Genomic DNA, 72,089 nt, shown 5'->3' on the forward strand with positions numbered 1-72,089 from the left:
GTCATATGATCAGTTAAAAAATGGACCGAAATCGGATTTGGGGTAAATTAGACTAAATGTGGATTGGGGCCTTGGGCCAACGTGAGGTTGGTAATTTGGGATTGCTTGTTGTGTGAGCCCAATTAGTACGCCAAATTGTAAAATTTTCGATTCTCGATTTCTTCCTGAATTTATATTGTTTCCCTTCAAGTTTAAGAAGATACATAGATATTCTTGGACATCATTTGAAAGGATTTTTTGGCCAAACCTTATTATTATTGAATTATCGAAAGTTAAAATGAGATTGTACATTTTATATGAGCATCAATGCTTTAAAAACCGGTTTTTTAATTGAACTGGTCTGATGAACGGTTTTTGTGTTACATATATCAGGTGTGTGCATTAACATTTGAGTTGTGTACACTCCGGATAACTTGATCGATCAATCTATTCAATTTACCTTGGAAATGGACTATTTTTAAAATGGTTAAATAAAATCCAACTATCAAAGTTCACACCAATTTAATATTAATTGATGTTTAAGTCGATTTTATCTAGAAACTCAAGATATTATCATGGTTTTTTAGTAGAATGATGTTTGATTCACCACATCTAACTGATAAGCTAGCTTATTTTATGAGTTTTTTTTAAGTTGTCGTATTTAGCAAACCAAAAAATAGCTTATAAGTTAACTTTTTAAAAAGATACCTAGAATAGTTTTTAGGAATTTTTTTAAAAAAAATTCAAAAAATATGAGTTCATGTGAAAGCTCTGGTCCAGAGTTTGTTTGGAGAGGTGAAACTTGCTCAAAGATCGTGAAGCGTAACACACAGTGGTTAGGATCCGGAGAAGTCCTTTCTTCTAGTCTACAAAGAGACGTTTGAGGAGTCTTTAAAGAGTCTTTACAGGGAAGCAATTCTAGTCAGAGCTTTGGTGTTGGCTTTGCTGCGTTGGGGAACAAGTTTTGACTTTATGACAGTCTGTTATAGGCCCATTGGCCCAACCCAGAATTTTAAGCCAACTACACTATAAATACATCATTTATTGTAACCCTAGATATGGATCATAAGATCAAAGTGTGTGATTGTGTGTCGACATTGTGAGTGCAACAAATACTTAGATTTGTATAACATTCATTAATCGATAAAAGAATCTATCGAGTTTGCTTTTAGAGGTAGCATGATTATCCTAATCAAGTGTACCACATTAAAATCTCCTTGTGTTCTTGTTTGATCTTTTGAACATTCTCATCCAAATTGGGTTCTTAAGTTTGTCGAGATTGTATCGTAATACTATAACAATCAGAATAAAGGAAAGGAAAATGTGGAACTTAAGTAAGAAAGAACAAATGTTGGATAGCATCATGTATGGATACATGTGATACTATTTCAGGGTTTTGGATGCTAAACTTTTATATAGTAAATGTATGGTTACATATTCTCTTTGTTACTGCTATATAGATTTTATGTTGTATTCCCATTATAGTAATTAATTAAGAGTATCCACAATCGTGAGTTCAATGGGAGAGTTGAATGAGGTGGCAAGTCTATGTGTCATTCAATTGATGAAACTCTACTATTGTAAGATGTCACCTTGGCATTCAATAGATTTGGAGTTCAATGGCCATTGAACTCTGCAATGGGAAAAAAGAAAGTTTTTAATTCTTAAATATTTACTATAAATTACATTTTATAACATTCTATTGAACTTTGTAGAGTTCAATGCATTATAGGAAAAAAAATGATAAAGTTGTATGGATTGTAGAAAGATGATGTGACAATCCATTGAACTCTATGGAGTTCAATGTATTGTGGATGCCCTAATATATCAGCATAACTCTCTTGCATTTGGAATATAGATATACGTTTTGTCATAACTTCGTTGATATATAATCATAATTCTCGAAATACACTTCCGTTAAAAATTAAGGTGTTACAAAATCGCAAATGATGGTGTAAAAAAACAAGATAATCATATAAACATGGTGAGTCCATCGTTACAAAACTTAGAAGTTTATGAAACGTAATATAATTATCAGTTGTAACTATAGACGAAAACTTTGAAAATGACTCAATACCCGATCAAGAATGTTTCATCACTTTCATAAAAATAGAGTTTCGTCCTAACCACCACTTCCATCCTCTCTAGTCTCCATCACCACCAAGACCAAATCGTTCCATGAAGAACTAAAAACATTATATTTATTTCCATAAAATCCAATAATTGAAATAGTTGCATGGTTTAAATGGAGAAACATGTGTGTCACACTTGGAGAAAATCGTTAGGATCATAATAACTTTTAAATATACTCTTGTCAAAATGAAGGGCATATTATATTATGATTATTATCATATTCATATACTATGTCACTTTGTCTATTGTAGCCGATTCTTTTTACTTAAATGCTTGATAAAATTGTACCTTAGTGTAGTAGACTTGTGCAATTGGACCCACCAAATGTAATGAGAAAAAGACATGAAAGGCCAAAACAATCGACAGCCAACCAAGCGTAAAATCATGTAGAATAACAGAGAAAAAAGAATAATTCCTTTTGGCGTGACAAAAAAGCATGCATCATCAATTCGGTCAAACGGCCTTCAACAAAATGCAACTTTGACCAAGTCGCTCAGATCACATTAGATATTCACCGTACACCAATTACCATTTGAATTCACATGACAAACAAACAAACGAAACAAAACAAAAGGTTGTTTCTTGGAAACATTATATAAAGTAAAGTAGCAAACGCAATTTTAGCTTTTAACACATGCTTTTCTTGGATCCCCTTTTAGTTTCATTTGTTGCAGACATGGTCCTTTATTCTTTTACCCATTTAGTTTGAAATTTTTGCATATATGGTCCTTTAGTTAAGATCAAACTGTTTGGTTGTTAAGTGTTCTAAACTGGCCATTTTATTTTAAACAAACTTATAGTTGTATTTTTCAAAATTTTATTAAGAAAGTAAAATTCATATTTAGCCTCTTAAGGGAAAATCTTTTAAAAAATATCTTAAATACGAAGACAAATTTTGCAACAAATAATGTATTTTGCAATGGACTAGTGCGAAATTAATGCTATTTTGAGGCATAAATAGTTTTATATTATTTTGTGACAAATCATACTCGAAGTGGCTAGATTTATATCACTTTTATTATTAAATTAGACAAATTATATTGCATTGTTTTTAAACGTATGAATCTATGTGGCGATCAAAAGTAACAGAAGAAGAACTTCGGTATGGTATGAGGTTAAAAATAATTCCTAACATGAGCACCATATCTACACTACATGAGACCCTCATAAAATGTAACATCTACCATCTACATCTAATTTTTAAGACCCTAGTTAAGGACTCCCAAACCCTGTTTTGGACGGAAGTTTGGCTCAAAAGTGAGCCATTATCCTTAACTTTCCCAAAACTATTCACACCTGAAACAAATTGTGACTACCTTTGTAGGTGGAGGGTATGAACTAATTAAAATGGGCTTGATCTCTTCTGATAAGGATTGGCAGAACTGCAGATGACATGGCTAGGTTGCAAGAAAACTGTGGTGATGTTAAATTCTCAAATGATGTGAAGAAGTTTATTTTGAATCTCGACAAACCATACGGTTTTCCCTAGGGTGAAGCCAGGATTTAATAATAAGGGCTGACAGCCTCGCATCGTAATAACATATTAAAGTATAATCTTATATCTAAATAAAGTAATAGAGTCTAAAATTTAAAAATAAATTTGTCAGAAAAATTCGTCTAGATGTAGTAGAAGCTATATCGATCATTATAAGAATCAATCTTAAAAAGTTTACCATATGCATTGACTCATATTCATCCATTAACATCGATTTTAAAAATGTTTTCAATTGACTATAAGAATTGACTAATATTTATCGATTAACCTTCTTATTGATTACAAAATTGAAATCATGTAGCTATGGTAGTGTAGGCAGAAACAATTTTTTAATTGAAATTCAACTTGTTGTCGAATAAAAATAGCTACAAAATCATTAATTAACAAAGGTTATTTATGAAAAAATGGGGGTATAATTAGAAGATAATGAGGAATTGACATAAATGTGGGTATTAATTTGATTAAACTAAAAAAATGGGGGTGGAGGCAAAAAAAAAAATGAGGGTGGAGGTTGTGTGATTTAACTCAAATCATGGACTGAATTTTGGTGGCAATTCTTATACCCTCGTTGTTTTCTTTATATAATAATTGTCGGGTCATTTTATCTATAATATGGTTGAAGGTTTAAAAGAGATTGAGGGGAAGAACATCTGGCAGCACTCCGCCGTTGGTTTCCTCTTCTCCTTCTTATAGAAAACTCATTGATAAGCATACATTACCCAATAACTATAAACATTGGTGTTGGAACAAATTCACTCCCATGAAGGTTAACATTCTAGGTTGGAGATTTCGTCTAGGGAAGACTAATAATATGTTATAACTTGCAGAAAAAAATGATAATGTCTCCAATCATTCATGTCCAATATGTGTTACAAATCTTGTCATATTTAGAAGCCTGGGATGATGCGGTTCAACGGTGCACAAACCTTTCAACAACAAACATGTCCTTGGAAGATACAATCTCATGGAAATACTTCAGTCCGTGTTGGTGTTCTCAACAAAAGTTCATCCAATCCATCTTTCTTTGTCTTGTTTAGGTAATTAGGTGGTTTAGAAATCACAAGATCCACTCATGTGTGCCAAAGACTCACTCATTACTTGCATATGGTGGGCGTTTATATAATGGCTCCAATCATTCATGTCCATTATGTGTTACAAATCTTGTCATATTTATGAGCCTGAAATGATGTGGTTCGATGGTGCCCATACCTTTCAGAAACAAACATGTCCTTGGAAGATACACTCATGAAAATACTTCAGTGGTGTTCTCAACAATAATTCATCCATGCCATCTCTCTATCTTGTATGGGTAATTAGGCGTTTTAGAAATCACAAGATCCACTTGGGTGTGCCAAAGACTCACTCATTACTTTCACAACGTGGACGTTTATATGTTTTCATGGATAAATAATCGGAAAGAATAGAAGTCATATAAACACGAACTCTAAAAAACGGTTATATAAACACATTTTCAATAGTAATGCATTTATATATAACTCAAGAGTAAATCCCTAAACAATATATAATAAACCATTGAGTTCATTTATCTGAAATATAAACCAAGGATGTATGACGAGTTAGAGCATCTACAATAAAATCTTTTTTAAAGCTTGTTCATCTTGAAAAAACAATGAAAAAATTATTTTCCTATTATGTAAGAAGCTTTTTCAAAAGAGTTTTTTAATAAACAAGCCCTTCATCGACCTTTTTAAACATTTTGTTGGACCTCATATATTATATCAATTATAACAACTAAGCCAACATGTATAAAAACAATATGCTAATATAAATAAGTTTGATGTGTCACATATCAACGATGTCATTCATTATAAGGTAAATGTCACTGAGACGCTACAAACTTTTCTTATTTTATTTAAATGATCCCTTATATTATTTTTTTTTCCTTTTAAGGACATGAAGTCTACTTTTTAGGTTTTCAAAAGTCATTAGGCCAACTCCAACCTCATCACTAAAAATTACACATTATTTTTGTGTAAAACTCACAACAAAACTCTTTTCAACTCCAACCACACACTAAAAAATTATACTAAAACATATTTTAATATTATAAATTATAAAACAATAATTATAAAAACTAAAAATATCTAAAATAATACTATTTAAAAGAAAAAACAGTTTGGTGTTATGAATAGTGGCCTCTATATATAGAGGCCATATTTCTTCCTACAAAAATGAAGATCACTTTTAGTGGTTGCTTGGAGCTTTTTTGACCTCTATAACATAAAAATAGATGTCTATTGGAAATTGTCTTATGAAAGAAGTGAAGGGGTTAACCGGTAAATCTTCTTCATAATCAATAAGTTAAACTGACACATCATTGAGTAATTTTGCCAACTCATAATAAAGCTGCCACGTCATGTTGGCATTTTGGTTCTATTAACAAATCCATGTGGACCACCATTCGTCACCATAAACCATCGTTGTGACATCCTCATTTTCACGGCCAGAAAAGAATGATTTTGTTTATGCTTTATAAAAAAACAGAGTACTTCTTTTAATAAAAATGTTGCGGAATTTGTTCCCAGAAAAACATGATAAATGTGTTATCAAAGCATTTCCGAAGAAATGTATTTTATTCATTTAACAATATTGGGATGTCATCGTCAATACAGAAACATAAGCATAAACAGAACTTACATTCATTATCATTAGTGATTTATATCTCCTTAATCTCTCAATGTTATGTAACTTCATATCGACACTGTGATACAAATGAGTTGGAGTGGGTTAGGTTGGGAAACTTGGTGAGTACATAGGGTTTTCAACTCACAATAATATAATTATTATGTTTAAACATCAAACAATCAACCCAATTACCCATACTCATTATCTTATTTACTCTTAAGGTTCTACCCTAAGAATCAACTATTCCTCATTCATTCATTCCTAAGGATCATCCTAAGGAACCGACACGAAGTCCATCGTTGCCATGGTTTACTCAATAGGCACTAAGTCTCATAGTCGCCAGGGTTATTCTCTTTTATCGATTCTGAGACTCCTCTCACAATACATGTCAAGGGGTTTAGGCATTACGTTGCATAGTCGCCAGGGTTAATCTCGTCTATCGACAGTGTCGTTTCCGAGACTCCTCTCACAACACATGTCAAGGGGTTTTTAGAGTAAAGCTGGTGAGCACACAGTTCAAAACACCTACAGGTTGCGAGCCTGCTAGTGTCCACTGGACTGTCTAGAATAGTCTGTGGTTGTCATCCATACTCTGCTAGATGACGGGGCCAACACTTGGGTAAAAGGTTTCTCTCATGGTTCACCTCTCACCCTTATCTAATGGTCTATATCACCTCTTATCATTTTGTTTTTGTCATACAACAACTATTTCATCTACCCATGTTTTACCCAACACATTTTGTAGATATAAAATACATATACAGTTTAAATCATTTAAAACATGTATAAAAATCTTTCATCCAGCATAGACGGCAAGTATACAGACAATATGCACACATAGCATGTAATTTACATTAAATACTTCATATTTATGTGTAAGATGAAAGTAACTATGCACTCACTTGATTTGGTGGTGACTCTGCACTTGGACAGCACTTCGTTACTTTTAAAACAATTTCCTTCGACAAAACCTATGATCATTATCACTAGGGTTTAGTCTAATATCTACCGAGACTAATTAATATTCTAGCCATTATTACTATTATATAAGCGTTAAGCAACACTTTTATATAACTCATAATAATAGCCCAAATAATTATTTTAAGGTACTAATAATGTTACTATAATTAATTAGAAGCTATATTAAAAGTAGCGTAGGCGTAGCTCACTTACAGCGGATTTTCCGAACCGAAAGACCCCTCTTTTCTCGGGACTCCGGGAGCCTCGGGGCTTCCTTCGGGTGCTAGGGGGTTTACCTAGACTTTAGGGGGCTTAAGATAGGCTAGAGAGAGAAAGTAGTGAGAGAAAGAAGAGATTTTGGAGTGAGGAACTCGGCAGCCTTCGCACTCCCTTTTATAGGCGCAACCCTCGGACAAACTTTGGGCGTACCCTCGGTGGTACGCTGCGCGTAGGGACAGGTGTCTCGCTTCGGGTGGGGCGACGTGAACTCTTCTGGACCGAGCAATGCAGCTGTACACGGGGAGTAACTCCTTCCGACGCGGGGCGTCCTTCGCATCTCAAGGCATCCTTCGGACTACGCGGGGCGTTCTCGGATTACGTTGGGCGTAGTCCTTGCACCAGCTGTTACCATCCGAAGCTAGGCGTGGGCAACAAGGAACGGCTGAGATTTGGTCACGTCATCGAGTTCGCATCAGGCTTCGTAAATTCATACTCCGACTTCAAAATTTCGTATCTTTTACATACGAGCTCCGTTTTCGAAGTTCTTTATATCCACACGTAGACGGAAACGTACTCTACAACTTTCGTTTAGACTCCGTCGGCTAATTTTGACTTTTTTTAAAAGTTATATTTTTAACAAGCCGGGACAGGATTGGTCCGTTAAAAATTCATAACTTCTTCATCCGACATCCGTTTTCGTTTGTCTTTTTATCGTCACACTAGTATTAACGAGATCTTCGATTCTCGTTTAGGTTGTGTCGGCTAAAAACCGCTCGATCTAATATTCGAACTTCGGGTTGTACACTGCTAAGCCGAAACTTTGAAAAATCATAACTTCCTCATACGAAGTCAGATTTGGGTGTTCTTTTTATGCACACTCTCGGTTTAACATATTCTACGACTTTAGTTTAGATTTCTAAGGCTAAAAGTCGTTTTATCGTAAATTCGCTAATTACGCTTCCCGGTGTCGTGCCGGTTTTGCCGTAAAACTTCGACGGGTTTATAACTTCTTCGTTGTAACTCGGATTTCGGTGTTCTTTATATGTACGGAACCCTTGTAACATATACTACCACTTGGTTAAGATTATTCCTTCTAAATAATCTTCCATCAAAAACTCACTTTTGATGCTCATTGTCTCTAAATTGACTAGCCTGGATCTACGGGCGTTACAATTATCTCCCCCTTAGGATGATTACGTCCCCAGAATCATCAACGAAACAGGGTTGTATAATGACTCCTTACGTTATCTCTTCATACTAGGTAATAACCGTAACTTCTATGTTGCTTTGAACGAGTATTTAACTCTTGGACTCCTTGACTGCAGGCGGTGCTCGATCTTGCACCTGCTCTGTTAGACTCCAAATTATGGCCTTCAAGTCACAATCTCGATCCTTACTGGAGACTCCTTCTTCTTCTTAAGATAAGTTCTTTTATTACTACAATGGATCGATGTGTCATATTCTAATGACCTATCATCGTAGGTTGCAACGCTTAGACTCAGGTCTCTTAGAGTCAAATTCCAGAACAGACTATACCTTCCTTCATGTTCTAATGTGATATAATCACATCTTAAAAGGTAGCATTCCTAGCTACAAGCAACTATCGCGATACCTCTACTGATCGCTTTGATTGTCTTTCACTTCAAGTTTCTAGCTTAAGTCAGATGCTACATCGGACTTGGTTCTCTGAACCATTTAACATACTCGTCTTAGTCGGACTCAATTTGATATGACCACTAGGGTCGGAATAACAACAATCTTCTTAGTCATTACCGAAACAATGGTAACGACATACTTGAATAAAATGGTATCAATTACTAGCTTCTTGGTAACCTTGTGACTTTCCCTTATCCAAGCGTGAGTCCTGTGCTTCCGGTAGTATAGGCCTCTACTACCTTTCACACCTACTCATACTCGTGTCAAGTATTGTCTCGTAGTTCTCCAGTCATTATCACAAAAACAATTTTAACACATACAAATGTGTCCAAACAATCATATAACTTTCTCTAGACTCTACTAGGACTTCTTCCATGCGTATCTTCAATCATCAATTCTGCTTCAACTCGATTGGCGATGGAAATGTCAGACGATGGGATAACTTCATGGATTATACAAAAAAAATCTTTCTTTCTGCTTATCGAAAGTGTACTTCTCCCATACTATACGTATTATTTCTTAGACGCCTTCTAAAGGCAAGATATCACTCTTACGATATCTTCCGATAGGTGTCATTCACTATCGTAATCCTTCTCATTTCCTCCATTTGCTTAGTCTGCTATGAGTCCTTATCATGACATTCTATACACCCAAGCAAGCGTTTGGTGTATCGAAACGAGAATATAGATAGAGAAGGTTTAGATGTGTAATCCTCCTAATTAATACAAAAAGTTATATGTCAGTTCTAATACCGTAATTAAACGTTTAGAAATCTGAACACATAAAATTTCCAGATCCGGTCGGCAACAAACCATAGATCCGTTCAAACAATAGCATAAAGCATCACAAATCATTTAGCACATAAAAACATTTCAGGCATCTTCCCTAATTAAGCTAGTGCTTGTGTCTATTCAGGTGTACTTCCTAAAATATATTAGACACACTCCTCATGATCATCGCTTAGCATTCTAAGTTTAAGTCTAGAAATAAATCCTCATTCCTAGTTCGCTTAAACTAATGCTCTGATACCAACTATGACATCCCCATTTTCACGGCCAGAAAAGAACGATTTTGTTTATGCTTTATAAAAAAATCAGAGTACTTCTTTTAATAAAAATGTTGCGGAATTTGCTCACAGAAAAACATGATAAATGTGTTATCAAAGCATTTCCGAAGAAATGTATTTTATTCATTTAAAAATATTGGGATGTCATCATCAATACAGAAACATAAGCATAAACAGAACTTACATTCATTATCATTAGTGATTTATATCTCCTTAATCTCTCAGTGTAATGTAACTTCATATCGACACTATGATACAAATGAGTTGGAGTGGGTCAGGTTGGGAAACCTGGTGAGTACATAGGGTTTTCAACTCACAATAATATAATTATTATGTTTAAACATCAAACAATCAACCCAATTACCCATACCCATTATCTTATTTACTCTTAAGGTTCTATCCTAAGAATCAACTATTCCTCGTTCATTCATTCCTAAGGATCATCCTAAGGAATCGACACGAAGTCCATCGTTGTCATGGTTTACTCAATAGGCACTAAGTCTCATAGTCGCCAGGGTTATTCTCTTTTATCGATTCCGAGACTCCTTTCACAATACATGTCAAGAGGTTTAGGCACTACGTTGCATAGTCGCCACGGTTAATCTCGTCTATCGACAGTGTCGTTTCCGAGACTCCTCTCACAAAACATGTCAAGGGGTTTTTAGAGTACAGCTCGTGAGCACACAGTTCAAAACACCTACAGGTTGCGAGTCTGCTAGTGTCCACTGGACTGTCTAGAATAGTCTGTGGTTATCATCCATACTCTGCTAGATGACGGGGCCAACACTTGGGTAAAAGGCTTCTCTCATGGTTCACCTCTCACCCTTATCTAATGGTCTATATCACCTCTTATCATTTTGTTTTTGTCACACAGCAACTATTTCATCTATCCATGTTTTACCCAACACATTTTGTAGATATAAAATACATATACAGTTTAAATCATTTAAAACATGTATAAAAATCTTTCACCCAGCATAGACGGCAAATATACAGACAATATAAACACATAGCATGTAATTTACATTAAATATTTCATATTTATGTGTAATATGAAAGTAACTATGCACTCACTTGATTAGGTGGTGACTCTACACTTGGACAGCACTTCGTTACTTTTAAAACAATTTCCTTCAACAAAACCTAAGATCATTACCACTAGGGTTTAGTTTAATATTTACCGAGATTAATTAATATTCTAGCCATTATTACTATTATATAAGTGTTAAGCAACACTCTTATATAACTCATATAATAGCCCAAATAATTATTTTAAGGTCCTAATAATGTTACTATAATTAATTAGAAGCTATATTAAAAATAGTGTAGGCGTAGCTCACTTACAACGGGTTTTCTCGAAACCGGGCTTCGCTTGGAGCAGCGTTTCCGAACCGAAAGACCCCTTTTTCTCGGGACTCTGGTAGCCTCGGGGCTTCCTTCGGGTGCTAGGGGGTTTACCTAGACTTTAGGGGGCTTAAGATAGGCTAGAGAGAGAAAGTAGTGAGAGAAAGAAGAGATTTTGGAGTGAGGAACTCGGCAGCCTTCGCACTCCCTTTTATAGGCGCAACCCTCGGACGAACGTTGGGCGTACCCTCGGTGGTACGCTGCGCGTAGGGACAGGTGTCTAGCTTCGGGTGGGGCGATGTGGACTCTTATGGACCGAGCAATGCAGATGTACACGGGGCGTAACTCCTTCCGACGCGGGGCGTACTTCGCATCTCAAGGCATCCTTTGGACTACGTGGGGCGTTCTCGGATTACGTTGGGCGTAGTCCTCGCACCAGCTGTCACCATCCGAAGCGAGGCGTGGGCAACAAGGAACGGCTGAGATTTGGCCACGTCATCGAGTTCGCATCAGGCTTCGTAAATTCATACTCCGACTTCAAAAATTCGTATCTTTCGCATACAAGCTCCGTTTTTTATGTTCTTTATATCCACGCGTAGACGGGAACGTACTCTACAACTTTCGTTTAGACTCCGTTGGCTAATTTTGAATTTATTTTAAAATTTATATTTTTAACAGGCCGGGACAGGATTGGTCTTTTTATCGTCACGCTACTATTAACGAGATCTTCGATTCTCGTTTAGGTTGTGTCGACTAAAAACCGCTCGATCTAATATTCGAACTTCGGGATGTACACTACTAAGCCGAAACTTTGAAAAATCATAACTTTCTCATATGAAGTCAGAATTGGCGTTTTTTTATGCACACTCTCGGTTTAACGTATTCTACGACTTTCGTTTAGATTACTAAGGCTAAAAGTCGGTCTATCGTAAATTCACTATTTACGCTTCCCGATGCCGTGCCAGTTTTGCCGTAAAACTTCGACGGGCCATAACTTCTTCGTTATAACTCGGATTTTGGCGTTCTTTATATGTACGGAACCCTTGTAACATATACTACCACTTGGTTAAGATTATTCCTTCTAAATAATTTTCCATCAAAAACTCATTTTTGATGCTCATTGTCTCTAAATTGACTAGCTTGGATCTACGGGCGTTACAATCATCTACCGCCCACCAACCATGGACCATCGTCCACCATAGGACCCATAAAACAGGTGAACATGAGGTCATGATTGTTGAAGGTTCAAAACAGGTCGTGTAATGCCCATTGATGAACAAGAACAAAATTAAAAAAAGGAAATCAGTGAATTAAACATCTTAATATTTGATCCAATATCCCTCATGTGTACATCTTTGCATTCATTTCGTTTGACCATCTCCAACAAACTCGAATAAACATAACAAAATGAAAAAAAGAAATTGAGATTTATTAAGAGAGATGGAAGAAACCCATATCTGGGTATGGAACAAAAAACAAATATGAGAAACAATTTAAACTTATGTTATCTTTGTTTGGGTATCGAAAAAAAAACCCAAGGATCGTCCAATCTAGGTTCTTCATCTTCATGGGCTCTTCATCTTCAAACGAGAATCTTTAAGCACCAAAATTTATCCAACAAAGACATGAAAGCCAAAAATTAAGGAAGCTACAATATCTTTGATAGAAATATAACTAAGAAACGATAGCTTTTCTTTGAAATAGATCTTTAATTTGACTAATCAACTAGTAAATATCGAAAATGTAGATAGATGTAAAGGAAAAGAACGAACATATTTTCGTCTTCAAAAACTCTTCGAAATCCTTCATCTGATTAAAAGCATCTGTATAACTAGAAAGATAACAGACGACACACGTATCAATTGAGTAGAGAGAATCAAAGTTTAGCCGCTAGTAAATACGAGGGGATAACGTAGAGAGGCGATGGCGACTTCAAACCTTCAAAGGTGTTGTGGTGGGAGATGAGTTTTCTTCAAGAACTCAAAAACATGAACAGGTTGTTAATGGTGGGTGTTGGATTTTAGTTTAATTTATTTTTTATTTTTAGTTAAAGAAAAAGTCACCTCGTCCATGAAAATTGAAAATTACCGGTTAAAGTCCTTTTTTAATAGGTAAAACTAGACTACTCCCTTAAACTATAAAAAAAACATGATGGATTTTTTAAACCAAAACGTAAAAGTTGGTTTGGCTATAATAACATTTACCTTTTATTATATTGTAGTGATAGTTATGTTTTTTTGGTTGGTGATGTATAAATGATAAGGCATTATAAAAGTTTTATAAAAATACTATTATATTATGGATGCTCTTAGTCCAGAAATTACATTCAGAGTGCAAAGTGCTGCTGTGCAGCTGACATATGATAATCCAAATTATTTTATGTCACGTCACACCAGTTGTTTAATAGTCATAAAAATAAAAGAATCTAGAACGAGTCATTCTGAAATTTGTGGTAATTTTCTAAAAAGTTATCACTAAATTTTGAAAAAAAAAACTTCTCAAAATACTTTCATGTTGCAAAAAAGCACATTGTATTTTTTACAAAGGTAACAAACTTAACTTTTTGTATATTTACCATCTATCTCAAGTTGAAGAGGTGTCATTTTTCTAAATTTTATATTTTTGAGCCAACTTTTAAATTTTATTACAAGTTTGATCTAAATTTTAAATTTGGAATTCATCTCAAATTTAATTTAATTTATAAGTGTATTTATCCATGACTTTTAAGATCTTTTTACAATTTAACAATTATTTTAAAATAATTCATAGATTATTTTATTACTTTTTTTAGATTATTTTATAACATTTAAAAATACTTTCGTTGAAGATAAGTTGTATGAAATGATTAAAAAAAAGTTTTAAAAAAATATAAAACAAATCTAAAATGTGGTATTAAAAAAATTGTATTTTTTTGTGTACTTTGAGTTCAGCTAGCTTATTAAAACGTATAAAAAAGTTCTAAAATTACAGAAATCTAAAAATCAATAGCATATCTTTTTCCTTGAACTCTTCATTGAAAAATCAACTACTTATTATAAACCTTTTCTATACATGTTAACTAAGTTTATAAAAAAAATTATAATTATTTAATACAACGTTTATATATATATATATATATATATATATATATATATATATATATATATATATATATATATATATATATATATATATATATATATATATTCAAAAATTTATACTTGACAAAACTGCAAAAATAGTCCCTGTGGTATGTATTTTTTTGGGGTTTTAATCCAAACCACGATTTTTTGGATTGTTAGTCCTTTTGAGGTAGTTTGTATGTGGAAAAGGTCCCTCCCCAAATTGAAAAGACTAAAATACCCTTAATATATTTATTTTTCATTTTTCTTTCTTTTTTAACTATTTTATAATTAATAAATAAATACAAAAAATGACTCTCTCTCTCTCTCTCTCTCTCTCTCTGTGTGTGTGTGTTCCAATTTGTCTGTAAGTTCATCCCCTACTAGATCGGAATCACCATCTCCGTCGAGACCAAGCATCCACCTTTGATGGAGCCTCCACCGGTAACAACTAAGTTTCGCTCCTCTCCACCATTTCATCTTCTTCTGCCTAATCTAAAACTTTGATCTCCACCATTTGACAGGGGCACCGAGAACCAGATAACGATGATGAAGAATTACACACAAATCAATGGTGGGTATGGCGGTGCATAGAGTCGGAGATGTAGCCATATGGAACAAATCAATTATCCATCAGTGAGATGCGATTCCATCGAGGATTAATCTGTTAATGACGCTAGAAAGAAGAATCGATCAAAACATGTTGCAATTTCTTGATTTTTGTGTGCTCATCGATGATGGAGGGTTGGGTCATTGCTTCTTCTTCCCTGGTGAATGAAGAATACCATATCGGAATCCACAAAACTCAAACACAATGCATCAAATTTCAAACCCAAACTCACCTATGTTCCTATTCTCCGGTTACAAATCCAGACCTGCGTAAGGGTTTCTGTCCATGTTGTTCATCATCGGTAATACACACGATTAGGGCTCCATCTTCACTCAAGAACATATTAGAGTTTTTATTACCACCAAGTTGTCGCAGCTCTAAACCCATTTTCTCAACACCACCAGACCACCACCATCAGAGAAATTAGGGCTCTTAAGAAAAAAGGGGCGAGGAACAACATAAATCGAAGTAGATCTCCATACACAATCAAAGTTTTGAGATCTAAGTTATTTTACACACACGAAACTAAAAAAACACACACTCGAAGGAGACGAAAATGTCGTAAACCCAGTTGAATAAATGAACTTGTGTGAGTTTTATCTCTGATTTGCAGGCCTAGTTTAAGGTGTGGTGGTAGACGATGAGAATGATGATGTGAAGAGGGTGTTGGTTGTCGATGAACTGTAACAAATATGAGGTTGCAGGTGGTGTGTCGATGGTGAAAAGATGTTGGATTTGTGGGAAGAAGATGATACTCATGTGGGATTTTTTGGAGAGAGAGAGAGAGAGATGTCCCATATTTTTTATTAATAAAACTTTAAATTAAATAGAAAAAAACATAAAAAAATATTTCAGAATGGTATTTTAGTCTTTTTAGTTTACCGCATGACCAAAATTACAAGCAAACTACCTCAAAATGACCACCAATCCAAAAAAATCATGGTTTGGACTTAAACCCAAAAAAATATATACGACCATTTTTGCAATTTGTCTTTATACTTTCGTACAATTTACTTTCACAAAACTAATTTTTAATGTTATGAAAAAGTTATAAAAAATCTATTAAACTTTTAGAAAATATTGTAAAAAAGTTTAGAATATTTTTTTTTTTAAAAAAAGGTTATGAAAAGTTCTAAAAAATCTTTAAAAAGTTGTAGATATTTTCTTTTCGTAAATAAAACTAAGATTGAGACGAATACGTAATAAATTTTAAAAAATTCTTAACAAAATTTTAAATCATGGTCAAAAGTGCAAAAGATAAGTACCCTATTTAACCTAAGATAAAAGGTTTAACATTCAGAAAACGTGAATCGGTTTTAAAAGAAATTTTAAATCCTAAAATCTTTAGTGTTTTGTATTATGAGTTCATTTTTAATTGACATTTTCGTAAAATATCCTCTAGAAAACAATTGATAATAAAATCACGAGTTAAATACAAAATTAATCAGCTGCTAATTTAAAAGATTGCCACTTAAGTAGCAATCCATAATAAATTAAAACTCCACGTTACTATTTTGAGACAAACAAAACTCCAACCAAACCTGATATCATCAATGCTAACACAAACTTGTAACTAACACTCATAAATATACAAAAAAAAAAAAAATAACAAAAACATATACCTTGAAATTTTCATCCAACATAAATAATATAAAGACATTACATAATCATATTTATTATTTACAACGCTACAAACGAAATTTGACGACTTTAAAAAATTTATACAGATTTTTTCCTTTGTATAAAGTCGCAAACTTTAAATTAACAACTCAAGAACACATAAACTCTGAAAATTCCCTTCGACTGATAATTTATACTTACAAATCATATCACCAGAAGGATATTGTATTATCTTAACCCTAAACATTATTTCTTTTTTTGTTAATAACTCACTAAATATACTTACTTACATACAGACAAATACCCTCTCTTCTTAAACCTATTTACATTAAAGGTTATACCCAAATTGAGCAAAATTCCTCTTTAGAAAAGCTAAAAATTAAATTACCAACTTACTCGATGTGTTCTTCTCTTGTAATTTTGAAATACTTGATTTTGATCTGTTTTTGTATGTACTTGATGAAGAAAGTATGATTTAGGCGAGAGTAGGGATGCTGCAATTGCGGCGGTTATCCCTGTCAAGACAGTCAAACCCTTCGATTCTGACCGCCGGTTTGTTGGTGTAATTGGAACGGAGGAATCCCGGTTTCCGGGAGGAGGATGATGGAGAGGAAGATTGGATACCGGAATTGGGAGGTGGAATCACTGATTCCGGTGAGATTGGGGAGAATTTGTCGTCTCCAAATCGAGCGTCTTGTGTTAACGGGTTAGAAACTCTGCTCGGCGGTGACCCACAGAAAAAAGGGGGCGACGAGGCGGCTGCTTGTGTACATGTTTGCTCCGATGAACCATAACCACCACCCTGTAACGGAAAAATCGATGTAAATATTTGGATCTTTGTGTTTCAGAATTCAGATGCAACAATCATAATTAACAAAGCAATTACCTTTGCGAAGATGAGGTCTAAAAGCTCAGGTCCTGCTTTAGACTCATAAGTTTCTTGTTGATTGCTGAAAGTTGAAAACGAAAAATTAGGTCAATTCTAGGTGAGATTAAAATCAGAAAGAATTGAAGACTAATTTGAAGAAGACATACCACATGAGCCATCTTAAAGGTCGAACAGGCTCGTTCATGGAGGTGTCGAAGAGGTTGAGTCGTCGAGGCTTCGGACAAACGACATGATCTCCATTACCAAAAGATGAAAAGTTAGTGTTTTGTTGGATCCTGCAGTGATTCATTCTTCTGATTTTACGATATCTGAAGGAAACAACACCTGTTGAAATAGAACTTGTAAGAATTAATTCAAATCTGTTGTAGAGCTTCAAAAGTAACCCTAGATCTGAGAGAGAGAGAAGTAAAGGAAGAAAAGCAATTAGATCAATTCCAAATGGAAATGATTATTTTATATATTACAAGATCTGAAATGGACTAGATCGAGATCTGGTCAAACGAATTAAAATAATATTAAATTTGACAAACATAGACGGCAACACGAGACTATAAGATTTATAAATACAGAAGAAAGAAGACAAAATCATAAAAATAAAATATAAGCAGATCCGTTGTAATGATCGGAAATCAATCTATAAAAATCTGCAATCATATCATGACTGAGATGTTTTTGAGTATAAATAAATTTCAGAAAAATTTAGTCTCTGATTACATCGAAGATTAAAAAAATCTGCGATCTAAAATAAATCGTAGAGTCCCCAACAAAATTAGGGAAAAGATGGAAACCTTTAATCTTGAATCAAATGAAAAATCACTGTTCAAAATTAGCAAACTTCGACATCAAAAAAGGTTAAATTCGTAACGTCGCGTAGATCAAGATCGGAAGTGAAAATTAAAAGCCAAAATCAGCTAAAAGTGATGAAATCAGCACGAGAGAAGAAGAAAGAAGAAAATACAAGGATTCAAAATCACATATGCACAAAACCAGATATCTGGATGGAATTGATAGAAAATCGCTGAGAAAGTTAAGCTAATTTCTCACCTGTTGAGAAAGAAAGGAAAATCTGAGAGCTACAACCTCCTCTCGGAGTGAAAAAAATACAGAAGAAAATATAAATATAGGTGGGAACTTAGGTCAATAAATTAGGCGAAGACGAAGAAGAGGAAACGAAGTAACGGGGTTGGTTCATATATACAGCTTAAAAGACGAAATAAATAAATAACTTTAATTAAATAAACCCTCTTTTTTTATATTCACAAAGAACTTAATTAATATTTATATTTAATAACTTATATACGTAGGTATTTACTAAAATATCTATATTTGGAAGTCCTATATAATATCAAATCATATTTTCCTTTGTATCACAACCTCTTTAATTCTCCAGAATCACGAAAAGAGAGATGAAAGATTCCTACATATAAAACGTTATTTTCCACTTTTATTATGTCGTTATTCTATGAACGGTATCCGAGATGAGTCTATCATAAGAATACTCGTAAAGCTTTCTGTGATTTATTCTCACGAGTTAATGACATCACTATTCCTTAATTATTCTAAAACGAGTATATATAACAATAAACGATAGTTGATTGGCACTGTGTGGATTGTGAATAAGCTCACAAGGTATACATATTAGTGTTTGTAGGTCATTTGTAGCGACATTAGAGTCTTTTCGTTCAGTAAACTTGCATCCTCAGTATCACAGCTAAATTTGGAGTAAGAGTATAGAAAACGTTGTTTCGCGAATTAAAAGAACATACATGAGTTTTTCAATTATTACTTGTGAAGTATCGTATTTACGTATTATCTAAACATAATATAGTTTAATTAGTAAATATGTACAAATTAGAGGTATACTCTATATCCTAAATGTTAATGGAGTGTGTCTTAGAAAATGGTGCTTTGCAAATCAACAAGTTTGCTAAGTTTTTTAAAATGTTCAAGATGTTTCTTTTCATAGTAAATGTTTCTTTGCATATAATTTTTAGTAAAACGATTGTGTATATTGTCCATTTGCATTGTGTTTTCCTAAACTATTTATGTGATTTCTAGGCATATTGATTTTTCTTAACCTTTTGTGTATTTCTTTTACCAAGTCTTTTTTTTTCGTATTTTCCCAACTTGTAATATTAGTTTCGAAAATGGCTATTACGTCCATAAGGGCTAAGGGATACCATAAGGATACACTAATGGTAAAATGACAACCTCTCCAACTCATACGAAGTTATTTAAGAGATCAAGTGTTTGAGCGCATTGGATATACCAAATATAGTGGAGACATGTTCCCCGTACATGTTATGCTCTTGTTTCATATCAGTCATGACCATAATGATGGGGTGATTTCATGTTGGAGGATACAACTTGCCTATTTGGACCTCTTGAGTTTGTTCTTATCTTAATGTTATAATCTAGGAGGGTGACGTTACACGTTAGTATATCAGGATGATATTAGCCAATTATAGAACATAATGCTTTTGCTAGTTGTATCTTACACATGTGTTTTATCTTGATGATTTAGTTTGGTTATTTGATTGAGGTTGGATTTGTGGGATGGCAACATAACTAGACGGTCTCCTCATGTTGCTTGTGTAGTGTTGACGATCTAGAGGCATAGAATATACATTATATTAAGAAGACATTAATTTATTTATATGTTATATTAGATTATGATCATTTATTGTATATATATAAATGGGATTAAATGTATCGAGATATACTTACAGTAACTTATGTTTAGCGATTTCTATGTATGCTGAATTGAAAGTTTAAATGAAATACCAAAAAGAAAGTATATGATGTGAAAACATATAATATAAATGGTTAGGATATGTGTTCAAGTTATAATAAGGGAAGTGATTCGTATACAACAGTTTTTTGCCATACACAACAATTTATGCATTATATAGTTGTACAACATAAAATTATAAAGCATCAATTGTTGTCTATGTACAAATCTTATTTTTTAAATATTAATATTTACAAAATATGTTTGATGTTAATGTTTGTCATTATATAACTTAAGATTTAGATATGGAACATGACAATATGTTTCCTAATATGGTTGTTGGGTTTTCTAGACTAAATACGAATGCCACTTGGAGGAGTTGTCTCATTATCCGTGAATACGAGATAGTTTTGGTATTATTAATTTACCAAACATTATTCACAACATTATATTAATATATTAATCATTTATTAACTTTATATATTAGGAAGATCAGATCAGATACATTCAGATACATTCATGGATGAAAATGATACCATCTAATGCGGGGTAGATTATATCAAGGCGGATAAATATTTGTAGATTTGTTTAATATTGATAAAGATGAGGAAGAAAAGGTACCAAAGACAAAGGCATACATTGACAACCCCTTACGTAAATCTACAAATAGTTAGGAGAATCACGAATTTAATGACATAATCAAGGGTTACCAAAATTGATAAAATTTATCAATTTTACCATAATAACCCATTAGAATTCGGTTTTTCCATAATGTAACTAATCCAAATTTCGGAAGACCTTTTGGGGCGTTCCCCAAACCCTGTGATTCTGTCGTGCCGGCTTATAATTCGATCTTATATATACATGCACTCCGTATCAGGTGACACTAAAATCACCAACATTTGACAACGCTTAATGTCATGGTACGATGATGGTAATGGGACTATAGACCACTATGGTAAATGATTTCATATAGATAAAAATTAAACCATATGATTATAGGAATGAAGTAGTTTTAGTGTTTACATATACAGAAGAATTTTCGCCGTGGGTTTTGGGTTTGGTTTTTCCTAATTTCTTTTCTACCATAACGAACATAGTAAACATCCAAACTAGATGGCGATTTATTTAGTAAAAAAAGTATTATTCATTTGAATTTTAAATATATACTTTATTGCATGTTTTGGTTTATCTACAACATTTCGATTCATAGGGTCTTGTACTATTAGATTGTAAGCCAACCAACCAAATACGAACATTATTGTTCATTTATTTTTCATAAAGACACCACGTGTCAACAATATTGTCACTTAGGGCATCCACAATGCATTGAACTCCGTAGAATTCAATGGATTGACACATCATCTTTCTACAATCCATACAACTCTATCATTTTTTTCCTACAAGAATTAAAAACTTTCATTTTTCACATTAAAAAGTTCAATGACCATTGAATTCCAAATTCATTGAAGTCCAAGGTGGCATCCAATGGTGGAGTTTCATCCATTGAATGACACATAGACTTGCAACCACATTCAACTCTCTAATTGAACTCACTATTGTGGATGCTCTTAATATGGGTCCCAACCTCCCTATGTTGATTGGATGAATATTGGTCGGGTAAGTATATTTTCAAATTCATAAATCTAATTATATCAATTATGATTTCAAATTTTTTATATCATTTCATATGTGTTGTTTCCCATCAATAATAAAAACACTTATTGGTTATTAGCTGCTGTGGGAGTAAGCATAAACAAGCATATCGTTATGGATCCAAGGATATGGACTTTTACATTATATGCCACTATATTTCTGAAAGTCTATATAAAAATGGTGAAGGAAGCACTAATATCTTTAGAGGCAGATATCGATAGATTATTAGAGTTAGTGTGAACAACATGTCTCAAGAGTGAAGTTTAATATTTTATGTTATCAAGGGTACATGTCAATAGAAAATTAACAAAGATTATAGGTGTTTTGTTTGTATATCGTTAGAATTTTGGAACAGTGAGCTGTTAAAATTTAAAGGCAATATTAGTTCGTTTGTATGGAGTTTAATAAATGTATGACACATATTATTTGGGCACCTATTGTTGTAGAGATGTAACATCCAAAATTTTTTGTTAAGGATGTTATAATATGTGTGTATAGTGAATCATGTTGTGTACTTTTTTCAATAAGGGATCAAGTCTTTACATTACGTAAAATGGGACAAAGTAGAAAAATCAATAAATTGTAGAATAAAGAAAAAAATTAAGCAATGGAAGGCTTGTTTAACCAACCTTCAAATGTAACAAGTGCTTTAGATAAAAGGGTTATATGCAAGAACCTTGAAGAATAAAGTAAAATATGGAAATAATGTTAATTATGCCCTAAGAGTCTTTTGATGGTATAATTTCATTAATACGTTTTATAATGTTTATTAGGTGTTGTGAAATTTGAGTACTTGGACATGAATTCAAGGAAATAGAAAAGAATGTTAACAATATAAGAATGTTAAAATTATAAACAATATTAATAGGTGCAAAAAATGTTAAAATTTATAAAGAATGTTAACAATTGTAAATAATATTAACAAGCATGAGGAATGTTAATACCTTAAAGAATTTTATCAAACATGAAGAATAGTTACAGTGTAAAGAAAATTAATAATATAAAGAATAATAACACTATAAATGATATTAACGAGTGTTCATCGTCCTATCTTTATGGCCTTATAACTAGGGATCTAGAGCTCATATGCATAGCTTTTCTAAATAAAAGTTGTAGTCGATATAATAATTATATTAATTAACCCATAGCTAAAATAATTAACTAAATCCAAGTTCCAAATAAGTGTTTTATAGGTGTTTGAGGGGAGGGGGGGGGGGGGATTTTCATGAAAGAAAAACACTTAAACAAATTTCTAACTTGTAAGGTCACACCTTATTATCTGATGAATCAAACACTTCATACGCCAACTGCTAGCACTAGCGATAACATCAGCACCAATGTCAGCGCCTCAAGCCTTATCAGCGTTAGCGTGTAGATAGTGATCATATGTAATCCTTGTATATTAGGTAATTATACGGATATGTATAGAATAGATAACATATCCGATATCTTGGTGATAAGGATCAATTCTTAGTATAAGTTAGATACAATTCCTTGATTAATGGGATATACTAGTACAGTTTAGTATATATTCAACATTAGGATAAAACCATAATGTAGTCGTCTTGGTGACCGTCTTTGTGACAACCAATTTTCTTGATGAAAACAACTCATTTCTTGGTGAAAGACATCTTTGTGATTATTTCGTCTTCTTTACTTTTCTGTACATTAATTTGTTTAGTTAGTTTGTTCTTCTTTATTATACTTGAAGTGTACCCAATCGATACAAATCTTCAATTGGTATTAGAGCGGGTTTTTGATACACTCAAGTTTTCATGTCGACTTCCTAAAATCCCAAATCCTTTAGTCTCAACAAGATTCCTCCCTTCGATGAGCACAACTTCGCCATGTGGAAAACTAAGGCCATGGTTGTTCTTGAAACCATGGACTATGAGATGCTTAAAATTATTCAAAAAGTTCCTCACGTTCCTATGTATCAACATATGGTCAACAATGCTCTCATTGGTCCTTTGAAGCAAAAACCAGAGACTAGTTATGATGATGATGACAAGAAACTGATTATTCTTGATGTGAAAGCTAGAGCGGCTGTAACATCTATAAAAATCATGCCAAATTTAAACTTTTTAAAACATTTAGAAACCAAAAGTTATTACAAATTTGTTTTCAAAACAGTTCTATATCAGAGTATCCCAGAAACATAGTAATAAAATGTGAGGAGCTGTACGATCACGCATTTGCCTTTACGCGATCATCTGAGGTACTTGAAACCAAAACTGAAACTGTAAGCCCGAAGCTTAGTGAGTTCCCCCAATATACCGATACATAACAAACAATACACATAACAACAACATGTAATGGGTCCACAGCTCTACAGACTGGATTACCCCCTGGACCCACAACATAAGTCTGGTTTGCTTTCGAGCCCACGGCTTATGACTGGCTTGCCCCCTTCAGTCCTAAGACTGAAACATAATTGATCAGCCCTCAGTGTGAGTCTGGCATGCTCCTCTGGCCCTCAGCTCGCAACTGGAATGCTCCAATACCCTCAAGCCCTCAGTACGAGTCTGGCATACCACTCGGTCCTCAGCTCGTATCTGGTATGCTAATGAGTCCTCAGTATGAGTCTGGTATGCCTTCCCCGCCCTCAGCTCATATCTGGCATACTCCAGGGTTTGTTGGTCACCACACGAAACAGTGCAACCTCAACCCTACCCACACAACATGTCTACATATACAACTAATTGCACATACAGGTAATCAAACAGTAACACAGGTAGTCCTACAGATCTACCAAACTGGCATAGCAAACTAGCATGTATAACTATCTCATACTCAACACGTAATCAACTACTGGGATATCAAATCCAATGGGTCGGCCTTGGTGCCTTAGACCCCTTAGTATAGTGAGAATAACTCACCTTGCACTGTTGAAGTCCCGCGGATAAAATTCTAGCTGCTGGATGGCAGATTCCCGAATTGTCAATATCAAACAACACCCAATTAACAATTGGGTCCCATACTATAATCCTTAATCCATACATGGGGTAAAATGATCATTCTACCCCTGGCCCAGTATAATCCAAAACTAAGGCCCAAACCCAAAACGAAATCCCAACACTAAAATGTCCATAAATCCATCAATGGCCTAATTTTCCAAATTGGGTCCAAACCTCTACATGGGTCTTGCCATGAGGCCCAAATCCTTCTGTGGCCTTTTCCAACATCATTAACAACCCACAACTTGATAGCCCAACGGGCCCAAGATAAACAAGCCCAACAGCTGGCCCATACCAAAGTCCAATATGCGAAAACCCATTCTGACTGAGTACACAGGGCGTACTCAGTTGTACACAGCGCGTGCTAGGTTCGTGACTTGTACGCTGAGCGTACCAGCTTGTACGCCCATCGTACTCCTCTGTTAAGTCCTTTTTTCTATTAAGCACTTAATGCTTCAAACCAAGGGACCAAATTACAGATCTGAGCTCTACTTAACGTATTAATCCATAAAGTCAGTGACTTAGTGACTTTATATGACCCACATGAACCCAAACTCAAAGTATAGCAATCTACTTCCATGAAAATGACCATAACTCTTGCATGAACCCATTAAGACCTCCAAGATGGCAACTTTCTGCCTTAGGGACTCAGTTAGCACCAAGGGTGGCAACGCTAAGCCTAAGAATCACATTTGAACCATAAAGCTTCATCCTTGGGACCAAAATGAACTAAAACTCACAAATGAGAGATCTAAGATATCCATGGTCAAGTTCAGAGCTTTATACCTTCATCAAGCTGACAATGAGTCACAAAATACAGATCCATAAGCTTCTTCTTGATCCCCATCTTTGCATCAAACTCCACCTTCTTGAAAATGGGCTAAACACTCCAAAACAAAATGCCACCATGAATGATTAAGGACGATTTCTAGGATTTTAGAGGGTGGAGGCTGAAGATATTAGGGTTAGGTTATGAGATAAGGAGCTTAAATAGGGTCCAAGACCCTAAAATAGGGTTCTGATCTGACTGGCGTACGCCCAACGTAAATTTGGTACGCCTAGCGTACTCCGAAGAACATTCGCGACCATCCTGGTCAGTACGCCCATCGTACTCCAAGGTACGCCCCGCGTACTGCCTTCTCCACTAGTACGCCCCACGTACTCTTTGTGTACGCCCCGTGTACTCGGCTAAGCCTGAAAACCACGAAACTTCCGAAGGCCATAACTTCTTCGTTATAAGCCCGATTCCGACGATCCTTATATCCACGGAAAAGGTGACAAGAAGCCCTACACTTCTATCAACTCATACCTTCCTTAAGACCTTCCAAACAAAAGTCCACTTTCCACAAAAGCCCAAACTGACGCTTTACCGAAATACCCCTAGGCTCTAAAACACGAACCGAACATCCGGATCACTTCTAATGCATCACTCGCACCCAAATGGGCCTAGATCTTACCTTTTCATAAGCCCTAATCCTTATGATGACCGATCTCCGGGCCACAGCCTCATACTAGGAATCGATTCGGAACAGGGTGTTATAGCGGCGATATGAAACTCCCTTCCCTATAACGTGTATCATCTTATTTAGAATTCTGATTCAACTCAAGAGATGATGGATACGCTGAAAGTGGCTTATGAAGGCATTTTGGAAGTTCAAGTCACTACCATCAACAATCTTAATCGGAGATACGAGCATTTCTTCGCTCAACAAGGTGAGTCACTAACCCAAACTTTTAACAGGTTTAAATGTTTGGTAAATGATATACGCAGGATGGGAATTGTCAAGCATTATTCTCAGTTGGTTCTGAAGTTCCTGGACTCTCTTAGGAAAATATGGGAATATCACGCTGATGTCCTTAATAACAGTGAAAGGTTCAATGTGATGGATCTGAACTCTTTGTTTGGAAATCTACGAAATTACGAAGAGACCAAAGCTCTTCGTAAAGACATCATGAAGGACTCAAACAAGGAAAAGTTTGTAGCCTTGGTTTCTCGAACGGAAGCAATGAAGCTTATCAGCGACTTAGATGACTCAGATTAGGGTGAAGAAAGTGCTGAAGAAATCACTGATGAACTTGTTGCCAGCACTGCACTTATTGTCAAACGTTATGATCAAATGGGGTTCAAAGAGCTCAATTTAAGGGAGATAGTTCAGCAAAGAGATCCACTTCAGAGAAGAGAAACTTAGGTAATTGTTTTAACTATGGAAGCCTTGATCATTTTTCCAGGGACTGCAAATAGAAGAAAGAAGCTCAAAGTCCAGAGAACTATGAAGTGTTGTATAAGAAGTTGTTGGCTCACATGAAGAAGGAGAACATCTCTCCGCCAAAAGTTGTCATTGAAAAGCAAGAGGATCGTGAAGAATGTGTGGAAGAAGAGGAGACATCTGAAGATGAGGGGCTGAATGTTAAGGGCTTATGGCTCTTATCAGTGATTCCCCTGATGGTAATATCAACATGTATGACGTTGATACCTCTCAAGTTGTTCAAGTGTCTAGTCAAAATCTAGAACATAGTTAGTTCCTTGACAGTGGGTGTTCTAGACACATGACCGGTCTCAAGTCCCTCTTAACATATTTTGTGGAGAAAGATGATCCTATTGTGGTTTTTGGCAACAATAATGAAGAAGTTGTCATGAATGTTGGAACATTTGAATATAGGGCGTTAAATCTAAATGGGGTGTTCTATGTCAAGGGTCTAAAACGCAATCTTATCTCCATCAGTGAACTTTGTGATGCTGGTTATAAGGTTTTCTTTGATTTCCTAAAGGAAAGGTTCTTGACTCTAAGAAAAAAATTGTGCTTACTTTACCAGGGACAACAAATTTATATGCTTTGATTTTATGTGTTCAGACAATGCTCCTTTATGTGTTTAACTTTTTGCTTTGCTACCTTAAGACTTCTGAACATAAGCTGCTAAAATATTAATTTACTATGACCTTTTTCTTTAAAAATTCTTTTTAACTTTTATTTTACCAAAGAAGTATACATTGTACATTATACTACTAACATTGCTTATGCATGTTCTTCTCTCTCGATAGTGACCTGAACTGATTTGTTCCTTTAGAAAGGATCAACATATCTTTCCTCTTGTGCAACATCTTCAGAGTAGAGCTAGTTGAAGCTGGCTCTACATCTTTTCTTCAACACCAACTTCTCACTCCCTGATGTTGATGTTCACGCTGATTGACATGAAGCATCCTGTTGATGAGGCCAGATAGGAGAGAACTATGCCAAAATGTGTTCTTTTGGGCACATATCTCTTCTTTCTTGAATAGCCTATCTCTGTTGAAATGCGATAAGGTGAAGTTAGGTAACATATCACGTCTAATTTCCATAGATGTTGTCAATGCAACGCCACTTCCCCTTTGAAATCCAAAGACGTTTTCAATAAGAAGGTGGTCCTCATCGATTCTATCATGGATCAAAATGTATGAAACCTTTTATTTTTGTCTTGGTGACTCTCATAACTCGAAGATTACAATGATTTGATCCTTTTAACTTGTTGGTTACAAAGACTGGTTCATGCTCTTCTTTTGTTCTTGGTGAACATGAAGCTTGGAATCAATATGCAATACTTCAACAATTAAAGGCATTTTCTCTCTTGTGTTCTAAAAATTGTGTTTTAGTTTGATATATTTGATCTTTTTTGCTCATTCTTTTATAGACAATGTTAAGGGACATATTTCTCGAAAAAAGGAAGTTCGTTTATGGCACTTCAATTCAAAAGATTTGATGAAGCGGGTCTTTATCTTGTTTCTGAAAAGGCTGCAAAATATTGCTTTTAGAATATTTCTTTATTTGACTAACTTTGTTGTTTGTATTCTTATATTATTTATTATTTTGTACTGGACCATTTATTTTTTTTTACCGTGGTACTTCATGAGCCAAGTATGTAACTATTAACAATTCATTGTCCCTAGAAGCATGTTGTTGTATGTGCCTAAATCTCTCTAAGTATCTCATAAGCGAGATCATCTGTTGAGTTGACATTGAGTCACCCCCTCATGCTGATTGTCTAGCATCGTCTAAACTTTCAAAGTGAGATTTTTTGGTCCAAAACAGAATATTATAGAAAGGCTTGGGTGTTTATTTTTAGTTAATTGTCTCTTACCTTACTCTCGTCCCTGGAAGCATGCTTTCCGTATGCATCAAGTCTCATGTTCTACTGAAACATCGAGCATAATCTAGTGGCTTACCCTGATTACACAGTCATCAGCATAAGAGATACTTGTTTGGTCCTTAAATGACAAAGGGTTATTTATGTCCTTGACCTCCTAGTCTGAGGTATGACGCGGTACCATTGAACGAATTGACGGTGAACTTTAAAACTCTAGATTGTAACTCAACTCTGTGATATAGAAGTTGAACCACTTCTTATTGATGAGCTGACACCGTTTATGATTCACGCGGATTCCACCTCAACGTGACTGAAACACTTCATTCTATCCTTAATATATTCTCAATAAAACTTTATGATTCACTATGATATACCACACACTGATAAAAGTTTGAAACACTATGTCGATGGTTAGTCTATGTACCATAGACTATCATACGCACCAACCCCTTCTTACCCTTACATTCTTCTTTAAAGCTTTATGATACAGCGTAATGTACCATATGATGATGAGAGCTTGAAAAATCTATGCTGATGGTTAAGCTAAAACACATCAACTTATCACACACATCATTCCACTCTTGTCCTTTTCTTCTAATAAAAGTGAATTAATGAGTCAGCATATGAAACCACATGCTGATGAAATCTCACAATACTATGTCAGTGAATGGTAGTTCAAACCTATACTACCAGGAGACATCACAAACTTACTTGATTACTAGCTGCAACTCTAAAATGTTGATTGCTCCCGCTGATGGATTTGTCGTTGATGCTATGTCACAATAATATAGCTTCCTTATCTCAACAATAACTTTTGGATGACGATTAAAAGATCTATCAATATCATGGGATACGAGATTTTTACGGCGATGATCTCTTCAGTCATTGGTTACGTAAAAGGGAAGAAAATTTTCAGATAAATTGGGAAAATTCTCTCCTAGGTCACTTTCATAATTCATTCAAGCAATTGGTTTTCTCTCTCGAAAAAAGGCTCTCTCAATCATCACCTTCCTCAAGCTCTCATCATGTCAAAGGCTCTGCACGAGTTTGCCCCGAATGTCAATGTTGTCAAAGGTCCTCATGCTCCTGAATCTCCCATTGTAATTCAAGCAAACAATTTGGCATTGTTTGATGTCATCCCAAAATAGTTCGTGTACTCAGGAATTAAAGACTTCGTCAACTATGTCAAGAGCTGCCCTCTTCGATATGCCTTCTGCGACTTCCCAGAGCCATTCTACCCTAAACAAGTATGTGATTTATACTAGTCCTCCTTTGTTGATTCTAGTGCTCAAACCATTACTGGAACCATTAGAGATGGTCAATCTAGGGTTACTACTGATGTGGAATATTTTCGAACTACTCTTCACCTTCCTCGATAAGAAAACTATTCTGAAACTCCTTGGGAAGAAAAATGAAAATCCATTCATGAAAGATTAGGGTATAACTTCTCTCTTCAGGGCACCTCTCGTGATCCAAACAAGTACACTCTTCGTCACTATTTTGGTGTAGGGTGGAAGTACCTAGCAGGGGTAATTGGTAATGTATTGGACACAAGACTGGGAGCTTGGATCAATTGAATCTTTTTGAGCAAAAAATTTCATATTCCATTATGTGCAACAAAAAACTAGATTTTGCTCAACTTTTTCTTGATCAAGTGATTGATTGTATCATTGGGAACAAGAAGCTAGTGTATGTTACGTGTCCCCGTTGGCTTGGGATGATTTTAGCTCGTGATGAAGGTTATTTCAATAATCATGGAATCATCATTCCAATTCCTGCCCTCTCCTCAAAGATCATCAATGCTGCTCCTTCTAATGATGATTTGCATATTACTCAGAGGATGAAAAATAGATTGCAAACCCCTACATTGTTCAATCCTCTAACTCTAAAGAATAGAATGATAAGTATGATGATGAAAAAGACACTGATGATGAAGAAGACGCTGATGATGAAGAAGACACTGAAGATGAAGAGGATGAACCTGTCACTGATAAAGGTGAAGCTTCTGTTCGGGGAATGAATTCTCCTCCAAGATTGAACAAGCACATTCGATTCTCTTCTACTTCTTCATCCACTCCCTCTACAAATGATATTGTACAGAGTGGATCAACCCCACCTCAAGTGGAAACTACTGATGCACTGATCCAAGATGTGATTTCTCCAAGATTAGTGTCTCCCTCTCATCAAGCTGAACTTGTTCCTCCTATGCCAACACCACTTGAGCCTACTTTTTATCAAGGGGAATCCAGCTCCATTTTTCAAACTATTGTGCTCTCTCAACTCTCTCTCTCTCTCTCTCTCTCTCTCTCTATTGGTGCAGATAACATAATCGTTGGTAGAAAGATTGACTAGAGTAGAGAAGGATGTGGCAAATATGAAACATATTATGACCTTGGATGATGATGATGATATGGTTATTGTTGACAGTCCACCAAATTCTCCAAGTGATAATCCTCCTCGGCCTCCACCTCCATCATCAGATCCACCTCCACCTCCTCCTCCATTGTCTCATCCCCCTCCTCGCGCTCCTTCTCCACCACCTGCCTCTCCTCCCCAAACTGATGATGCCAAAAAAGGGGATAATAGTTAATAAATCAATGATGAGCAAATGGTGATGATTGCATCAACTCCATCTTAGCTTGGAATGTCTAAAGCTGGAAGGGTTGAAGTTGATAATCAAAAGGTAATCATTGTAGCTGAAAAACATGATCAACCTATCCCATACGCTGGTGAACAATCTGAGACTAATGATTATGAAGGGTTTCTTGATCTGGGATTTATGGAACAAGCTGTTGTTCTTGTTGTTCCTTTGAGTATCGTCTACCATGATTCATATTTTGAGGGGGAGATTCCTCAACGAACTAACAGTAACAAAGAGTCTGATGATGATCAGCTCAATCCTCTAAAGAGGAAAGCTTCCTTCTTTGGGGGAGCTAATGACGCTAAAGCTGGAAGCTCTTTTTCCGCTGGTGATGCTTCAGCCCCTCCTCCTTCCAAGAAAAGCAAGCTCACTGTTGACCTGAATGACTTATCTAAAGAATTAGATATAATTGTTGAGGAAGTTAGAGAAATTATGATAGAGAATAATTATGCCATTCGAGCTAGAAAAGAAGCCAGAAAAGAATAACGTCGGTCCATTAAACTTGCTTAGCCTCTTGCTTCCGTTGATGAAAGTGTTGATGTTCAAAGAACTAATGTTAAAAACAAGAATATTCACCTGTTCAACAATAATGTGGAAAAACAACATAGGATTTCAAAGCTGAATGCCAGGATCGACAGAAAGAAGTTTGGAGATTTTATGGCTCATAGATCAAAGCCTAATCCCATCATCAGGGTAAGGTTCACTAAACCAAAGAACGAGTCATTAAAGCTTCACTTGGTTAAAAAGACGAGTGAGTATGAATACACTGAGGTTGTACTTGCTTGTGAGCTAGTCAAATTTGGCTACATCTAGTAGATACAAATTCAGGAAAGTATTGACAAACATAAATGTATTCATGCTCAGGAGGTGAAGTTTGAAATTCAACAGCTGCTTAACAAATTCAAGAAGTTGAATCTTATGCTAGCAACTGGTCCATCTAGATCATCTACTTCAGGAAGAAAAGGCACTCCCAGAAGTTCCAAGTATACCAAGTTTCTTCTTCCATATGGTACTCGCTGCATCAACAATGAACTTCTAGTGGGTGTTGAACCAGTTCAGAACATGTTCATTCGAGAACCAGAACATGGTATTTTTTATCTTGATAGTCAAAACCACATGTGCTTTCAATGCACTGATGATCTTTCCGCTGCACCCACTGAGCATTTATTTCATCTTCGCATGGAAGGACTTCGTCATATAGAATTTGAAAGAGGATACCATGTGTTGATTTCTCTTGAGCTTAGCAAAAGATTGGAAGAACTTCAAATTGATGAATTCAGGTGGGTAAATCCTAAAATTTTGAAAGAAGATAACAAATTCTACAATGGTTCTTTTGATGACTCCTATGAAGAAGATTAGTTTTGACATCATTAGATAAGGGAGATTGTAAGGTCACACCTTATGATCTGATGAGTCAAACACTCTATACACTAACTGCCAATGTTAGCGCTAACATCAACACCGACGTCAGTGCCTCAAACCTTATCAACGTCAACGTGTAGATAGTGATCATATGTAATCCTTGTATATTAGGTAATTATATGGATATGTATAGAATAGATAACAGATCCGATATCTTGGTGATAATGATCAGTTCTTAGTATAGATTAGATACAATCCCTTGATTAATGGGATATACTAGTATAGTTTAGTATATATTCAATATAAGGGTGAAACCCTAATGTAGTCTTCTTGGTGACCGTCTTTGTGACAACCTGTTTTTTTGGTGAAAACAACTCATTTCTTGGTGAAATACATCTTTGTGATTATTCCGTGTTCTTTACTTTTCTGTTCTTTATTTTGGTTAGTTTGTTTGTTCTTGTTTAGTATAATTGAAGTGTATATGATCGATAAAAACATTCACATCTATGGAAAAGTATCCTAACAGCCAGAGAGACCTACTTTGGAACTTGGAAATGATGACTTTTCAATATCTAACTAAGATTGTAACATATCTATAGAAAGCCCTTGCTACAAAGAATATGATGTAAAATGAATCGGGTCAACCGAATTTGTTGAGAAAGTTACGAGCCTTCAAATTTGGATAAAAATCATACCCAAACTTTTAATCTGGTCATATTTCGGATTGGGTTAGATCCTAACAGGTTTACATGCGATGCTACACAATTTTCATCATTTTGACTCATCTTTGACCCCATTATACATATTTAACATCAAATAACTATTACACCTTTCGTAACCTTATGTGTGTTTTTTCTTGGTGTATTGATGTGTGGAAACAAAAATCTAAGGAGATTCAAGAGTACAATCAAATGATTTTGTCATCTAATCCAATAAATGAAGTTAAAAATCAATATCCTTCCCTTTTAATGGATTTAATTTGAGTTTATTAAAGGAATTCACAAACACTTGAAAAGTTGTTGCATGAAGAAATTATGGTTAGATAATTATAACATGAGTTAACTTAACATGTTATTGGTTGACAACAACTTGTTATTTGTTAATAGTAGTTGGAATCAAACAAACTACAAGTATGTGATTCATACTCTTGAATTGTACTACATGAAAATTTTTGAGCTATACATTATAGAATGTTTTTATGGAAAAATTACAAGCATGTTAAAGCAAATACATGTGTTATTCATGAATTCAAGAACATAATTTGTATTTAGTTATTGTTTTAACTAAACTTTTATGTATCAAGTTGGTCAATCCAAGTGGTTCATGAAATTAGGAATAAGGTGAAATATAATTGTAAAAAAAAAAGTATTGTTAGGATGAAAGAATGGGATTGAAAGTTATGAAAGTGTTGTTGGTCAATATCAAAAGTATTATGAATTTGGAATAAAAGATTGGGATTAGTTACAAAGACAAAAAGGAAATCGTTATTTATATATATGAGTTATATCATGTTTTAATATTATCCTTTCTAATAAATCATATGTATAAGAATTGAAGGATATTTGGAAATGATTAAGGCTAAGAGTAAATGGAGAATTTTAAATAGACATACATAACTACCAAGGTGAGTACTTGGTGACATTTACCCCAACATAAGGCACATCTCAAAATTATTTAGAAAAGTTATGTTAGTTCTTTGGTTAAAGTTTTGAAAACTTATATTGATGTTTTGGTACTTGGTAAAGTTTATTTTGTTGTTTTCGAAAAGGTTATGGACATTTATGACTTTATGGTATAATTTCTCACATATAATATATAGCCAGTTTATTTACTTTAAAACATAGTATATTACTGTTTTTTGGACTTTCTTATTGCATATGAAATTTGTGTGTGTGAATGAATGTTATTAGGGAAAAAAGCATACTTGAGGTTGTGGATCATTATGTGTGAATTGCATGACCACATATTAAATATTAAATTTTACACATTGTGAGACACTACTAGGAGGATACCTTGCATCACAAAGTAGTGGCATATCATAATGTGGGAAACATTCTATAACATCCTGATTTTTATAGTAAAATGTTTAATTTTTATTTATTCAATTAAATCAGAACGTACTTAAGTTATGCACAAAACATGATGTCAATGAGCGTGTGTAAAGGCAAGCCTTTCCCTCCTCCCAAACCGAAGAAATACCTGAAATCATCTATAAACAACTGGGTAAGCAAGAAGCTTAGTGAGTTCCCCAATATACCATATACCACAATACATACACAATGCATACACATAATGGCTTTCAACATAAAGCTGGCCTGCCCCTTGGCCTTCAGCATAAAGCTGGTCCGCCCCTTTGGCCTTCAACATAAATTTGGTCAACCCCTTAGCCTTTACCATAAAGCTAGTCCGTCCGACTATATTGGCCTTCATCATGAATCTGATCCGCCCTCAACTCCCCACATTATATATCAATACACATATAAAGACAAACAGATAAACAATCCAACACAACATGCAACTAACTAAACTAGTCTAATTTCCTAATAGCATACTACAATGCAGCAACATCCTAACATACAGAGGATACATATTGTCGTATATAGTATAGTGAGAAAAACATACTTGATTGAGGTGGAAGATCCTCAGGAAGCTAGCTTATGGGCTAATGCTTCAGCTTATCCCTTTTAACACAACCTAAGTACAAATATTATTGTGCTTCACTATTCATTTGTATTTATACTATTTCCTAGATTTCTCAACAATCCCAATGAATACAACTAGATCTTTTTGGATTAGTGTCTAAGTCCATAACTATATTTGGTATGTACTTGGCCCGGTTGTGCATGGTCCTTTTGGGTTGCCTTCACCAAAGCAACTTGACTGGAGGAATAATATAGAAAGAGGTGATTATGGTTTATTAATATATTATAAGACTAACATATTAAAAGAGAAATCATATTTGTTTAATTAACATTGGTCAATATTTAATTAAGAATTAGCTTTGTGATCAAAAGAAGTTAATTGAACTTAAGGGGCTGAACTGTAATTATGTGATAGTTACAAAGTTGGGCAAGGAAACCCTAATAGATAGGGTGGACGAATTCTAGGGATAAAGCCTTAAGAATTCGTCCATGATAGGGACTCTAGAATTATCCTTGGTCTGCTTGGTGGCTAAGTAATCAGATAAGGATAACCATTGAAACCCTAATTCCTACACCTATATAAAGGACCCCTAGGCATGGGAATTTCGGCCACTTGAACCCTAGAAGCCCTAGAGCCGAAATTCTCCTCTCCCCTCTCTCTCTCTTGTTTCCTCCAATTGCTATTGGTGTTTGTGATTCATTAGAGGCACAACACTTTGGGTGCTAAAGTTCTCAAGGCTTCAAGATCTTCAATCAACAACAAGGTAAACATCTAGATCTGATTTGTGATGTTAATTTCGATTATATACACTAGATCTAGGGTTAGAAAGTCTTGGATGAATTGCATGTACAATAGAGAAACCTAGATCCAAGCATTAGGGTTTGCATGAGCACATAGGATGTTCTTTTGGCTCAAACCCATCAGTGGTATCAGAGCTTTGTTTGGTTTCTATTGTATTGATGCTTTATATGTTCATCTTGCTAAAAAAACGTTTTTGGCCCTCTGCTCGACCTGACTCGGCGAGTCACTAGCTGTACTAGGCGAGTCGGAGCGTCAAACAGAGGGATTTTCAGGATTTCTTCCTGTTTTGCTTAAGGATAATTGCCTAAATCGTTTTTGACTAATAAAATCCGAATTTTATTACTGTTTTATGATTATCCTTACCAAATAAAAATATAATTACCAATTGTTTGAATAATAAATTCCTTATTTGATAATATTTGATTATTTGAATTAATTGTTAAATTATCTTGTAAATAAAATTGATTAGGTCAAATTTAGATAATCATTAAATTAATTGTTTAATTTAAATTATTTGCTATTTGATTCTTTGTGTTTTGAAAATTTCAAAACTTGTCCTCAAGTTTTGAAATTTAAATTTTATGATTAAAAGTTTAATTTGAACTATTTAAATTTCAAACCCCAGAATTTTACAAGTTTAAAATTCACCCTATACTATTATAATATTACAAGATTAATATATATATATATATATATATATATATAACTTAAATTCTAGTCTTACCGTTAGTAGGCCTTATTCACGAAGCCGGTCTATAAGGGGGGTATAAGGTTATGGTCTATAAAATGGTCGTTTAATGGGTGTCCACTCTCATCCACCGCTTCCTTGATTGGTGGAGGGTCGTTAGCCGAACGGGTAGGATAGGGCAACCCTTTCCTCATTAAAAGTATAATGAATCTATATAAAGTAATTAAACGTTTTTCAAAATTCCCAATCTTAGTTACTTTAGACAAAAGTGAATTGATGCAATTCCATGAAATTACACTTTGTACCTTTGCTAAGACGTTAGTGGAGCGTGTGTGGTTAACCGGCACACTAATTGGGTTCTAAGTAAAGGTGAAAAAGGGTGACTCATTGTTTGTCATAGTTCGATGGAGCGTGTGTGGTTAACCGGCACATCGAATAGGTGACTGTAACAATAAGGGCACCATGTATATTTGCATGGTTATTCACACCCGCTTTGTGATCCTCGGCATCCCAGTCACAAACTAGAGGGGCATATCGAGATTTAAACATGTCATTGAAAAGTTCAATGAATCTCAAAAGATCTAGGAGTTTTCAATACATTTAAAACTTAATCTCTTTTTCATGGTGGAGAATTAGTGAATGGTCATTCACTTACCTTCAAATTATTTACTTGTTAGATTACGACATCCCTTTTCTAATTTGTAGATAATATTGTTGGATCCTAGCCCTAATTTCTCATTTGGGTGTTTAATTGGGGATTCATTTCTAATCAAACTTTGTTCTTTTACTTTTTCAGATGTCGAACGTCAACAATGCTTCTGGCTCGAACTCCTCCGGCTCATTCTCACTCATGAATTTGTGTGGAAGAGTGATCTTTGACGGGTCCAATTTCAATGATTGGATCCGCAACATACGAATGGTCACTCGTTATGAAGACAAATAGTATGTCCTAGATGAAAAGCTAAAGGAGATCAACGTAAACACTGCTACTGCTGAAGAGATCGCTGCCTTTGAGGCCCATGAGCGTGATGCCACGAAAGTCCATTGCATCATGCTAGCGACTATGACTGCAGAACTCCAAAAGTCCTATGAAGACATGTATCCCTATTAAATGCATCAAGACTTGCTGAACCGGTACCACCAAAGCGCGAGGCAAGAAAGGTACGAGATCATCACTTCGATGATCACTACCAGAATGGGTAATGGAGAGTCCCTTACCGCCCATCTGCAAAAGATGCAAAGATATGTTGATCGACTGTTAAAGTTAAATGTTAACTTTGATGAAGAGATAGCAATTGACATCATCCTTCACTCCTTGCCTCCCTGCTACAACCAGTTCCACATGACCTACCACATGAATAAGGAAGAGGTCACTTTGAGCAAGCTTCAAGGCTTGCTAAGGACTGTAGAGAGCAATCTCAAAGATAAGTCTGTTGCATCAACTCCAACTCCCGCTGTTGCCCCAGTCTTAGCAATAGGGCAAGGGAAGGGTAAGAAGAGGAAGGCTCCCTCAAAGAGCCACCACAGGGGAAAGTCCCAAGATGGTACCTCTTCTAGTGGAAACAAAGTTGGTTCTGCTAAACCCAACTCAAACCCAAAGGAGGCAGAGTGCCATCACTGCCACAAGATAGGGCATTGGAAAAGAAGCTGCCCAGAATATCTGCAAGCTATCAAGGATGGGAAGATCAAGCCGTCCTTCGCAGGTATTTACACTATTAAATCTAATGATTCATCGCATGCTATTTCTTGGGTTCTTGATACAGGATGTGGTTTTCACATATGTTCTGATTTGCAAGGACTAAGAAGAAATATGGATGTGGAGCGTGGAGCGTGGAAGGATAAACCTAATCATGGGAAATAAAAGATCGTCGCTTGTCACCAAGATTGGAGTATATTCCTTAGTGCTTAGCAATGGATTAGGTTTAGATTTAAATAATTGTTTCTATTCGCCAGATATGGCAAGAAACATCATTTCATTTCATGGTTTATATAGACAAGGATTTAGATATTCATTTGATAATGAAAAGGGTTCTATTTATGCTTATCTTAATAGTGTTTTATATTTTGAAGCATTGCCTTGTAATGGAATATATGAGACTGTGATGGTTGTAGATAACTTAGGAAATGATGTGTTGTGTGTTGATTCTTCCAATAGTATGGATAAGGCATGCTTGTGGCATTGTTGTCTTGGACATGTCAACAAGAAATGCATAGCCGAACTCCAAAAGGATGGAGTGTTGGAGTCATTCGACCTTAGGGACGATGACGTGTGCGAGTCTTGTTTACTTGGAAGATGACCAAGTAACCCTTCACTGGAACTTGTGCGAGAGGTGAGGGTTTATTGGATCTCATACATACAGATGTATGTGGACCCTTTAGATCCACCACAAGGGATGCGAGCCGCTTCTATGTGACTTTCACTGATGATTATAGCAGATATGGGTACATCTACTTAATCAGGCATAAGTCAGAAACCTTTGAAAAGTTCAAAGAGTTCAAGTAAAAGTGGAGAATCAGTTGGTCAGGAAAATCAAGATGCTTCGATCTGATCGAGGTGGAGAGTACCTAAGTCTTGAATTCCACGACTACCTCAAGGAATGCGGAATTGTTTCGCAATTGACGCCACCTAGGACACCGTAGTTGAATGGTGTAGCTGAGAGGCGTAATCGAACCTTGCTAGACATGGTTCGTTCCATGATGATTCATGCTTCACTACCTATCTCATTCTGGGGGTATGCCTTAGAGACTGCCGCCCATATCCTTAACTTAGTCCCTACAAAGAAGGTTGCCAAAACACCTCACGAGATGTGGACAGGGAAAGCTCCCTCGTTGGCACATATCAAGGTTTGGGTTTGCGAGGCTTTTGTAAGACGAGAGACTCACGACAAGCTCGAACCTCGTAGTGAGCGATGTATTTTCATCGGCTGCCCGCAGAAGTCCTTTGGATATCTCTTCTATAGACCGAGTGACAATGTTGTCTTCGTTGCGAGGAGAGGGGTTTTCCGAAAACGAGAACTCATAGCCAAGGGGATAGTGGGAGGCAAATCGATCTTGAAGAGATTCAAGAATCGAGCGATGAAGGAACCTCTAACGCTGGCGCTCAACCTGAGGAGGAGACTCCGTTTGAACCGATTGATGAGTCATTACCTCTTAAACGTTCCGAAAGGGTTAGGGTTCAACCCCAGTTTTATGGTTTTCATATTACTACCGAAGGGGATACGTTCATTAGTGATAGTACACTAGTGAATTTGGACAAACCTAACAGCTATAAGGAAGCCATAGCAGGCCCGGAGTCTGCAAAGTGGAAAGAGGCGATGGACAACGAGATTCAGTCCATGTATGACAACCAAGTTTGGAATTTGGTTGACAATGTACCAGGTCATAAGACGGTCGGGTGCAAATGGATCTTCAAGAAGAAGACCGACATGGATGGGAATGTGCACACTTATAAAGTGTGATTGGTCGCGAAGTGTTTCACTCAAACTCCCGGAGTTGATTATGATGAAACATTCTCACTAGTTGCGAAGATAAAGTCTATTAGGGTGATGTTGACCATTGCCACATTTCATGATTATGAAATATGGCAGATGGATGTCAAAACCGCTTTCCTTAATGGGAAGTTGGCTGAGGATGTTTACATGGCTCAGCCAGAGGGTTTTGTCAATGCGAAGCATCCCAATAGAGTGTGTAAGCTTGAGAAGTCCATTTATGGACTTAAGCAAGCGTCTCGCAGATGAAATCTTTGTTTCGATGAGAAAGTCAAAGAGTTTGGTTTTCTGCGAAGCGAAGATGAATCATGTGTATATGTCAAAACCAGTGGGAGTATAGTAAGCTTCCTCGTATTGTATGTCGATGACATACTACTCATAGGAAACGATATCCCAACGCTGCAGGAAGTAAAGTCCTGGGTTGGGAAGTGCTTCGCTATGAAGGACCTCAGAGAGGCTGCCTATATTCTGGGAATAAGGATAGTGAGAAACAGAAGTAAGAGACTAATAGGACTTAGTCAGAATACTTACTTGGACAAGGTACTAAAACGTTTTAGTATAGAGAATTCAAAGAAGGGAGAGTTACCAATCCAAAGTAATGCCAAATTGAGTAAGTCTCAAAGTCCGAGTACCGAAGTCGAGATAGCAGAAATGAGTCGAGTACCTTACGCTTCCGCAGTTGGCTCAATCATGTACGTTATGACTTGTACTCGCCCTGATGTGGCCTTTGCTTTGAGCATGGTCAGCAGATATCAAGGGAACCCTGGCAAAGCACATTGGACCGTAGTCAAGAATATTCTTAAGTACCTTCGGAGGACTAATGAATGGTTTCTAGTCCTCGGTGGGAGTGACGACTTAAAGGTGCGAGGGTACAGTGACGCCATCTTTCAGACTGACACGGACAACTACCGTTCGCAGTCGGGCTGGGTCTTTACCTTAAATGGAGGAGCAGTGACTTGGAGAAGTTCCAAGCAAGAGACCGTGGCTGATTCAACGTGCAAATCAGAGTACATTGCAGCGAGCGAAGCGTCAAAGGAGGCAATATGGTTGAAGAACTTCATTGGAGACCTTGGAGTTGTTCCGGCCATACAAGTGATGGGTTATGAGCATTCTAACACTTCCTAAGTGTACATGCAACCCTAATAACTGAATCTATGTTTTCTCTATATACATGCAAATTTCTTTTTCAAGGTTATTTCCTAACTAGCATGGCATGGGGATTACATAAAACATAAAACTAGTAGAAATACATACCTTGTTGTTGCTTGGATTCCTTCAAGACTTTGTGAGCCTAGCACCCCAAATGTTGTGCCTCAAATGCTTCACACAACACCACAAGACTTGGAATAACTTGAGAGAATACTTCTAGCACTCAAAAGCGGTTATGCCCTCTCTAGTAACACTAGGTCCACTAGCTCCACTTTTTGCTTGCCATAGGGTTCCTTTTATAGTGTTGTCACAATTAGGGTTTACACATGAATGCCCTTAATTGTCATGACTCTTGATTTCCCATGACCCATGGATTTGTAACTCCCATGGACTATCCATGGAGCTCCATATGGTTACATCCATAACCCATAAACCATGGATCATTAATCCACCATAAAAGAATTGATGATTGTCATAATCAACCCTATATATTTAATTAGTCTCACTTTGATCACCAAATTAATACTAGATTAATACTTGATCAATACTAATTAAATAATACTATTATTAATATATTAGAACTTATAATATATTAATAATGATAAGTGCCTTATTCTCTCATTTAGTCTATCCAAGTATTGCAATGCCATGCAACCCAAATGGACCATGCCGGGTCGGGTCAAGTACATACCAAATAAAGTTATGGACTTAGACACTATATCCAACAGTCTCCCACTTGGATAAGTCTAATAACTATATTTGCAAATATGACTTCAAAATCCGACTAGCAATCGTAGCTCTTTCAAAGTCTCTCGGAACTGAGATGATGATGATACGCCATTTTAAGATAAGTGATCATATAATCCTCTGTTCTCATGATATCAGCCGGACAAACACATGGAACATGGTCTTACTTATTGTCCAGCATTTGTTTCTCGATCTCTGATTTGTTTCGACATAGAACTAAATTGAACACATCAATTAGGTTCTGACCGGGCCCGGTACATAGGTCAAAACCAAATCATCGAGGGGCCCAGATATTGCTTCTATTTCTAGAAGGAACAGATAAACTTCGACTGATATGCTTGTACTAACTACTTGTTGAATTATTCACAAAGGCACGTTTTATAACATCGAGTTACCAATGCGTTTTCGTACAATCAATGAATAACCAACTCATAGTCAACAACTCATATCTCTAGGTTTGAAGATTTATATGATATTACCGTCTCACGATCACTCGAGATAAATTCCATGAAGTGATGCAAGTGAGCGTGGGTTGGATCCAATACTCAGCCCTTATGAGTACTCATGAATGTTGTAGCAACCATTGCATTGTCTAAAACACTTTAGACAAATCATACAAGCCAAATTCATGACAGTCTTGATTCATATCTACTTCCAACATATGACTGACTGTGGATGGTTTGAATAATATGATATATACCATAACATAATTAATCTGGAAGTCAAAACATGCAAAGTGAAACATAAGAATAATACTAATATTATATGGCCCCAACACTTTGAGTGTAAATAAAAACACCTTTTATTTAAGCACCATATTGATTACTCATTATTTATGTTTCGATTAATCAACTTTATACTTGAATTAAAACATTAGTTGTCCCATGCTCCAAGCATGTACACTATGTTTTTCCAAACAACAATTATGCCATACTCCAAGTATGCATACTATGTTTACATATGGTCCTCTCTTTGTGAAATAGATCAATTGACAATATTCCAATGATGCTAATTTCACAATTCCAATCCTCTTTGTAAATGAAAGAATACCAAACTCTTGCCATCTACTGTAATCTGTTAGATTCTAAACTTATATGCAATGATCCCCTTGTAATGACTATGCACAGAAGTCACAAAGACTTGGCAACAGAAATTACAAAGTATTCCAATGGAAAACAATTCCATGGAAATGAAGTCTCAAATTCAAAGTACATTCCTTTGAACATCCTTCTTAGCATTAAGTTCTTTAATCTTACACAGATTCAAAGAATAACTTCCACCTGTGGAGACAATTCCATATTACCATTTTGACCATCACTTCTGAACAAGAGTTGCCTCTTTTCAAAATATGTCAATATGGTCCTTACTCTATACTTCTAATTGTCCATGAGCAACCAATCTTTGGTAAACCTCAGATTGTCCTCGACAACTTTGCTTAATCATTTTAGTCATTTCCAGTTCTATTCCTTTTTCCATCTTAATGCCCTAGGCATTTGGAAAATTTAGAATGGATGAATATTATAGCACATGTAATCAAACCTATACCCAAAGCATATGGGACATGATTTATGCTATAAAATTTTTTATTTGCCATGTTTTCATAATTCGAACTATGAAGAGGGATGCCGTAATCATAATCGAATTTTGAGAACGCAACATATATAGAATTTCCTTATGTTAAACCATTACAACATAAAATTCATATATATTCTTGACTAAAGTAGATTAAATTCTCAATCTAAGCTTGTAGAATTGGAGTGAAGTATAAAATCCTCTCCCTTAATTATAGCAAAACAACTTTTTCAAGGCGAATTGAAACTTTTGTTTTCTATAATTAACATTGCTAACCTGCAATATTTAACATAATCGTCATGCTCCCACTAGCATAATGATTACCAGCATAACACTTTATGCTCCCACTAGCTTTGACATGTACTCAGAAATCTACTGGACTTCTAGAAATCAATACTTTATTGACTTTCTTACCAAAGTTCATTTTTCTGATACTAGATTGCTTTGATAAGACTTTATCAAAAACATACACCTTTCCTTAGATAGCTCACGTGTTTGTCTAGACCTTTTGCAATTCTCACTAGTTAGTGTGCCGGTTAACCACACACGCTCCACTAACTATATGAGAATGCAAATATCACAACCGCTATCTACTTAAAATCTTCTTAGTGGAAGCGTTTCCTCACCATCATTTTCATGAATCGAAGAGAAACCTTATGACACTTAGATTTTGTGGTGTATGTGTTCCTATCCATGTGAATTTGTCATAACCATAATCACAGGACTAGGTTAGTGACACTTCCAAATTCATAGGGACTGAACTTGTGCAATCTTAATTTCTTGCCACCTGGTAGCACAATGCCCACCATTGCTTCCGGGTTGTTATGCAAACAATTGAGAACTCATAGAACTCACAAGCATAATCAACTTTCAACTGGAACAGACACAGAAACAAGAATATGTCAACACGATAGGTTACAAACCTCAAGTCGTGGGCTAGTGATTAACAAAACTCTTGATTTAGTTCTTGAAACTATTTCAGAATCATTTAGACTCCCACTATCCTCTTGACATATAAGACTTCTCTTTGTCAAGAACCATTCCTTGACAAAACAAATATTCAAGATCTAGTGCGGATTCTTATCAAGTTAAACACTTCTCACTATTGGTCTTAGCTGGTCTTTGTTTTATCCAAAACATCACAACTTACCAATCTCAAATGTACAAGAATAGGAAACATCTTACTCTACATTTGACAAGTGTTATGAACTTTCTAAAGACTATGTCACTCAAGTTACAATCTTGGAGTATAACTCCAGGATTTGTTTTTGGCACGAAGTATGAATTATCTTTTGATTTAACCATTTCAACAATTCACGATTCCTCTCCTCAGGCAACAAACACACTAAGGTGTCCTTAGAGGATCAATTGTGATATGGTTCCATAATCACTAAGATAATCATAAAACGAAATACACAAGTACTCTCCCATCTCTTCAGATTGGAGAAACTTTTATCTTTCTGCCTTATTTGATTCTTCTTATTCATTCTGCCGTACATTGAAACTTTTCCAATGTTTCAGAATTACACTTAAACTCGTAAGCATAACCATATTTACTAAACTTTAGTAAATCATAACAAATAATCTTATCTATCTTTGTGGTGGACCTGACCAGCACACAACCAAGTGTACCCAATCTTTTAGTCCTTCACTTGACTCACATGTACATGTGAACAAGGAATTAGTCTTAATTTCCCAAAGATGAAAACTTCTCATTCATCATACAATACAAGTTGCATGATTCCAAGTTTCTATCTAACTGAAACTTGGGCGATGAGAATCTTTCCTTATTTGGTAAATTATGATACTACCACAAATGAAAGAATCAAATCCATTTTCAAATATTGCTATTAATGGAAACATATAATCAACAATTTTTCACAAATGCCATTGTAAGGATACTTAAAATAAATAAAATCAAAACTTTTCTTTATTTTAAAACTTTGCGGAAAACTTATCCTTACAACCCATATGAAAACCTTGTTGTTATCTATTCCTAAGCAATATGTCTCAACTCTTAAGTAATAGCTCAAAATTCTGATCACCGAACCATGCGATCAAAATCCCTCTTCGCGATCAGAATCAGCATATACTTCCTTTAAGTTTCTTAACTTTTCTTTGATTCTTAAAATATCAACATGTGACCCAGTCACATCATGCAATAAGAATCTCAGAATAGAAACTTAATAGAGTTAGACAATGGACTTTACCTGAAGTAGAGTCAAACATTTGACTTTACTATCCTTATGGACTTTTAGGTAAATTTGGCAGCTTCGCAACCAATGCCCTTCCTTTGGCAACAGAAACATATGGACTCTTTGGAAACGGTACACGGGACTATCACAGACTTAGCCTTTCTCTTTACCATTTGGTCAACCGAGTTGACTATGGCCAATCCCTTTCAATTGGGAAGAGAAAGTTTTTCTGGACTTCCAATGTTACCATTGTCAATATCCATGGAAGTTTGGGAAGTTGATCTTCCAATCAAATTTTGCTTTACCAATGCTCCAAATCATTGCTGATTCAGCATCATCAAGCAAATAGGTAAGATCATTAAGGGTCATGTCGTGATTTGTTATCATGGAGTGACCAAGTCAACAGCCAGCTACCTTGAGACTTCGACACCCTACTCTCCCGGCTTGTCAATATGTGACTTAATCTCCAAGACCTAAGCACATATAGACTTTGTTTGCCAATAGGGATTGAGTGACTTAGAACTTATCATGTCTTGAAACTTGTGGGATAAGGAGATTTATTGGAGGAGGTGGAGGAAGTGAAGTATGATTTCCAGTCCCACTAATGCACAACAAAGGGATTGATCTTTCACCTTGGTTGCCATTTGGGATATCATCTTCATGAGGAAGCTTGTTCCTAAAGATTTGGGAAGACCATATCTGTCTAAACTAGACATCTATAATGGGAGAAATTCAAGTTAGTTGATTTAAAGTCCTTAATATAACACCCAATATGAAATATTAAGGCTAGGACCCAACAACCTATTTATAACTGGAAGAGGGATGCCGTAATCCAAATTATAAAATAGTTGAAGGTAGGTAAATGACGATTTACCAATTTCCTACCATAAAAACGAAATATAATTAAGTTTTTAATTGGATTTGAAACTCCTAGATCTTTTGAGATACATTGAACTTTCAATGGCATGTCTGTATCTCGATTGTGCCCTCTCAAGTTTGTGACTGGGATGCCGAGGATCACAAACAAGGTGTGAATAACCATACAAATTGACTTGGTACCCTCAACAATATTACCTAATCGATGTGTCGGTTAACCACACACGCTCCACCGATCTATAATAAAGTCAAGTTACCCTTTGCCACTCTTACTAGTCCATGTTAGTGTGCCGGTTAACCACACACGCTCCACTAACGACTTGGTAAGGTACAAAGTGTAATTTTATGGGCTAGCACCAATTTCACATTTTCCTAAAGTAACTAAGATTGGGAATTTATAATGTATAGTTACTTTATAATTCATTATACTTTTAACGAGTATTTAAAGTCGTATCCTACCCGTTCGGCTAACGACCCTCCACCGATCAAGGAAGCGGTGGGTGAGAGTGGACACCCATTAAGTCACCATTTTATAGGCAACAACCTTATACCCCCCTTATAGACCGGCTTCGTGAATGAGGCCTACTAACGGTAAGAATGACATATTCTTATACATATCTATATAATAAAATTATAATAATAGTATAAGTGTTGATTTTTAAACTTTTTAAAAATCTAAGGTTTAATTTGGAATTAAAGTATTAAAGTATAAGACTTTTCAAATTCCAAAACTTGAGGGCAAGATTTGAAACTATTCCAAGTCTCTTCAATTTGTAACTTATGAGTTTTAATGGTTCATAAAATGAAGACTCTTCATTTTATGAAACCTCTTTAGTTCTTTAATCACAATTAAAAGAAGTGACTTTTGGTTATCCATAACTTGAGGACAAGTTATGGACACCATCATAGCCATTAAGATCATGAATTAAACACACATGGTGGTTACACATAATTCCTATGATCTTCTAAAAACTCATAAGAACACAAATTCATGTCAAGCAATTTCAAGAAATCATATAACTGTATACAATACTTGAAAATTGATAAAAGTCATGCAAAAATGGGTTAACATAATCATTATCATTTTGAAAAACAGATTTTACAAGTCCAAAACAGATTGGGATAATGATCTTAATCCATTTCCAGCAACAAAACTCGAAAAAACTGCCCAACACGCTCCTACTCGCCGAGTGCACTATTCTACTCGACGAGTAGAATGAATTTGTTCATGGACTCGGCGAGTCCTCCCCATGGACTCGGCGAGTCCAGTCGTCAGAATGCAGAATTTTCGATTTTTAAGCAGTTTTGCATCATGTATACAGAAAACAATCCTAGGCTCTGATACCACTGATGGGTTATGAGCATTCTAACACTTCCTAAGTGTGCATGCAACCCTAATAACCTTGAATCTATGTTTTCTCTATATACATGCAAATTTCTTTTTCAAGGTTATTTCCTAACTAGCATGGCATGGGGATTACATAAAACATAAAACTAGTAGAAATACATACCTTGTTGTTGCTTGGATTCCTTCAAGACTTTGTGAGCCTAGCACCCCAAATGTTGTGCCTCAAATGCTTCACACAACACCACAAGACTTGGAATAACTTGAGAGAATACTTCTAGCACTCAAAATCGGTTATGCCCTCTCTAGTAACACTAGGTCCACTAGCTCCACTTTTTGCTTGCCATAGGGTTCCTTTTATAGTGTTGTCACAATTAGGGTTTACACATGAATGCCCTTAATTATCATGACTCTTGATTTCCCATGACCCATGGATTTGTAACTCCCATGGACTATCCATGGAGCTCCATATGGTTACATCCATAACCCATAAACCATGGATCATTAATCCACCATAAAAGAATTGATGATTGTCATAATCAACCATATATATTTAACTAGTCTCACTTTGATCACCAAATTAATACTAGATTAATACTTGATCAATACTAATTAAATAATACTATTATTAATATATTAGAACTTATAATATATTAATAATGATAAGTGCCTTATTCTCTCATTTAGTCTATCCAAGTATTGCAATGCCATGCAACCCAAATGGACCATGCCGGGTCGGGTCAAGTACATACCAAATAAAGTTATGGACTTAGACACTATATCCAACAACAAGAGCCTATGAAATTTTTTTGTGATAATGAAGGAGCGGTTGCCTTGACCAAGGAACCAATGGATCATGACAGATCTCGACATATCGACATAAAATATCACTTTATTCGACATCGGGTGGAAGAAGGACTCCTCGTAGTGAAGAGGGTATCGTCAGAGGATAACCCAGCAGATCCGCTTACGAAGGGACTGAGCAGGGTTAAGCACTTGCAGCACGCTAGGAGCATCGGGCTGAAGGACGATATTAGTTTAGTTTAGATAGTTTGGAAACGTGTAATAGATAAATTGTAATTAACATTCAATGATTAAATAAAAGAGTATTATTTATTAGTAATGTTACTGTCTTATGTTAATTATTTACCTATTGTTTCATTTTTACATGTTTTGACTTCCTGAATAACAAGATTATTCGAACGGTCCACAGTCGTTCATATGTTGGAAGTAGGTATGAATGCAGACTGTCACGAATTGGTGTGTAGATTGTCTAAAGAGTATTAGACATAACAAAAGTTTGCTACAACGTTCATGAGTGCTTATGAACTTGATTTGAGCATTGGAATAAACCCACGCTTGCAGGAATCACTTCATGGAATTTATCACGAGTGATCGCAAGACGATAATATCATATGGTCTTAAAACCTAGATATATGGTTTATTGTTTGCTAATTAGTTGTGCATTGATAATGCGTAAACGCATCAGTAACTTGATGTTATAAAACGCATTGTTGTGTATGATTTGATTAGTGGATAGTAAATGCATATAAGTCGAAGTTTATGTGTTCCTTTTATCCTAAGAGGGTAAAAGCGATATCAGGGCCCCTCGATGATTTGATTTGACTTATGTGTCGGGCCCGGTCAGGACTGAATTGATGTGTTCAATTAAGTTCTATGTCAAATGAATCAGAGATCGAGAAACAAACTGCTGGACAATAAGTATGACTATGTTCCATGTAATTATCCGCACGATATCTAGAACAGAGGATTATACGATCCCTTATCTGAAGGACGGGTTATTGATAAGATCGAGAGTTTTGAGAACTGCGATTGCTAATCGGATTCAGAAGGTGCATTTGCATTTATAGTTATTAGACTTATCCAAGTGGGAGACTGTTGGATTAGTGTCTAAGTCTATACCTATATTTGGTATGTACCTGACCCGGCTGTGCATGGTCCTTTTGGGTTGCCTTCACTAAAGCAACTTGACTAGAGGAATAATATAGAAAGAGGTGATTATGGTTTATTAATATATTATAAGACTAATATATTAAAAGAGAAATCATATTTGTTTAATTAACATTGGTCAATAATTAATTAAGAATTAGTTTTGTGATCAAAAGAAGTTAATTGAACTTAAGGGGCTGAACTGTAATTATGTGATAGTTACAAAGTTGGGCAAGGAAACCCTAATAGATATGGTGGACGAATTCTAGGGATAAAGCCTTAAGAATTCGTCCATGATAGGGATTCTAGAATTATCCTTGGGCTGCTTGGTGGCTAAGTAATCAGATAAGGATAACCATTGAAACCCTAATTCCTACACCTATATAAAGGACCCCTGGGCATGGGAATTTCGACCACTTGAACCCTAGAAGTCCTAGAGTCGAAATTATCCTCTCCCCTCTCTCTCTTGTTTCCTCCAATTGCTATTGGTGTTTGTGATGCATTAGAGGCACAACACTTGAGGTGCTAAAGTTCTCAAGGCTTCAAGATCTTCAATCAACAACAATGTAAACATCTAGATCTGATTTGTGATGTTAATTTCGATTATATACACTAGATCTAGGGTTAGAAAGTCTTGGATGAATTGCATGTACAATAGAGAAACCTAGATCCAAGCATTAGGGTTTGCATGAGCACATAGGATATTCTTTTGGCTCAAACCCATCAGATCTATCAAATAGGGAACAACTAGGTAAGATCATATCGGAGGTAGGGTCCGTTTGGTATACACAGTATACTGTTTGGAAATTCCACTTGAAACACCTCACTAGCTTAGAAATCATTCCCATAAGTTGATCAATCAATATTATGATTGGATCACTAATAAATCTTATTTGTACATTCATAATAATGACTATGAACATAAATATAAGGTACACTTAAAGTGTAGTAAGTGCAGCTTAATTTAGGGAAATTTATGGAGGAAAGTCGAAAGCTTCTATTCCCTTGGTTCTCTAATGCTTCAGAGCTTTGCTAAAATACTCTAAAAACTAGGGGAAAGTCAGACTAAAAAGGCTAGAAAGAACTCAGAGAGTATGGAGAATGAATTGTGTGGGAAATGGCTAAATTTCGGCTTTTATATATAGTAGAGTAGGGAGGCACGCCACACCATAAACCAGGGGCACGCCACATCTCTGGTCGATGATATGACTGCCCTTTTTTTCCATGTGTCATCACCCGGGTGGTCCACATCCCACCTTCTAGAACACCAGGCGCACCACACTACCAACCTAGGCACGGCGCGCGTATGGTAGGTACGAATCTCAATCTTCTAAACATCGTATCTCCCACATACAAGCTCCGTTTTCGACATTCTTTATATACGCACGTACGTATTTATGAGTGCTACAACTTTTGTTTATACTCATTCGACTATTTCTCATCCTATTTTAAATTTAACAGCTATGAAGATTACACTACCAAAGACCACGTAAAATTCATAACTCCTTCATATGGATTTTTTTATCGATATTCTCTATATCGAACGATCCGTTTTGACGAGATCTTAAACTCTCGTTTACATTATTTTGGCTAACAATCAACCGATCTAAATTTCGATTTTTGTGCCGCACATTGTTGTACTGTGTCGCATCGAAACTTCGAATAATCATAACTTCCTCATACGAAGTTAGATTTGGACGTTCTTTATATTAATGATTTCACCTTTACGTTTACTACAACTTTTGTTTAAATTACTTAGGCTAATAAGAAACCTATATTCGATTAACGTTTTACAACACCCTTTGTCGTATAGTGGTGAACGATTTAAGCGTTCTTTATATCTACGAAAAATCATATTTATGTCTAATAAATGTTTATGATGATTATTTTGGATAAAAAGTAATATATTCCTAGTTCGAATTTTATAACCAAATGGTTATATTAAATTCTACTGTAGAGTGAAATCAGAGTGTTACAACTCTCCCCCACTTACAGTGATTCCGTCCCGAAATTCTCTCTTAGCGTACCTTAAGATAATTCGTACATATCTTCTTAATGGAGTTATCGAGATCAACTTTTGATCTAGCCGATGTTTCCGCATCGATATTTCTTGTAGAACTTTGTTTTCTACCTTAGAAGTACTCCTGAATAGCAACATTATTTTCTATCATGATTTCTCTTATGTCATCAAAAGTTATACCCCATAATTTAGCTAAATCATTTAGATAAAAAAGTTTGCTTTTCTTGGAAGGAGAGGTGTTGAAGGATCACCAACAATAGAATAACTTTCAGCTTCAACATCATGAGCTCCCCCTAAGAAGGAAACCTTCCTCTTTCGAGGATTGAGCTAATCATTATCGGACTCAATGTCACTATTAGTTCCCTGAGGAATCTCCCCCTCAAAATATGAGTCAGGGTAGACAGCATTCAGAGGAACAGCAGAAACAACATCTTGTGGCATGAATCCCAGATCAAGAAATCCTTCATAGTCATCAATCTCTGATTGATCACCAGTGTCTGAAATGGGTTGATCATCAGTTGTTGCATCAGCGTCTGGGATCGCAGAAACAATAATTTCCTTTTGAAAGTCAGCTTCAACCCTTCCAGCTTCATACATCTCAGGTTGAGATGGAGTTGATGCAATCACCTAGACATTCAACTAATGAACCAATAGGATCAAAAAAATTACTAATGAAAAGATCATCCGGAATATCAATAATTGTCTTATCATCATTTTAACCACCAATAATTGTCTTATCCTATATATAATAGCTCGTTTGCAAATGTTGTTGTTTCTTCAATATCAAATGTTTGAACACTTAACCTCATGTGTTTTGTTAACCTTATGACTTTGCATTTTGACCGAATGTAGTAAGAACTTAATGAAACATTCACAATATCTTGTCTACTTCCATTTAAAAATTAACAAATTTTTAATGGATTAAAAAAAGAAATATTAAAAACTAAGGATTAAAAAAGAAATATTAAAAACTAAGTATTACAATTAACGAATTTTAAAACGATATGTTTCAATAGTATTTAACTGAAATAGTGAATTATTAGGTATTTTTAAAATGAAATCGTTGAAGCATTAAAACTGCAACCGCAACCGCAAATTGTGGTTTTTAAAGTCAAAAACCAAAAATTGAGGTTTTGATTCGGTTCAGTTTTGCAGTTATTTTTGCGGTTTTGCGGTTATTTCGGTGCAGTTTCGGTTTTTAACCACAAAATGAGGTGGTACGGTTTTTCGGTTAAAAAGGTGTGGTTTTTCATGTTCAAAACAAAAAATTTAGTCGGCTTTCATTTATTTCTAGATTTTCATTTCAAATAAATCACATATTTGGTCCATTTTTATTTTTTCAAGTTGCATTTTATTATGTTATATTAAATTCATTTCATTCAAACAATTAACAATATGTCTGACACTTAAATAACCACCATTTACACACCTAAAACTAAACAATAAAAATCATAAGATGATAAAATTGATAAATTTCCACAATGTCTAACTTCAACATACAAAATTCAAAACATTAAACAACAAAACATCTTAGTTTAAGTTTCATCCAACCACAATTCAAACTTTATCAAAACAGTTAAATAATACCCATTACAATTCAAACTTTCTCAAAAATCCTAGACATGTTTCTATCACCAACAAAAAAAAACATACATAAACCACCATTAATCTTAATCTTCTTGAACATCCTTGGAAGAATTTGTATGGTCTACATAAAAATGAAAATATTAGTATACAAAGTTATAAACCACCATTAATCATAATTATAATATCAAGTACAAACATATGGAAAAAACCTTACCAACTTTTAAACCCGCCATCTTCTCATTAAGTGCATCGATGTCTTTATTCTTCATAGTACAACCAAGCTCAAGATCCACCACCGATGAACACCTTATCCAATCTTGTTGACAAATTAAAGCTTCCGCAGTGTCGGAGTTAAATGAACTCCTATACTTATCAATAACTCTCCCACCCGTACTAAATGTCGACTCTGATGCAACCGTCGAGATATGCATTGCTAAAACATGCCTAGCTATTGTAGATAGTATAGGGAATTTGATTGAATTCACTTTCCACCATCCCAAAAGATCAAGATTTTGGTCCCTTTTTTCCCTTCCATCCGCTAGGTAGATCTCCACCTCAGTCTTGGTATCTTGACCCTCATCATCAAGTTTGTCAAACTCTAGCTCCAAATCTATATCCATCTCACCAAAGCTACTTGAATTTTCACTAAGAACATTATCGCGTGTTCTTTGTACATTTGTTTTTTCCTCTTTGCCCTTGTAATGGTTAAACATATCTTCAAGAGTCTTAGTCGCCTTTCCCAATATCTCTTTGCTTTTCTCACTACCCTTACCATAAATCAATCCAATGCAATAACTAATGTATGCAAGCTTGTTACGTAGATCTAAAATTACAACAACATAAAATAGATAATTCATATTATCTACATTGTCCCAATATTTGTCATACTTTTCTTTCATTGATATTGTCATCTTCTTCGTTTGTTCAACTTGACTCAAGGTCATCTTAGTGATGGCGGCTTGCATCTTCAGTCGTTCACTTTGCGTCTTTGCCCAATATACGATCAGTCGATGAGGATTGTGGACGAAGGTCGCACCATTGCAGGAGGCTTGGGGCTTGGGCGACGAATGCTAGGGAAAAACTAAAGGAAAGGAAGAATGGAGTTGATTCAATTTTTTGGAGTCCCGCTTCGTCAACGAAAGCTGCGCATTCCTTCAATTAGCTAATTTACTTTTATTAATTAAATATAATTATTATAAATATTTAAATAATATATTAAATTATGCAGTTATTTCGGTTAATTTGGTGCGGTTATTAAACATAAAACCGAACCGCACCGTAATTTTTCGGTTTTTCAAAATTAAAAACCGCACCATCGATTTTTGTTTCGGTTTCGGTTATTCTGCTTCGGTTTATGCGGTTATTTCGTTTTTTTTGGGTTTCGGTTCGGTTTCTGCTCACCCCTAGTGTTAACCATAGTTTGCAATAACTTTAACCAAAGCACTCTATTTTCTAACGGTCTATTAGTTGTTAGAAGTTAGTATCACCAAGTTAGTAGAATTTGTCAACCCAACATCTACTAAGTAGGCTAGTCACACATCGGCAACCAAATCACTCTAATAATCATGAAATGAGGAATTAGTAAGTACTTTTAATACAAACAAATCATTAAAGCATCAACGATAATTTGTTATAACTTAAACTAAATCACTCTGTTAATTATGAAATTGCAAGTGGTCATTTCACTTCCCTTATCATCTTAATATGGTGAAAACTTAGCTTATGTATTTACATCAACAATGAAATGATCTATTTGCATTATCAAATTCACATAAATATTCAACTTTCTTACCTTATAAATGAAATAGACACTAATTGTGAAAATAAAAATTAAATGATCATTATTTGTTATTATGAACCAAATTATAATACTACATATATAAATATTGATGTGGCATATTAATTGAATTTAATTAAAAAAAAACACAAAATGACATGTGGATTTAAATTTATTCAAAAAATCACAAAATTACATGTGGCAAATTTAATGAGAAGATAACATTTGGCAAAAATTATGTTTATTTATTAAGGTAGATTGTTCTAAGATTATTTGCATTTATTATCACATTAAATGATTTAATACATTACATATATAAATATTAGTGTTGTGTGACATATTGATTAAACTAGTTGTGAGACTCATGTATTACATGAATTAATTTAAAAAAAAATTAAATATAAAAGCCAAAATATTTGAGAAATTTGAATTTATATGAAAATAAAAAAAATAATGATTTATTATAATGTAAATGTTTTTTATCTTTTAAATTTTTAAAAAAATAATTTAAATAAAGAAAAGAAGCTAATGAGTTTAATTTTGGGAATTTTAAAATTAAAAGGTAAGTTTATTAGTGAAATTAATATCCATTTATTATTATATTTATTGCAATTATTACATTAAAATATTATATGAAATTTAATAAAATAGAAAAACTCATAAAATGACATGTGGAAAAAAAATAATTCAAAATAACCACAAAATGACATTTGACAAATTGAATGAGAGTGTGACAAGTGGCAAAAAAACCTTCATTTATTAGAGAGGGCTTAATTCAAAAAAAAAAATCAGAAAATGACATGTGGATTTAAATTTATTCTAAAAACCTCACAAAATTACATGCGACAAATTCAATGAGAAGATGACATCTAACAAAAATAATATTTATTTGGGTAAATTACACGAATGGTCCCTGTGGTTTAGGGTAACATGTGTGTTTGGTCCCTAACAACTTTTTTTTAACTCGAACCGTCCCTAATTTATATTTTTGTTGCACGCTTCGTCCCTATCTGTTCTAAAAAGACTATTTTACCCTTAATAACTTATTTATTTATTTATTACTTATTCTTTTACTTTTTAATATTAAAAATATATTTTAAATTAAGAATCCCTAAAACCCTAAGCAACGCCTCCAACCCTCCTTGGCTCCTCCTACACATCTCGTCTTCCATCATCACCACTCTCCAGCTACATCACATATCAGCTTCATCTCTGACGACTCCAACAACATCATACATGGTTGGTGAGAAAAACCTTCATCTCCTTCCGTTCTTCACTCGTGGGACTAACTTGTCTCTCCACTCCGCCTCTCTCACTCTCTATTTCACTTGAAAGCATACGACACCTAAACCTCCAATTGCCTGGCTCACGTTTATTCCCAATCTCTCGTCTTCTTCCTTCAAGGTTTTCCCACAAACTTCTTCCTTCATGGCCTCCGACCCCCTCTACTATCGTGCGCCAGCAACATCTATTGCCAACGCCACCAGAGAAGGCAGAGGTGAAGCAGACACTCAAATTTGGTGAGACAATACAAACTTAAGCATTGGCCTCTTTCTCTGTCTCGGATTGGGGAGCATGTTATCGAACCAGAAGCGAGATTTCATGTCTGATTGCACTTTCGGCACCCAAAACGATCCTACAACACTGGTTAGGTTTGATTTAAGGTTCAGTTTTCAGTTTAGGTTTGAATTAAGTTTCACATTCAAATTTCAGTATGATTTCATGTTTGATTTCAGTTGTAGGTTTGAATTCATATTTGATTTTGAATTTTGGGTTTGATTTTAGTTTCACTTTCGATTTTAGTTCAGTTCCAGGTTTGCATCACGGATCAATTTAAGGTTTAATTTCAATTCATTATGGTGATTACAATAATATGCTTCATTGTAGTCGGATAAGAAAGTTGTGGGGGGAGGTGGAGGTGGAGCAGGAGCAGTCACAGTCAATGTGTGAGATTTTCCGGTGACTGAACACAATGAGGGAAGGGAGAGGAGGAGGGTACGGTGGTGTAGGCTCTTGAATTATACCAATATATATTTAATTAATAGTTTTTCAACGTTTAATTAATATTTTTTAATTAACTGGTAATTTAAAATAGGTAAAAGAAGACAGTAAGGGTAAATCAGTCTTTTTAGAACGGACAGGGACCAAGCGTGCAATAAAAATATAAATTAGGGACTATCCGAGTTAAAAAAAGTTTTTAGGGACCAAGCACGCAGATTACCCTAAACCACAGGGACCATCCGTGTAATTTACCCTATTTATTTATTAGAGTGTATATATATATATATATATATATATATATATATATATATATATATATATATATATATATATATATATATATATATAGAGAGAGAGAGAGAGAGAGAGAGAGAAGTAGGTTCCGTTGAGATTAAAAAAATAATGATCTTGAGATTCAACCTCAGGCACATATTTTACATCTGTCGCTCTAACCCTCTAGCCTATCGACACGGTAGGTCTGTTATAATCATAAATGATTATATAGTGCCGCCCATTCCTTTCTCCTCCGCTAACATCTCCACCACCATAACCGCCACCGCCACCACCACCTCTGACACCAACCGACCCCACAACTGCCACCTCCGTCACTTATATGACCGTCACCTTTGCCACCAACTGTCATAATCATATATGATTATTCAATCTGTGAACATACATATATGTATAATCATTTATGATAAGGCATATATGTATAAACATGTATAATCATATATGATTATATCTCTCAGCGATATAATCTTCTATCATAATAAATGAGTACCCAATTGTCACGCGACAATTGCTAAGCCCTCCCAATCTAATTTTCCCGCTCAAAGTTTCCAATTGAAGTTCCGAAAATGCCCTTTATGCCTCTTAGTACCCCATCCGCCTTTCATTCTCACTCTTGCGTTGGAGACAATTAAGAGTTTCCAATTCCTATGCGATAAATCAGCTCCCAAATTCTATAGATTGTTGAAGATAATCGCTTCCAAAATTATTTATACGATTACAATTCTACACCCATTCATTTTAACCCTAATTTTGTTGTTGGAAATTGAGCAGAGTCGGGTATCAATATTTTAACTGATTACAAACTAGAGATCCCATTCAGTCGAGCATTGCAGAAGATCGGTACAAAGGCGATGGTAGTTATGACGATTCATAAAGTGAATTATAGTGGTTACAATGGGGAATTTTTAGAGGAACAGGGGAAAACGCCGATTGAAGAAAAATGGTTATAATTAATAGGACCTATTGGTCGTATGTGGCTTTGATATTATGTTAAATATATTAAGTTATCTTGACGCACACAATGGAGAATTTTGTGTTCTTGGCTTCATCTATTTTTTCTTTTTTAAAATTGCATCTATTACAAGTTTTATTTTTTGCTACACTGATTAACAAGTTTAATATATTCAGATAACTAAGGTGAACTTCATTGTTGATGAAGTTGATGATGGGAGATGGATAACCAATATGCTTCGTATATTGTGACTGTGAAGGCTCTCGTGATGCCTTTCGCCAACTGATTCCGCTTGTACCTCATATCAATCTTTATTTTTTTGAGTGTTTTCATTTTTTGATTTTTTTTTTTTTTTTTTTTTTTTTTTTTGGTTTTTTCAAGTAAATTGTTGTTTTCTCAATATACCAACTATTTTTTTTAGTTTTTTTATCGGGCATTGGCACAAATCCAGTAATTTCCAGTTTTAGTTAATATCTCATCAGATGAGTGTAGATCAACCAACTTTATTTGTAATGTTGAACTGAGTTCCTGCTGTGGAGGTTTTTAATTGATCAATTTTAAAGAAATTTAGGACCTCGAGAAAAGCAACAAGCATGTATGCTTTCTTCATCATGTTGATAATTGGTTGAACCATTTAAAATGTGAGGGCCCTTGCTGTTATAGCCCTTTGGACCCTTTTAAATTTTTCAAAGTTTATTTGTAAGGACCTTAGTGATGGGAGATTAATATCTACTTACATCATTCTTAAGGACAAAGAGTTAAATGGAGATTTTACAAAAAATAAAATAAATATATAAATAAATAAAATTAAAAAATTCTGAATGTGATATTCTGTTATTTGTTTTGGGAATTAGACCTTGAAAACGTAAAGATTTGAGAAATAAACATGGTTGTTTTTGTGATATTAAATTATGGTTTTCATTCAGTGGCGAATCTAGAACAAAAAATAACGTGGTTCCTAAATTAAGTGAGGCCAATAAAAAAAAATCAACAACACTTTTGGGGTCGGGTCGGGTCGGCTCACGTACCTTAAAAGAACTGAACCAGTTCAATCGGCTCATGTACCTTGTGCCACCGATTAAAAGTTTTAAAAAACCGATTGAAATATAACTGAAAAATGCGTACGATTTAACGAAAAACTAGTTGATTATTAGTTCATTGATAAAGCGACAAACGGAGAGTGAGAGTATTTAGCATGTGGGCTTTTATTTTATTAGAACAACTTATTTATTTATTAATATTTTGAAAGTGCCGATTAAGAGTGGTTCACTTTTTGTTATCAATCTCATAATTTAAAATAACAAATTGCCTTAATAACTTATATATTTCTCTTTTTAAAATGGTTTTTTAAGAAATTTTTTTAAAAAACAAACTCAAGTAGGTCCTTTATTTTTTCTAAGATAGTTCTTAATTTTTCTAGTGTATAAATTCTAAATGAAATTGAGAACTTAGGTAGGTCCTAGGACCTACCTAAGCATATGGTGGATAGCCCCTGTTTTCATTCCACTGTGTACATTTCAGTAGTTTTCATATTGATATTTGTTAATATTATTTATCTTTATCTAGATATGAATTCTAGGTTTCATTTTTTTTGTGAATAATCGTGTATTATTGTTTGAATTCCCCCATTTTTATAAGAATTTATGGTTATTGTATTTGCTGAGTTTGAGAGAAATCATCGATTGGGAAGCATTAGAATTCCCCCACTGATGGGGTTGGTCATATACCCTAAGAAGATTGGTAATTTGTTTGAATAATGTTCCATAGTTGTTTTCTTCGTAATTCACACACAATTATCCGTTAGATTTCTTTCAAGCCTAAGAAGCTTGATTATTGATGTTCTATGATTTTTACATTAAACCCGCTCTTAATGTCACTATTTATTTTCATTTTTCTTATCAGTTGCTCTAACTTCATATTATAAAAATTCATCGCATTCCTAATTTATAATATGATATCATTGCGCAAGATTATATCTAGATCTGGTTGGACGTGGCAACTTGAACTATATGTAAGAGATGATGGTTCTGATGAGGTTTGGTGTAAGGAAGAAATGATTGGCTTGGCCAAATCCTAACCGAGATCTAGCATCTGCTCTGAGATTACAGATACGATATGTTTTACTATGAAACTTCCATTTTTTCTGGATTATAATACTTAATATGTTATCCTTGAATAGTTTTTTTCTCATATTTGTGGTTTGTTCTTGGATATTTTAGTGCAGGAAAAGAAGAACATGAAATATTTCATCATTCATTTTTATAGTTTTTTTCCTCATATTTTTGGTTTCTTTCGAATATGATTATTATTGGTTGGCAGACAGGTTGGTCTTCATAGCAACACACGGGTCTTTAGGTGGGAGTTCAATCTCATGGCTTCCATTGAGCTTGGTGTTATCACTGAACAAAATCATTTTCGACTGTTATATCCTGCTGCTTTTTTCCAAACTTTTTTTTTTACTGATGATGTAAGTGGTGGGACAAAAATGAAGAGAAAGGTAAAATTCTCTAAATGTTGAGAAAACCAACTATAAACCTCTCCATTCCCTAAGATAAAAACACTAATAAATTCCTCAATCCCTTCCAACTCACCATAGAAACACCAAATGCAAAGTTGGGACAGAAAATGAAGAGAATGTTAAAATTGCCCAAATGTCGAGAAAACTAGCTATAAACCTCTCCATTCCCTAAGATCAAAGTATGGTGCCTTAATGTGGCCATTTCATTAGTACAATGCCATATTTTAGTTTCAAACATTTTTTAAAAAAAAAACAAACTATTTAATATTCTAAAGTTCATTGTGATAACATCATTTCTTGAGGAAAGCTTAGATGTGTAAAATTTATTTCTTAACGAATTCGTTTTGTATACTTTTCGTTATTTATTTGTGTTTGTATATTTATTTTATGTTACACATATTAGATATTAAACCCGAACTTTTATGGAAAAAATACATTCAGTGAAGAAAATTATAGTGAAAGAAAATAAAAGAGATTCTAAAAAAACGACAATATGGTTCTATCTACATTAAATATATATTCTTTTAAATGTTACATTAAATGATATATTTATTTTAAAATAACATTAAAAATTTATTGACAAAAATTATTTTTTTAATATTTTTTTGTAAATATTTGATTAGTCATTACTATTTCCATTTATAAACATTATTTTTCTTCATCGATCATGGTTTCCACGGGTTTAAACCTAGTTATTTATGATTAAGCATACCTTGTTGTTGCCGGTACTCTGGACCATTAGAGCGACAAATGAGAAATATATAGCTGATGTTGAATCTTAAGATCTCTATTTTTTTTAATCTTAAGTAAACCATCTCATATATATATATATATATATATATATATATATATATATATATATATATATATATATATATATATAATATGTGGCCCAGGTTAAATGTCAAGATCTATATTTTTGTAATCTTAAGTAAACCGTCTCATATATCTATATATATATATATATATATATATATATATATATATATATATATATATATATATATATATATATATATATATATGGAGTGGTTCAAATGAGAAACCAAAAAGGTTAAGAACCCTAAGAAACATTTTTTAAATGTTTTCATTAAAGACATTTTGGATAAATCCAACATATATTGTAATAATCAAAATTTTTCATTCCATACTTTACAAACTATTTGGCACTTGTCTTCGGACAATCGCCGGACCGTCGCCGGACCGCCACCGAATTATCATTAAAATTCAGTATTTTTTGGTCGTATTCATACCTTAACATAACACACATTCTTTTTCCCATTTCTTTGGTAATAGTTTTTATTTTTCCAGCCAAAATATAAAAAAATTTAGTAAAAAAATAGAATTATGCCTTGACAATTTCAATTTTCTCTTTTCTAAATTGTACATTTTTTTAAAAAGTATATCGTGTATAAGATATATTCACTGTTTAATAAACATATTAATTCACTAATACACAATTTAATTTATTCATACATACATTTATTCATATTTTAATACAAAATTTATATAAAATATACAATTTAAAACAATCCATTTTAGTTTAAGACATAAAATTCACAAAATAATATAATATAATCCATTAGACACTAATTTGCATATTTAAAGAAGACAAACCCAAAATTTACCACCACCACCACTAACTACCACACGCCACCACCAACCACCTATGCCACCATCGCAATCATCATTTCTTCCAAACCAGATCTGCATGAAAAACCATTTATTGTAAGCTTAAATACTATATTCACAGTTTAATAAACCAATTACTTCACTTATTCAAAGTTTAATGCAAAATAATTATAAAAACTAATACATTCTTACATATTTATACTACACAAAAAATAAATATATTCACAAAAAATTAATGCAAACATTCATATATAAATCATTCATATTTTAACACAAAATTCATTAGAAATTCACAGCTTAATATAGTCACTTCACAGTTTTGTACTCATAATTCACAACTTAATATAATAAATTCATAGTTTGTTGGACAAAAATTCTACATTCACAATCATATTCTCAACTTAAAACTTACATGTATACCTACACATCTATAGTCTGGTGATTCTTTCAATGTTTTTTTACACAAATATTCACAATTTAAATTTTACGTACTTTAATCAAAATTAGATAAAATCATACATGTGTATAATGCTTCTTTCATCTTTTATTTCAAAAGCAAACAAAAAAATTATAACATAATCACAGCTTAATGTCAATTCATTCACAACTTAATACAATCAATTCATAATTTAGTATACAAAATTTACAGCTTAATATACTCAATTCACAGTCTAAGAAGAAAATTCACAGTTTAATGCAGTCAATTCACAGTTTAAAACACAAAAATCACAGCTTAATACACAAAATTTACAGTTTAATACACAAAAAGTATGCATCCACAACCATATTATCAACTTAACACTCTTAATATAGTCAATTAATAATTTAATACACAAAATTCATAACTTAATACAAATAAATTCATAGTTTAATACACATAATTCACAGCTTAATCTAGCCGATTTACAGTTCAGACAAAAAATTCACAGCTTAATGTAGTCAATTCGTAGTTTAAAAAGAAAATTTAGAGCTTAATGCAGTCAATTCATAGTTTAAAACACAAAAATCACATCTTAGTACACTATATTCACATTTTAATACACAAAAAGTAGTTTAACATCCATATTATCAACTTAAAATTTTTATTACAGTTGATACATAATAATACAGAAAATTCACAGACTAGTACAATAAATTCAAAGTTTAATTCAAAAAAATTATACATTCACATCTTAATAGCAGCTAAAACTAACATTAACAAAATTATACGACAAATGAGAGATTAAAACATCAAATTCACACTTTAACAGAAAAAAGCTACATCATAGAGATCTACATTAGATGTAAGTAGAAAAACAAGTAGAAAATAAAACTTACATAAGATTTATCTATAAAAATCGACATACCTGATTTTGATCCAAGATTTATCTTTAAAAATCAGATCTGATGCAGGCTAACACGAAATGCACCAGACCAGATCCATACATGAAATGCATCGTACACATCAGATTTGATGCAGATCTGATGTTAGGTAGTAGATTTGGCATTCAGAACTTCATCAATCTTGAGATCTGGTGCGCCGATCGTATGAGAAAGAAAGAATGGTTCATCGGTGGTGGTTAGTCAAATCTAATCTGAAAATGAAAAAAACACATCAGATCTAGTGAGATCTGATGCCGATCTAGTGGTTCTTCGGAGATCAGAGAGAAAACAAGTTGGATGCGGTTGTAAATATGGCGGAGTGGAGGTGGAGGATGACGAAAGATGTAGCGGCGGTAGTCATTGACGACAGATTTGAAGGTTTCCGGTGAAGATCCGACCAGATCTGATATGAATAGTTCCGACAAACTAGTGCTTTGTCGGTGGTGGCCTTCGGCGATGGAGCTTTTCACTCCAGATATGAGATCAGTGGCGGTGGATGGTGGATCTAAAGTGAAAACCTTGGTTACTTGACATTTCGGCGACGGAAGGCACTAGATGAAGGCGACAGGTGGCAGAGGTAGGTGGCTGAGGTGGTGTTGGGTTTTGTGTTGTTGGGAGAGTTTGAGAGGTTGTGGGAGAGTTTTCTTAAAAACAAGTTTGAAAATGTTTGAATGTAGTTAGATGTAAGATATTTAATGTTAAAGTTAAAAATAACTAGTATGCCCTTATTGATTTTTGGCAATTTATAAAAACATAAAAAAATCTGAATATTAGAATAGACCAAAATAAACCAAGAATAAGTGGTTCATATGGTTCTTAACCTTTGAGGGTTCTCATTTGATCTTTTGTGTTTGTGTGTGTGTGTGTGTGTGTGTGTGTGTGTATATATATATATATATATATATATATATATATATATAGAAACAGGATCGGGTGATGATTCATTTTAAAGTGAGGACTCGCAAGGACACCTTAAAAAAATTGAAAAAAAATCTAAAGAAAATACAAATCATAAAATCGAGCATAGATCTATGTCTGGGAGAAAAAAAATTGAAAAAAATATTTGGATCATTAAAATTGAATCATGGATCATAATGATGCAAAATAAAAAATTAAAATTGAATAATGGATCATTTTTAATGACGCAATTTTTTTTTTTACAATTTTCTTTTCTACCGGACATAGATCTATGTTGGATTTATGATTTGTATTTGTTGTAGATTTTTTTTCAATTTTTTTAAAGTGTTCTCACGAATCTTCATTTTAAAATGAGTAATCACAGGAACCGGACCCTATATATATATATATATATATATATATATATATATATATATATATATATATATATATATAGAGAGAGAGAGAGAGAGAGAGAGAGAGGGAGGTTCAAATGTTTTTCTCACATCTATTGTGTGCTAGTATACACCAATAGGAATTTAGTATTAATTATATGTATATTAAATGCTATCCATACTTATAACTCATTTTTATGGAAACTAATTAAATTCGTCATTAATGTCAACAATAATATTTTTTCAGAATGAATTCATATCTAGAAGAATGAGAGTGTATTCCAGCAGAATGAGAGTGTATTCTAGTATAATACACTCTCATTCTTCATATTCCATGCAACTTTATTGTATTTTAAGTGAATGAGTCATGAAACAAAATACGAACTCATATATAAAAACCTAGATGCGAATTCATTCTGAAAGAATGTTATTGCTGACATTAATGACGAATTTAATTAGTTTCCATAAAAATAGAATTATAATTATGGATATCATTTAATATACATATAATGATGGAAATCGTTTAATATCTATATTTATTTAATTAAATAAGTATTTAATTTACTAAATTTCTATTGGTGCATTCTAGCACACAATAAATGTAAGAAACAAAATAACCTAGCCATATATATATATATATATATATATATATATATATATATATATATATATATATATATATATATATATAACTAGGTTCAGGTGTTTAAAGTAATTATTGTGTTATTGTATGCATAAATATGGGCCAATCAAAATTTAAAATAAAAATAAATAATTAAATAAAAAAAATAAGGGTAAATAGGTAATTTGATAATTAGTTTCCCCAAATAATACCCTATAATTATGGTAACCATTGACTTCAATTACCTAGGGTTTCTCCATCCATCGGCTTTTTAAAACCACCATCTACCTAGGTCCGCCAAGTGCTGAAGCAAGAAGCGGGAATGTGTATTAATTGTCTGTCACCGGCGGATCTTGTCGATACCAATAACGTCTTAAAGCTCTTTTTCATCCCGGTTTGGCTTTGGCCAGGAGAAGAGCAACTCATGCACTGCAAGAATTGCGGCCTGTTCTATCCGCCGTCGTTGTCTCCGATTTCTTCCGACTTTCGGCCATCGGAAAGCCTCCGATGTCAATTCTGCGTACGGGAGGTCGATTCTGATGTCGGGTTTTGCCCCTTTTGTGGCTCTGCTCTCTGAGTTAATCGAGGCTGTTAATAGATATTAGTTATATCAATAAGCAGTTTTATTTCCAGTGACGAATGCTCAGTTTGTATAATCTGTTAGCATTTAATATTTCATAGACATGTAGGCCGATCGATCAGGTGTTTTTTGAGTTCGATATGGCAGAAGAGCCCTAGTTTTCGTTATTGATCCATCCCAAACGAAATACCCAATAAAAATATACGAAATTAGGAATCTTCTGTTGGATGATTCAAAAATACAGTCTTGAATGATGACATTGAACGAAACTTGTGCAAAATTGATTACATTTACAAGCTCCAAGGCATAGATTAACGATAATCTGATAGAAACGAATGTAAGGTACAATGGTTTTTGATAGACTCGATGTGTTTAGGTTTATTGGGAATTTGTTCTGATTGTCTAATTTTTACAGGAAATTGAAAGTTGTTTTGATGCACACCAAGCGCTCGCTAAAATGTTTCAACTGAATGGTATTTATTTGTTTATAATATTCTATAAGAAAAGAATGATTTTTATGATAATCATGAACATATTCTGTTAGAATGCCCCGAATTAATATAATTATTGGTAAATGAATTCCAATTCTATCAGAATGGAGTCACGAATTCCAATTATGCTGGAATGGAATATGGATATTTTCTCAATAATTTATTCATTGGATTTGTTTCCACAGAAGCTGATGCTTGAAGAACGGACCACGAAATTTGAACGACACCTCTTAGCAACATTATTCTTTTAGAATAAATTAGTGTATTTGTTAGATTTTGATGTTTTTTCCCGATTTGACAGTTTTTTAGTGTTATTCTTTAATAACAAATGTAATTCTTAGCAATTGTTACATGTATTCTATAAGAATTAATATAATTTTTGTTTTATTTCTTCTAATGCTGATTCGAGAATTTGTTATTCTACAAGAAATATGTTCAAGAATATTTTTATTATTTTATGGTTCTAGAATATTTTTTTTTTAACATACTCAAACATATTCTGTCAGAATGTCCGAATTAAAAACCTTATAATTCGTAAAATCAGATTTTTAAAATTAATAGAATCTATGATCCCTTAAAATATGCAAATTTCCTTTATTAAATCTATATTAATTGACTAAAATACCCTTCTAGTTAAATTAGATGGTATTTTTCGATTATTTTTAATTCAATAATATATATTAATCCTTTTCTTAAAATAAGTAAAATGATTGGTCCATATTTATGCATACAATAACACAATAATTACTTTGAATAGAATAACCTAAGCCTATATATATATATATATATATATATATATATATATATATATATATATATATATATATATATATATATATATATATGCCCGTTATAAATTTTATGTCCAACAAGAATCACCGAATATTGCAATTAAATTTTTGTTTCTAGGTACACAAACACATGGGAATAGAAGTGAACGGTGCTCGGTAGGTTCCAATTTTTTTGTTTCCTTTCTTCACATGTGTGTTTATTTGCGGTCTCCAACCTCTAGTTTAGGTAATATTGGCAAATAAGATCATGTTACTCTTTAGGCCTCAGTGTGGTTTTTGTTACACTATCATGTGCTACATTAGGTTCAATTGCATTCTTGATGTACATAAATCTATTGGTCTTTATTAGATTGATATCATTTGTTTGTTTTCGATGTACTTACAAAATTATTGAAGATACGTGTTGTAAGATATGATAGCAATTAAAACAAATGGTCGGGTTAAAATCGAGTAAAACTCGTTTTCTGTTAGTTATATGTCTTACAACTTAAATAAATGAGTATATGTTCAGGATCATGATAAAATTGATAGATTAAAGATTTTTACGATTTTATTTTGTATGTTTTAAATTTGTTCTATGTCAATTTATATGAGAAAAGAAAACTATCAAATTTTTAACACATGTTTCAGGTCATATTATTATTATTATTATTATTATTATTATTTCAATCTTAAAATTTATTTGACAAATTGTATTCCCTTATTTTTGATAAACCGTGTTAAATTTTGAAATTTTAATCTATAGCTAAAGTAATTGTAGTTATTGTTCATAAAAGGATGAATAAAATCAATGATTACAATATTTTAAAAAAAGTTCATATTATATACACATCGGTCTATTTTATTTAAGTCAACATTTAATCATTAAACGTAAATATAATAATAATATATATTGTTTTCAATAAAAATATTTTCTCTTTTTTGATTTATTATAATCTTACTTTACACTATTTATAATAAAAATTTAATCTGTTATTTTTTATTGCTACAAATATATAATATTAAATGTTAAATAGAGGTTAAAAAGCCTTTATACTTGAATTTTAACACTAATTTTATACTTTTATATTCTTTTGATTATTATATTTCTCTTTTTACCTTTATTTTTAATTCATTTTTTATATAACCCTTCTAAATTTTAACTTTATATATTCAAAAATAAATATTAACTTATTGTTGATACTTTTGGCATTAGTAAAACTAAAACATTATTACTTTTAATATCCTGGGTTGACATTGTTTTCTTTTGGTAAAATATTGATTAAAAAAATCAAGAAAATTTAAAATATGTTCCGAAACTCATTTATATAAAGTAAAATTATAATTATGAATAGCATACTAGACGTTCTTTGAATCACATTTTTTTATAAGAAGTATATTTAGAATGGATAAGAAAAAGAAAAACAAATGATTAATAAATAAATATTACGATAGTGTGCAAAATTTTATGGCTATTATATATATATATATATATATATATATATATATATATATATATATATATATATATATATATATATATATATATATATATATATATATATATATATATAGGCTTATGTTATTTTGTTTAGAGTATCTATTGTGTTATTGTATGCATAAATGTGAGTCAATCAAATTTTACATATTTTAAGAAAATGATTAATATATATTATTGAATTAAATATAATTGAAAAATATCATCTTAATTAATTATAAGGGTAATTCAGTCAATTAATATAGACTTAATAAAGAAAAATTGCATTTTTTAAGGGATCATAGATTCTATTAATTTTAAAAATCCGATTTTAAGAATTATAATTATTTTAATTCGGACATTCTGACAGAATATGTTTATGAGTATATTCAAAATTAAAAATATTCTTGAACCATAAATAATAAAAATATTCTTGAACCTATTTCTTGATCATGAATTTAAAAACTTCTTGTAGAATAACAAATTCTTGAACAATCACTAGAAGAATAAAAACAAAAAATACATTATTTCTTATAGAATACAGGTAAAAATTGTTAATAATTACATTTATTGTTAAAGAATAAAACTAAAAAACAATCAAAACTGGAAAGAATACATCAAAATCTAACAACGACTAATACATTCTAAAAGAATAATGTGGTCCGTTTCAATTTTGTGGTCCGTTCTTCAAGCATCAACTTCTGTGATTCCAACAGAATTGAAATTCGTCATTCCATTCCAACAGAATTGGAATTCGTGATTTCATCATCATTTTCCCGGCTCTGTAAGTAATCAACATCTCCAACATATTCAGTGATTATTGTCCAGTCTTTGATACATTTATCTTGCCTATATCTACAATCATATAACAAAACAAATCTTACCAATCTTTTTCTCTAATCAATCAATAAAACATATTCACTTGGACTATATGGTAACAGTCTCCTTTTCTTCTTTGATGCAATTAAGCAACTTTTTCGCCTCCTTTTCTTGCCTATATCTACAATCATATAACAAAACAAATCTTACCAATCTTTTTCTCTAATCAAGAATAAATGATCTCTCTTATCTACCTTGACAAAATTATTCACCTGATGTAGAGGACCTTTGGATGCGGAAAAAATCAATGATTTTTGTTTGAACCAACGGGAATCCTGGGTACAGAACAAGAAATGACATTGTTAAAGGTGAACCAATCACTACTGGACTAAACATGATGTACACAGACAACAATGCATATAATTCAAAGGCTTGTATCCTAGAAATTAGGGGTTGTTCCTAGTCAAGAATTTACCATGAGATTATACCCTATCGGCTACCTGGATTATCATTCACATAATCAAGCGAATCAATTGCCTCGGTGTATGAGAAGAATTCCACGGGATGTAATTACATTTATTACTGTAAAGTATTTGAATCAGACAGCTGGGGCAAAGTCCTTAGATCTAGGGTTTAATTGGGGATCTTCGCATTTCAAGCTACCAGTATAAAATTGAGCATTGGATGAATCAGCATCTATGAATTAGTTCATTACTTTACAACAGAAAAACCCCTTTAGCTGTAAATCCGAAAAATCTTAAACCTAAACCATAACATGCAATGCGACAAAATGCAGGTCAACTTAAATTGAAAAAGAAAAAAGACATACTTGAAATGGTCTTCCGATTGGTGGAACAAGAACGACAGAACCAGGAGCCGATCGGAACAGAAGCAAGAATAGGTCTGAGGCAGAATAAGTGAAACCCTCGGTCACACTGGTCGCACAATAGGAGCTCCGATCCATAGTCACCTGACCCACATTCCTCACATCTCACAGCCAGAGAAGAACAATTGAAGACAGCATGAGTGACAACGAAGACGACGTGTGCATCGATTCAGTTGCTAAGGTTTCTGTCCTTGTCGCTTGTTCTAGCACTTCAAGTAAGAGCATTACAGAGAGTGTCCATGGGGTCGTTGTCAAAAAGGGTTGATTAGGGTTACGGTTTTAAAAGACGATGGGTGGATAAAACTAAGTCAATTGTTACCTTAATTATAGTATATTATCTGTGGAAAGTAATTATCAAATTACCTATTTACCCT

The 72,089-nt window shown here is 34.0% G+C and overlaps 1 protein-coding gene and 1 long non-coding RNA gene across 3 annotated transcripts; both read right to left on the bottom strand.

The window, feature by feature from the left end:
• Positions 1 to 16,991: 16,991 nt before the first annotated feature.
• LOC145134298 (uncharacterized) lies at positions 16,992 to 18,892 on the bottom strand. Of its 2 annotated transcripts, XM_079069164.1 has the most exons (4): positions 18,763 to 18,892; positions 17,865 to 18,042; positions 17,716 to 17,779; positions 16,992 to 17,631 (listed from the first exon to the last, which is right to left on the bottom strand). In XM_079069164.1, exons 2-4 carry the CDS (start codon positions 18,005 to 18,007, stop codon positions 17,305 to 17,307), a joined length of 534 nt encoding a protein of 177 aa, XP_078925290.1. In that variant the 5' UTR covers positions 18,008 to 18,042; positions 18,763 to 18,892; the 3' UTR covers positions 16,992 to 17,304. The 2 variants fall into 2 exon arrangements, with proteins under 2 accessions (XP_078925290.1, XP_078925291.1); XM_079069165.1 differs by lacking the exon at positions 18,763 to 18,892 and having other exon boundaries at positions 17,865 to 18,158.
• A 52,051-nt stretch (positions 18,893 to 70,943) lies between these two features.
• Positions 70,944 to 71,813, bottom strand: LOC145128665 (uncharacterized). The gene is made up of 3 exons (XR_013717041.1): positions 71,659 to 71,813; positions 71,084 to 71,164; positions 70,944 to 71,010 (listed from the first exon to the last, which is right to left on the bottom strand). It is a non-coding gene; the product is annotated as an uncharacterized LOC145128665 (long non-coding RNA).
• Positions 71,814 to 72,089: the final 276 nt, after the last annotated feature.

Source organism: Lactuca virosa, chromosome 8 (genome assembly GCF_052849685.1).
Source record: "Lactuca virosa cultivar CGN04683 chromosome 8, Lactuca_virosa_CGN04683_v6, whole genome shotgun sequence".
NCBI lineage: Eukaryota > Viridiplantae > Streptophyta > Magnoliopsida > Asterales > Asteraceae > Lactuca > Lactuca virosa.

Coding starts and splice junctions, on each gene's coding strand:
- LOC145134298 (XM_079069164.1), bottom strand. CDS start 18,007: ATGAATCACTGCAGGATCCAACAAAACACTAACTTTTCATCTTTTGGT. Junction 17,780..17,864: donor CCTTTAAGATGGCTCATGTG/GTATGTCTTCTT, acceptor TTCAACTTTCAG/CAATCAACAAGAAACTTATG. Junction 17,632..17,715: donor TAGACCTCATCTTCGCAAAG/GTAATTGCTTTG, acceptor TTTCCGTTACAG/GGTGGTGGTTATGGTTCATC.